Source organism: Lasioglossum baleicum, unplaced genomic scaffold, assembly GCF_051020765.1.
Source record: "Lasioglossum baleicum unplaced genomic scaffold, iyLasBale1 scaffold0026, whole genome shotgun sequence".
Classification (NCBI taxonomy): domain Eukaryota; kingdom Metazoa; phylum Arthropoda; class Insecta; order Hymenoptera; family Halictidae; genus Lasioglossum; species Lasioglossum baleicum.
In genome coordinates, this window is record NW_027469086.1 from 1,669,846 (window position 1) to 1,741,934 (window position 72,089).

The window sequence follows — 72,089 nt, forward strand, 5'->3', positions numbered from 1 at the left end:
CAGTACCGCCAGTTCCTGCTGCAACAATATTATTAGGCGTTAATACAGCATTGCGGTGAGTCGTATAATGTCTTGTATAATTGCTGAATCCTGTAAACTCACCGTTTTCGTTGCATCATCTCGCGCGTGATTTTTGTCGGGACACTTCTTGTAACCGCGTCGGACGTTCTCTTCTTGACTGCATCCATAGCAATATCGGTTGTCCTAGTGCATATGACAGCCCGCGGCTGTCTCGGCACGAAAGACCACTCCTCATTTTAATCATAATATCTCAACCGTCCGTCTGTCACTGTTCTCTTTTCTCTCTCCTGGTACCTGTAACAAAAACACAGTGACGGACGTGACAAGAGTACAACTCTATGAGATACAACGTCGGAATATTTCTAAGTACTAGAACCGGTGAAAATCGGAGAGAGGAGACAGGCTCGGAAGGAGGCCTGTGCTCGCTCGTAGTCGAGAAGCGAATCTGCACGACTGCTCAGCACGCTCGCTGCGTTCGACTGGCCGCCGGTGGAGTTGTTACGTCGTCCGATGTACGACGTTGGCCTTGTACATACATTATGTATACAAGGTCTGATCTGCATAAGATCCACACACCGTCCCCTAGACATAAGAGCATAATATTAAGATCTTATATATTCTATTGTTCTAATCCTTATCTCCGTCTCTACCCATCACCATAACTTCACCTTGATCAACACCTTACCTCAGTTTCAACCCATCACCACGACACATAATGCAATAAAGTATTGCATCACTCTGGAAGCATCTAGAAGCTTCTAGAAACGTCGAGAAGTCCAAAGACTGCTGCATCAGCAGTCCCACGCTCGTAGAGGGCAATAGGACAGCCACGAGACTGCACCGTCAGCAGAAATGCACGTGCAGTCCCCGGGAGCGAAGACGCTGCTGCGTCAGCGGTTCTCCCACTCCGACGACTGAAGAACAAAGAGACTGCAGCGTCAGCTATCCCCACTCCGACCGAAGGAGGCAAGGCAGAGCGGACGCTTGCATCAGTCCGCCTCCAGACAGCGACTCGAACGGTCCGCTCCAAGCGAGCGACTCGCACGGACGTGCCAGTCCGGCTTCTTCCGACTTCAAGAGCAGACGTGTTCAGTCTAGCTCCGCGAAAGTGAAGTGTGTCGATCCTTCACTCCTAATTCCAATTCCAATTCCAACTCTAACTCAACTCAACTCAAGTCCTAATTCTCATACGTTATTCCTACAACATATTACTATATCCATTATTCATTAATCCAATTACTACTCCTATTATAATACTACTTACATATATTGTATACCAGTGTACTTACCAGTTCTTATTTAATATATCGTTGTTATACCAGTGCTTCGATCTTGTTATTCTTGTGTTAGTTCAACACCATCTTCCAATTCAGTTCTTGCATCGAAAATATTAAACTCGTGACATATCCGGACTTGGTCTAAAGTGCGCAGTGGAAACGCTGAGCCGCCAATAAGGAATTTGAAGCGAGTCATAGAGAAGTTCTCGTGCCACGTCTAGAATTGGTCTAAAGAGCGCAGTGGAAACGCTGAGCCGCAACTATAGACGTGAAGCGAGTTAACTACCAAAAAGGTTAATAACAAGTGGAAGTTCATTTTCATTATATTATTAATATTCCATCATTACTATTCCTTACCCATGCGACGCCCACGTCGAGCGGGACGCAAGTATCAACTTGCTAAATTGAGACGCGCGTTGAGAAATAAAGCGGTGCTCGATCAAATCATTGCCACTACCGAGTGGACAGAACTTCTAGGAACCACCGAGCACATTCCGTGTGACGCGTCCGATTACGTTTCTGTATACGGTTGCCCTTGCAACCCTCCTAAAGAGGTCAACCACGCGGACCTCTCGCGAGCTCCGACGCCAGTTCTGCATCCGGTCGATCGTCCTGAGGTAATCGACATAGCCGACGACGACAGCCAAGACACGATCATCGTTCCCAGGGTCCGTTGCCGAATCATCCGTGACGTTCCTCTGCCAGCTCACCAACGTGTCGTCTTGCGGCCAGCATCCAAGGCCACTAATGTCGTCCCGAACCGAGCAGCAGCAACTCTGCCAGATCTTCCCCACCTCGAGGACATCTGTATAGAAGACCCGATGTACGACACCTACTGCCAGTACCGCCAGTTCCTGCTGCAACAATATTATTAGGCGTTAATACAGCATTGCGGTGAGTCGTTAATGTCTTGTATAATTGCCGAATCCTGTAAACTCACCGTTCTCGTTGCATCATCTCGCGCGTGATTCTTGTCGGGACACTTCTTGTAACCGCGTCGGACGTTCTCTTCTTGACTGCATCCATAGCAATATCGGTTGTCCTAGTGCATATGACAGCCCGCGGCTGTCTCGGCACGAAAGACCACTCCTCATTTTAATCTTCATATCTCAACCGTCCGTCTGTCACTGTTCTCCTTTCTCTCTCCTGGTACCTGTAACAAAAACACAGTGACGGACGTGACAGAGTGGGGGAAGCGACGCAGTGGGGCGCGCCGCTGTACAGTGGTGGGGCGCGCTAGCGCGTGAAGCGTACTGGCGAGCGTCTCAGGCGCTCGCGCGTTCATCGTAACAGAAACATAAAATCTTTAATATGTTATTAAAAATACTAAATATGCAATATAAAATACAGAACTTTGGTCAACTGCTCGGTAAGTATTCTAGGTACAAGGTAAGTATAAAAAGGTAAGTAAAATTATATATGTAAGGATCTTAAGACTAGGTGTTCGTGTTACATAATCTGTGTACTTATAACTATTAATATAACCTAGTATCTTGACTATAATACAGACGCTGAAAGGCGTCAACACGTCAGCGGACGTGACAGTACAAAGAAATAGGAGTGAAGGACACGCCAGAATATCTAGAGAAAGGAAATAAGGAAGAGAAATGGAGAAGAATCGCCAGATACAGATTAGGAAATGAAATGAGAGGGGGAAAGTACTGGGAGGAAGAAGAGGAAAGATGCTGCAGAAGATGCGGTTTCGAAGAGGAGACTTGGGGGCACGTGCTGGAGAGATGTAGAAGAGAAGAGAGCAAAGATGCAGGGTTACAAGAAAAAGTGAAGGAAATATTAGCAGAGGACGGAAGGGGAGAAGAGTAGATGAAGAGATTGGATAAGGAGAGAAGAGAAATCCAGGAAAGAAGAAGTGAAGAATAAAGAGAGGAAAAGAGAAGAAAAGTACATGGACAAAAAGAAGAATGAGAAAGAGAAGAGAGAGAGAGTGAGTGAGAGAGAGAGTATGAGTGTGCGAATGAAAGAAAGGAAAGAAAAAAAAAAAAAAGACTGAGTATAATATAGATAAAAAGAAATGTAATTAAATTAATTGTAGAGGGATCGGGTTCTCCCTGTAACCCGAAAGGGAACAGGAATAAATACATACATATGACATATAAAATTTACATCGAAACACCTTGCAAGGGCAAGCGCTCGAAAATATTCTAAGTCCCAATTTATTTAAATAAGTAAATAGGTACGCCAATGGTTACCACTTAATTTTCGAGTCCTGCACCACTAGGAACGAAAACTGCTGACTCTAGTGCGGCGGCCATCGCGCTGTTTACGACGAAGACCGGCACAAAGAGGACACGGTCCCCTTTTGCGAAGTCAGCATTTTTCGGACGAACGTTGTTCGTCGACGAACGTTCGATTCTCCTCAGTCCTCTCCGGGGACCCGAGTGGGTCAGTCGAGTTTTCGTCAATCTTCCAAAATCCAGATTGTTTAGACACAATCTTTCCAAATCCATACTGTTTAGACACAGTCCCTATGTTACGTCGTCCGATGTACGACGTTGGCCTTGTACACACACTATGTATACAAGGTCTGATCTGCATAAGATCCACACACCGTCCCCTAGACATAAGAGCATAGTATTAAGATCTCATTATTCTATTGTTCTAATCCTTATCTCCGTCTCTACCCATCACCATAACTTCTCCTTGATCAACACCTTACCTCAGTTTCAACCCATCACCACGACACATAATGCAATAAAGTATTGCATCACTCTGGAAGCATCTAGAAGCTTCTAGAAACGTCGAGAAGTCCAAAGACTGCTGCATCAGCAGTCCCACGCTCGTAGAGGGCAATAGGACAGCCACGAGACTGCAGCGTCAGCAGAAATGCACGTGCAGTCCCCGGGAGCAAAGACGCTGCTGCGTCAGCGGTTCTCCCACTCCGACGACTGAAGAACAAAGAGACTGCAGCGTCAGCCATCCCCACTCCGACCGAAGGAGGCAGGGCAGAGCGGACGCTTGCATCAGTCCGCCTCCATCTCGCGACTCGAGCAGTCCGCCTCCAGGCAGCGACTCGAACGGTCCGCTCCAAGCGAGCGACTCGCACGGACGTGCCAGTCCGGCTTCTTCCGACTTCAAGAGCAGACGTGTTCAGTCTAGCTCCGCGATAGTGAAGTGTTGTTACGTCGTCCGATGTACGACGTTGGCCTTGTACACACACTATGTATACAAGGTCTGATCTGCATAAGATCCATACACCGTCCCCTAGACATAAGAGCATAGTATTAAGATCTCATTATTCTATTGTTCTAATCCTTATCTCCGTCTCTACCCATCACCATAACTTCACCTTGATCAACACCTTACCTCAGTTTCAACCCATCACCACGACACAAAATGCAATAAAGTATTGCATCACTCTGGAAGCATCTAGAAGCTTCTAGAAACGTCGAGAAGTCCAAAGACTGCTGCATCAGCAGTCCCACGCTCGTAGAGGGCAATAGGACAGCCACGAGACTGCAGCGTCAGCAGAAATGCACGTGCAGTCCCCGGGAGCGAAGACGCTGCTGCGTCAGCGGTTCTCCCACTCCGACGACTGAAGAACAATGAGACTGCAGCGTCAGCTATCCCCACTCCGAACGAAGGAGGCAAGGCAGAGCGGACGCTTGCATCAGTCCGCCTTCAGCCAGCGACTCGCACAGACGTGCCTACCTGGCCTCAGAGTCAGTCCGGCTTCTTCCGACTTCAAGAGCAGACGTGTTCAGTCTAGCTCCGCGATAGTTAAGTGTGTCGATCCTTCACTCCTAGTTCCAATTCCAATTCCAACTCTAACTCAACTCAACTCAAGTCCTAATTCTCATACGTTATTCCTATAACATATTACAATATCCATTATTCATTAATCCAATTACTACTCCTATTATAATATTACTTACATATTGTATACCAGTGTACTTACCAGTTCTTATTTAATATATCGTTGTTATACCAGTGCTTCGATCTTGTTATTCTTGTGTTAGTTCAACACCATCTTCCAATTCAGTTCTTGCATAGAATATATTAAACTCGTGACATATCCGGACTTGGTCTAAAGTGCGCAGTGGAAACGCTGAGCCGCCAATAAGGAATTTGAAGCGAGTCACAGAGAAGTTCTCGTGCCACGTCTAGAATTGGTCTAAAGAGCGCAGTGGAAACGCTGAGCCGCCACTATAGACGTGAAGCGAGTTAACTACCTAAAAGGTTAATAACAAATGGAGTTTCATTTTCATTATATTATTAATATTCCATCATTACTATTCCTTACCCATGCGACGCCCACGTCGAGCGGGACGCAAGTATCAACTTGCTAAATTGAGACGCGCGTTGAGAAATAAAGCGGTGCTCGATCAAATCATTGCCACTACCGAGTGGACCGAACTTCTGGGAACCACCGAGCACATTCCGTGTGACGCGTCCGATTACGTTTCTGTATACGGTTGCCCTTGCAACCCTCCTAAAGAGGTCAACCACGCGGACCTCTCGCGAGCTCCGACGCCAGTTCTGCATCCGGTCGATTGTCCAGAGGTGATCGACATAGCCGACGACGACGACAGCCGAGACACGATCATCGTTCCCAGGGTCCGTTGCCGAATCATCCGTGACGTTCCTCTGCCAGCTCATCAACGTGTCGTCTTGCGGCCAGCATCCAAGGCCACTAACGTCGTCCCGAACCGAGCAGCAGCAACTCTGCCAGATCTTCCCCACCTCGAGGACATCTGTATAGAAGATCCGATGTACGACACCTACTGTCAGTACCGCAAGTTCCTGCTGCAACAGTATTATTAGGCGTTAATACAACATTGCGGTGAGTCGTATAATATCTTGTATAATTGTTGAATCCTGTAAACTCACCGTTCTCGTTGCATCCTCTCGCGCGCGATTCTTGTCGGGACACTCCTTGTAACCGCGTCGGACGTTCTTTTCTTGACTGCATCATAGCAATATCGGTTGTCCTAGTGCATATGACAGCCCGCGGCTGTCTCGGCACGAAAGACCACTCCTCATTTTAATCATAATATCTCAACCGTCCGTCTGTCACTGTTCTCTTTTCTCTCTCCTGGTACCTGTAACAAAAACACAGTGACGGACGTGACAAATTTGGCGCAGTCGGTAGGACATCGAAGTGGTCGCCGATATTTGCATTAATAAGCCCCGACGCGTGTCAGTACGAAGTTCACATTTCTTAAATCCCATTCATATCTTTCAAAATGTCTCGCCCAATCACGCGATCTCAAAAGGATCTCCGAGCAGATCCTAACGCAGACCTTCCTCCAATGACCGAGGAAGAGTTACTCCTTTACGCGCAAGACCTCGCCCGTAGAGAGCAATATCTCAAAGAAGAAACTGATTTTATTGCCAAATTGCGTCTCAAATATGAAGAAGACGCACAAAACCAAAAGAATATGCTCGACGAAATACGAAAAGAGCTTCATAACATCCAAATCACGAGTCAAAGCCTACGTCAACAATCGCCTACACCAGGCCCTAGTAACGTCTCTAATATGCGGGAACCTTCACCGCCAGAGCCACGCGAAATCCCACAGTATGAACCTACTGGCAATTTCGCTCTAAAACAAGCCGCCGAGCTTGTCCCTAGATTCGACGGAACTTCGTCTTCCGTCCTACAATTCATACGTGCATGCAAACGCGCGCGTGACACCGTACCGGCCACTGCAGAGCGTGCCCTCACGAAATTGCTCTGCAATAAACTCCACGATCGTGCTTATGCCGCTATAGAAGGCCAGCACATATTCACAATTTCTGCACTATGCGAGAAATTACGAACAGTACTGGGCCCATACAAATTCGTTGACCAGTACCGTGGCGATCTCGCGAGTGTACTCCAGGCTCCAAACGAGCACATCTTAGACTTCATCAATCGCGTTAAGGACCTTCGAACCGCGATTCAAGATGCCACAGATATTGGCCTTGATTACGAAGAACTAGATCGCTTCGTAGTAGATTGTTTTCTACGAGGTCTCCTTCCCCAGCTGCGTGCCGAATTGCTTCATTGCCCTTCGCGAAATCCTGCCACTGTTTTCGAAGCAGCCATCTCTGCTTACAGGCAGTATGAGTCAGACCAGACTCGTCGACGAGAATTGATCCGCGAAGAAAAACGAGTCAGCTTCTCTGATAACCGGCCGTATCGCCCGCGTTCCACGTACGAGTCCCCTCGTGACATTCCAGAGCGAACTCAAGAACGCCGCGATAACAGACCGGACTCGTCTCAGCAGTCCTCAAGAAACTTAAACCGAGACTCTTATCGCTCCCCGACGCCGCAACGGCGATGGGAAAATAATCCTCGCGACCCAAACACGTACCGCGATGGTCGCACAGATCGCCCCTCAAGCCCTAACAAATTTTGCAACTACTGCAAAGTCCCCGGGCACGATATTCACGAGTGCCGTAAGCGCGCTTTTAATAATAATAGGAGGTCGGGAAACGAGTCCGGCCTCCCGACCGAAGCCAACCCAAGGCGGGAGGCCGCATCTTCAACCCAAACTACAGCCCGCACCCAAACAGCTATCCGGACGAACGACCAGTCCGACGATTCGTCTCAGCAGTAAATCTTGCTGCAGACTCACCAATTCCGCGCGTAAAAATCTCCGCCCCTCAATTACAAAAGAAGTGTGAATTTTTGTTGGACACGGGTTCGGAGATCAATTTAATTCGTGCGTCAAGTCTAGAACCAAATCTACCTATAGATCACACGAACATTATAGAAGTCCAAGGAATAACCGAGGGATCCATTCCAACTCTCGGTCAAATTAAAATACACTTACAGGGTCAAAACCCTATCGAATTTCATGTCTTGGAAGAAAACTTCCCAATTAACATCGACGGAATCCTCGGTTCTCCCTTCTTCAGAACAGGAGCCGAGATCTCCTTTGCGAATCAATCCATAACGATAGGAAACATTCGGGTTCCCTTCTCGAACCCTTGCGCGCCCACGGCTGAGCCTCGCGATAAATTGGCAGCAGAGGTTATTTCAATGCCTTCGTCTATGACCAACAATCTCGTTAAAACTCCAGCCGCCAAGCGTGAGGAACATTCGGCAAGGAACGTTCGAGTGTCTTCCTCAAATCCTCGTGCACCCGCGGTCAGACCTTGCAGAGCTCCGGTGACGGAGGTTATTTCAATGCCTCCTCGGGATTCGATCAAGTACTCCCTAGAGAAAAACGCCGTGAAAAGCCGGCCGGAATCGAAGGAGACTCGAGAGATATCGGAGTACACTGCGAGAAGTCGGATCGTGGAGCGTGAGGATCGAGTCCGAACAAAGACTCCTCCGAAAACCGAAGAATTCGTCCTCGAACCTCGTACCGTTGCGTGCATAGCGGTCGACGTCGAAGGACCCAAACAGGGATATATCCGCCGTGTTAATGTAGCGCCGGATGTATTCCTGGGTGACTGCGTCGTCACCAATCGTAAAGGCAAAGCGAGCCTCCGGTGTTTTAACACCTCGTCGGAAAGAGTTTCATTTCGATTGCCCCCATTGGAGATGGAAGAAATCGAGTCGTACTCTTCCGACCTTTCTAATTCCGGGTATCATCCCGACGTATTCGGTAACCATCCCGACCATTCTAATTCCGGGAACTATCCCGACGCATTCGGTAACCATCCCGACCTTTCTAATTCCGGGTACCATCCCGACGCATTCGGTAACCATCCCGACCTTTCTAATTCCGGGTATCGTCCCGACGTATTCGGTAACCATCCCGACATTACTAACTCCGGTAACCAGCCCGATTCTTATACTAACTCCGGTAACCAGCCCGATCCTTATACTAACTCCGGTAACCAGCCCGATCATTATTCTAACTCCGGTAACCATCCCGACGCATTCGGTAACCATCCCGACAATTTTAATCCAGAGTCCAAAGAAGACTCCCGCGAATTCAAACCTATGAAGGTTTATTCTACAAGCTCCGGTATCAAGTCCGATTGTTTCTATTCCGAGTCTAGGTTGAAAGGAAATGTCCCCGCCTTTGATTCTCTAAAGACGACAGAACGTCTACATAAAATAAAGCATAAAACTCTACCTCGTATAGACCGAGCATACGAGTCGATCATAAAAGATCATCCCGCGATAATTTCTAAATCAGAGTCAAAGAGAGTCTATATTTCATTTCAAAAACCTACCTCTGATTTTTCGCCGGGACATGATCTCTTCCAGTCTCAACGATCAAGTATCCGTGCACCGCAAAGCGATTTCCATCCATCTAGGAATTATACGTCTGTAAAATACGCGTCAGCAAAAAGGAGAAACAAATTTCGTATTATACTATACCTTTGCAATAACCCGCGAACAATGATTGTAGCGTCTCCTGCGATTTGCGATAAGAAACCCTCCCAGGAGATTTCATTACAGTCCTCCGCTGACGCGAAATTAGAATCCGCGATAATCACGCGTCCGGTCAACACCGATAAGCGAGCGAAATCCGAAACCCAGCGTCGACAGAATCTCCTTCCACCGCCGGAAGATACAGAACAAACGACAGCAGCACTTCGAAGAAGTTCCTACAGCCAGAATCCCAGCCTGTTCCCAGCCGCCTACCACATCGTGTCCAGTATCCACAAACACGATCAACATGTGCGGACACTTACGACCGGCGAGACCATCGGCGAACAAAGCCGGAGACTTCATCTACAGATACCAGGGAATATTCTGCTACAATGGCAGACACAGAATCTCCCTAAATGGCAGAGAACTATGCCTTGCCTGCAGCCTCACTGCGGTAGTCAGGAGGGTCATCGTATACACGCACGTTCTTACAAGGAAAAGGAAGAACGCATGCGACGCGTGTACAAAACCCATATTGAGGGAAACCCCAATATTGGAATGCATCCACTGCAGCTTCCTCCTCGCACTGGATCAGGCAGCAACAGACACTGCCAGAATAAGAAGAGAAAGAGGCGAAATTCTCACGGACGACGAAGAAGAGGACGAAAACTCAAGCACCTCTTCCTCGGACGAAGACACCAATACTCAAGCAAATTAGAGATGCAGAGTGTTTGTGCCAAAGCCGTAATCTCGCCACCTGAGACAAAAGTGACAGTGACACCAGTGATTCCCCACCCACCCAAAACCCAACTATGCAAAAATGAACATTGCGAATACGACTTGTCGGACATTACAAAACCAGCCCCAGCCCCACGTGCCGACACCGATAACATTTCAGTGCGACCAGTGTTTCGTACAAATATAGGAAATACTCGCCGAAAACTGTGCTCCCTGCGCGGAGTACCTCCGGACGATGCGTCGCATGAATGAGTGTGTGATCGAGTGTTGAGCGAGAAATTTCTTCCTTGTAAGAAATTTCTTTTCCGCGTTGGGAGGTGTTACGTCGTCCGATGTACGACGTTGGCCTTGTACACATACTATGTATACAAGGTCTGATCTGCATAAGATCCACACACCGTCCCCTAGACATAAGAGCATAGTATTAAGATCTCATTATTCTATTGTTCTAATCCTTATCTCCGTCTCTACCCATCACCATAACTTCTCCTTGATCAACACCTTACCTCAGTTTCAACCCATCACCACGACACATAATGCAATAAAGTATTGCATCACTCTGGAAGCATCTAGAAGCTTCTAGAAACGTCGAGAAGTCCAAAGACTGCTGCATCAGCAGTCCCACGCTCGTAGAGGTCAATAGGACAGCCACGAGACTGCAGCGTCAGCAGAAATGCACGTGCAGTCCCCGGGAGCAAAGACGTTGCTGCGTCAGCGGTTCTCCCACTCCGACGAATGAAGAACAAAGAGACTGCAGCGTCAGCCATCCCCACTCCGACCGAAGGAGGCAGGGCAGAGCGGACGCTTGCATCAGTCCGCCTCCATCTCGCGACTCGAGCAGTCCGCCTTCAGCCAGCGACTCGAACGGTTCGCTCCAAGCGAGCGACTCGCACGGACGTGCCAGTCCGGCTTCTTCCGACTTCAAGAGCAGACGTGTTCAGTCTAGCTCCGCGAAAGTGAAGTGTGTCGATCCTTCACTCCTAATTCCAATTCCAATTCCAACTCTAACTCAACTCAACTCAAGTCCTAATTCTCATACGTTATTCCTATAACATATTACAATATCCATTATTCATTAATCCAATTACTACTCCTATTATAATACTACTTACATATTGTATACCAGTGTACTTACCAGTTCTTATTTAATATATCGTTGTTATACCAGTGCTTCGATCTTGTTATTCTTGCGTTAGTTCAACACCATCTTCCAGTTCAGTTCTTACATCGAATATATTAAACTCGTGACATATCCGGACTTGGTCTAAAGTGCGCAGTGGAAACGCTGAGCCGCCAATAAGGAATTTGAAGCGAGTCATAGAGAAGTTCTCGTGCCACGTCTAGAATTGGTCTAAAGTGCGCAGTGGAAACGCTGAGCCGCCACTATAGACGTGAAGCGAGTTAACTACCAAAAAGGTTAATAACAAGTGGAAGTTCATTTTCATTATATTATTAATATTCCATCATTACTATTCCTTACCCATGCGACGCCCACGTCGAGCGGGACGCAAGTATCAACTTGCTAAATTGAGACGCGCGTTGAGAGATAAAACGGTGCTCGATCAAATCATCGCCACTACCGAGTGGACAGAACTTCTGGGAACCACCGAGCACATTCCGTGTGACGCGTCCGATTACGTTTCTGTATACGGTTGCCCTTGCAACCCTCCTAAAGAGGTCAACCACGCGGACCTCTCGCGAGCTCCGACGCCAGTTCTACATCCGGTCGATTGTCTAGAGGTGATCGACATAGCCGACGACGACGACAGCCGAGACACGATCATCATTCCCAGGGTCCGTTGCCGAATCATCCGTGACGTTCCTCTGCCAGCTCATCAACGTGTCGTCTTGCGGCCAGCATCCAAGGCCACTAACGTCGTCCCGAACCGAGCAGCAGCAACTCTGCCAGATCTTCCCCACCTCGAGGACATCTGTATAGAAGACCCGATGTACGACACCTACTGTCAGTACCGCCAGTTCCTGCTACAACAATATTATTAGGCGTTAATACAGCATTGCGGTGAGTCGTATAATGTCTTGTATAATTGCTGAATCCTGTAAACTCACCGTTCTCGTTGCATCATCTCGCGTGTGATTCTTGTCGGGACACTCCTTGTAACCGCGTCGGACGTTCTCTTCTTGACTGCATCCATAGCAATATCGGTTGTCCTAGTGCATATGACAGCCCGCGGCTGTCTCGGCACGAAAGACCACTCCTCATTTAATCATAATATCTCAACCGTCCGTCTGTCACTGTTCTCTTTTCTCTCTCTTGGTACCTGTAACAAAAACACAGTGACGGACGTGACACGCGGACGATATTCGCGAGATAAATTCACGGGATCGCACAGCGTCCACGCCCGTTTTCGCTAGTTAAAATATCGTCAATCACGCGGACGATATTCGTGAGTTAGATTCACGGTATCGTACAGCGTCCACGCCCGTTTCCTCAACGAGCGCATCCGTCTACAATACCGTAGCCGCCAGCTGTCAACCATTGGAGGTCGTTCCTGTCAAATATTGACGTGACAGAATTTGGCGCAGTCGTCAATCCTTGAAGGTCGTTTCCAGCCATTTGGATCAACGCCTGTCAAGCAGAGCGGATCGAATTCAAGGCCATCAGCGCAACCGTAGCCGTTCATCCGTTGCGAACCCATTTCTCGTGTCAATCGACAAACAAGCGAAGCGTAAAAGTAAGTGGAACATATTATCGCGTATGTTTCAGGGTCGCGTGCATCATTCATCTGTGTAAGACTTCATGCAGGTGTCGGCATCGGGTCCTAGTCTGTTGATAAAAAGACCAACACTTTTATTAAATGTCAGTCAGTGGAAGAGCAGAGTAGCCGGGCCGCGGTATTCTCTTCTCTTGCTCTTATAGCCCCGCCAGGACGTGACAAATTTGGCGCAGTCGGTAGGACACTCGTTGGTCACCGATGTTAGAAGCACGGCATCGAGGAATAAAAATAGAATCAGTGTTAGCACGCGAACCCCTGCGCGTTCCATCATTGTTTGACCATTTAACGCAGTAGACTTAGAGTCCGTGAAAGCATAGTGTCAGTTAAAAGTGCGAGGGGCAGTGAAGGAAATGCCCTTTCGCCCACGTTACATACTCAAATTATTTTTCGCGATGTTCGTACTCAGTACAAATTCATCGAGAGTTTTAGTTGTCACGTCCGTCACTGTGTTTTTGTTACAGGTACCAGGAGAGAGAAAAGAGAACAGTGACAGACGGACGGTTGAGATATTATGATTAAAATGAGGAGTGGTCTTTCGTGCCGAGACAGCCGCGGGCTGTCATATGCACTAGGACAACCGATATTGCTATGGATGCAGTCAAAAAGAGAACGTCCGACGCGGTTACAAGAAGTGTCCCGACAAGAATCGCGCGCGAGAGGATGCAACGAGAACGGTGAGTTTACAGGATTCAGCAATTATACAAGTTATTATACGACTCACCGCAATGTTGTATTGACACCTAATAATATTGTTGCAGCAGGAACTGGCGGTACTGACAGTAGGTGTCGTACATCGGATCTTCTATACAGATGTCCTCGAGGTGGGGAAGATCAGGCAGAGTTGCTGCTGCTCGGTTCGGGACGACATTAGTGGCCTTGGATGCTGGCCGCAAGACGACACGTTGATGAGCTGGCAGAGGAACGTCACGGATGATTCGGCAACGGACCCTGGGAACGATGATCGTGTCTCGGCTGTCGTCGTCGTCGGCTATGTCGATCACCTCTGGACAATCGACCGGATGTAGAACTGGCGTCGGAGCTCGCGAGAGGTCCGCGTGGTTGACCTCTTTAGGAGGGTTGCAAGGGCAACCGTATACAGAAACGTAATCGGACGCGTCACACGGAATGTGCTCGGTGGTTCCCAGAAGTTCGGTCCACTCGGTAGTGGCAATGATTTGATCGAGCACCGCTTTATTTCTCAACGCGCGTCTCAATTTAGCAAGTTGATACTTGCGTCCCGCTCGACGTGGGCGTCGCATGGGTAAGGAATAGTAATGATGGAATATTAATAATATAATGAAAATGAACTTCCACTTGTTATTAACCTTTTTGGTAGTTAACTCGCTTCACGTCTATAGTGGCGGCTCAGCGTTTCCACTGCGCACTTTAGACCAATTCTAGACGTGGCACGAGAACTTCTCTATGACTCGCTTCAAATTCCTTATTGGCGGCTCAGCGTTTCCACTGCGCACTTTAGACCAAGTCCGGATATGTCACGAGTTTAATATATTCGATGCAAGAACTGAATTGGAAGATGGTGTTGAACTAACACAAGAATAACAAGATCGAAGCACTGGTATAACAACGATATATTAAATAAGAACTGGTAAGTACACTGGTATACAATATGTAAGTAGTATTATAATAGGAGTAGTAATTGGATTAATGAATAATGGATATAGTAATATGTTGTAGGAATAATGTATGAGAATTAGGAGTTGAGTTGAGTTGAGTTAGAGTTGGAATTGGAATTGGAATTAGGAGTGAAGGATCGACACACTTCACTATCGCGGAGCTAGACTGAACACGTCTGCTCTTGAAGCCGGACTGGCGGCTGAGGCCAGGTTGGCACGTCTGTGCGAGTCGCTGGCTGAAGGCGGACTGTTCGAGTCGCGAGATGGAGGCGGACAGATGCAAGCGCCTGCTCTGCCTTGCCTCCTTCGTTCAGAGTGGGGATAGCTGACGCTGCAGTCTCTTTGTTCTTCAGTCGTCGGAGTGGGAGAACCGCTGACGCAGCAGCGTCTTCGCTCCCGGGGACTGCACGTGCATTTCTGCTGACGCTGCAGTCTCGTGGCTGTCCTATTGCCCTCTACGAGCGTGGGACTGCTGATGCAGCAGTCTTTGGACTTCTCGACGTTTCTAGAAGCTTCTAGATGCTTCCAGAGTGATGCAATACTTTATTGCATTATGTGTCGTGGTGATGGGTTGAAACTGAGGTAAGGTGTTGATCAAGGTGAAGTTATGGTGATGGGTAGAGACGGAGATAAGGATTAGAACAATAGAATATATGAGATCTTAATATTATGTTCTTATGTCTAGGGGACGGTGTATGGATCTTATGCAGATCAGACCTTGAATACATAATGTATGTACAAGGCCAACGTCGTACATCGGACGACGTAACAAGTGAACGTTAAAGTGCGACGGGCGGTTTAGAAAACGCCCCTTCGCCCACGTTATATAGTCGGATTATTTTTCGCGAATTTCATACTTAGAAATTTTCAAGCGACGCAATCATGGAAACGCGTAGCGAGGCTAGAAAGAAGGTTCCTCCTACGGAAGAGGAATTAATTGAATTCCAGAAAGATTTAGCTCGTAGAGAAGCAGCTCTCATTAATCAAACCGCCGCGCTGACTCAACTCAAATTGCAATACGAAACAGAAACGCGTGAGCAGAGAGAAACGTACGAGGATATACGCCGCGAGATAGCAGAAATCCGATCGGCCAGAGATTCTCAATCAATTCCAGCTAGCCCAGTCGTTGCGCCCCGCGAACCCATAATGCACGATTCTTCGAATTTCACCGTTAAACAAGCGGTTGAACTTGTGCCTACCTTTGACGGCACCTCCATAACCGTGCTACAATTCGTTCGCGCGTGCAAGCGAGCCTTGGAGGCCGTTCCAGCCACAGCTGAGCGTACCCTCACTAGATTAGTATGCAATAAGCTTAGAGGACAGGCATACGCCGCGATTGAAGACGTAAATATTAACACAATCTCTGAATTGTGCAACCGCCTGAAAGATGTACTAGGCCCATATAAATTAATCGATCAGTATCGCGGAGAATTAGCTTCGATACACCAGGGACAGTCCGAGCACGTGTTGAATTATATTACGCGAGTAAAGGACCTTAGAACGGCGATCATAGATTCAGGCCGCGGGGTCCCCAATCTAGACGAGATTGATAAATTCACAGTTGATTGTTTCATGCGTGGTCTTATCCCAGCGCTTCGAGCCGAGGTCAGGCTCTGCGCGTCACTCGAATTACAGAAAATATTCATGAAGCAGAGGGACAACAAGACTTCAGCGGCCATCGAGGACAAAGCCACTGATAGTGCCAGTGTCGGAGAATTCCGAACCCGTCCTCCCTTGACGAAACGAACGTTAATTTGCGATTCCCTTGACCCAGCGTTGCGAGACAGGGATGACATTTCAGTGCTTCCTGTCTACCGCCACCCAGAGGCAGAGATTCCACTGCGTGAAATCTCTTGTCTAAGGGGGAAGGTGTGACGTCAGTCGCACCTCCGACGTTAGCTTTAAGACTACATGTAAAATTAGATACATAAGAGCGAGCGTTCCCCTTTAAAGATTCCAAAACTCCTAAAAATCCTTCATAACAATGAATCCTTAACACCACGTACATCTGATTGAAATCCATCAACATAACCTAAAATCCAAAATCTGTCAAAATCCTAAAAATAGCCAAAAATGGCCCAAACTCGAAGATTGAAATATCATTGGACTGGTGAGCGAAAATCATGAAACTAACCTAAAAATTTGTAGGTTATGTTCTCAATTCGCGTTTGTTTAGACTTTACCAAAATTTCGATTTTTGGTAATTTTTAAAAGTACTTAGAATATTTTCAAACATATGATCGGTCGACAAATGATGTCAACTAATCATATGACATATAAGAGGAGATCCGTTTCCGGTTATATAGAGAGAAGGCACGTTCTATGTGAGTGGATAGTAAAGTGGAGATTTTGATAAAGTGAAAGGAAGAAAAAGTTAAGAAAGAGGCTCCGTGGCTGGAGGGAGCGTAGAAGAGTAGGTGGAGATAAGAAAGACAAAGAAGAAGGTGAAAAAGGAGTGGAGAGTGAAAAGAAGAAGAAAGTGAGGTTAGAAGCACAGTGAGTGAGAAGGCGAGGAAAACAAAAGACAAGAGGTAACAGAAGCAGTGGAAAGAGCGCCATCGTACAGGAAAAGAAGGTAGCTAGAAGGCAGGTAAAGCAGGTAAAGAAGAGAAAGAAGGCAGACGAGCAGATAAGGAAACGAAATGGACAAAAAGTTAAGCGAGGAAGAGCGAAGGGAAGCGTCAAGAAAATTAATGAAAATAAGAGAGAAGGAAAGGACAAGAAGCAACAGCCTATCGAATGCAGAAGGCTTAGGAAAGTGGTTAGATAAGAAGAGAAAAGAGAGAGAGAATGATGGAAAGGAAGATAAAGAAAAAGATCCGTTCAGAAAGAGCAGAAAGACAGGTAGATCGCCGGAGAAAGCGAAGGGAGAGGCCGGCAAAGAAAGGATAGAACTGCAAGGCGACATTACGGAGGTAATAAGGGAGGAAATAAAGGGGGCACTGAAAGGAACGATAAATATGATAAATGAAATGTGTGAAGATTGGAAAGAGATGAAGGGAATGATGAGGGAAATGAAAGAATTGAAAGAAGAGTGGCAGAAAGAAAGAGAGAGAGACAAAAAAACATGGAGAGAGATAGAAGAGAGAGTAAAAAAGATAGAGCTGGAAGGGAAGTTGGAAGACAGAATAGATAAAAGACTAGAGGAGTTAGAAAAGAAGAAAAGCAGGGTACAAGTAGAAAGTGGAAACGTAGAAATGGAAAGAAGACTGAAAGAAGTAGAGATAAAAAGGGGAAAAAAAGATAGGGAGATAAGGAGAAGGAACATAATCATAAAAGGTATAGAGATAAAAGATGGAGGAGATGGACAGGAAGAAGTGAAGAAGCTATTAAAAGTGATAGGTGAAAAGTTTGATGTAGAAGAAGTAAATAAAGGAGGCAGAAAGGGTGGAGGTAAAGGAAATTGGGCAGTAGTGAAACTCGCGACAGAAGAGCAAAAAAGAAGAGTAATGACAGAAAAGAAGAGGTTAGCAGGAAGAAAAGAACGGATAGAAGATGACCTTACTTTCGAAGAGAGGAGCGCACAATGGAGAATAAAAAAGATATTGGAGAAGGAAAGAGGAAAAGGGAAAATGGTTAAGATGGGATACATGAAACTATGGATAGATGGAATCATGTGGAAATGGGATGAGAGGGAGAAAATACTGAAAAACGGGGAGGGAAACGAATGGAGAGAAGAAGTGAGGGAGGGAGAGAAGTAATAGAAGGGGGGATTGGGGAGAGAGAAACGCCAGAAGAGAAGAAGACAAAAGAAGAAGAAAGAAGGAAGCCAAAAATTGGATTCTGGAATGTGGCAGGAATGCTAGGGAAGGACGATGGATTTTGGAAAGACCTAGAGCAATGGGACGCAATGGTGCTAGTGGAGACGTGGGTGGAAGAAAAAATGTGGGAAAAAATCAAAAGAAGATTACCAAGAGGATACACTTGGAAAAAACAATGGGCAGTCAGAGACAAAAAAGCAGGAAGAGCCAGCGGAGGAATGATATTAGGAGCAAGAAAAGAAATTATGTGCAAGAAGAAGGAAAGTGGAGAAACAAAAGAAATAGAGGGGATAATAGGAGGAGAAGTAATGATTGAAGAGGAAGAGTGGAAGATAATAGGAGTGTACGTAAATAAAGACATTGACAAAAAAATGATAGCTCTGAGAGAATGGTGGGATAAAGGGAGAGAGGATAAAATAATAGTTGGAGGCGACTTTAACGCAAGAACAGGAGTAGAAGGGGGGAAAGTAAGACAGGAGGAAGAAGGAGAAGAAAGTAGGGAATCAAGAGACAAGAATGTTAACAGTGATGGGAGAAAACTGATAAGAACGCTAGGAGAGATGGGGTTAGAAATAATGAACGGGGGGATAGAAGGGGATGAAAGAGGAGAGTATACATTCGTAGGGCAGAGGGGAAGAACGGTAATAGATTATGTGATAGGAGACGAAAGAACGAGGGAAGGTATAGAAAGAATGGTGATAGAAGAAAGGGTAGATTCAGACCACCTGCCAATAGTAATAACAATGAAGGAAGGAAGAAAAGGAGCGGACGGAGAAGAAAGAAAAAAGCAAAAGAACGGCGTACCAAAAGTAGAATGGAAGAGGGAAGTAAAAGAAAAATTTAGAAATAGATCAGAGGGAATAGAAGTAACAGGGGAAAGTATAGGGGAAAGACTAAAGGAGTTGGAAAGGAAGTGCAACGAAATTAAGAAAGAGATAAGAAGCGAAGAGGGCAAGAAAGAGAAGAAAAGGAAAGGTTGGTGGGACAATGAGTGCATAGAGAGAAAGAAAGAATTAAGAAAGGTACTAAGGTCATGGAAAAGAGAGGAAGAAGAAGGGGAAGTATATAGAAGGACGAAGAGAGAGTACAAGAATCTATGCGAAGAGAAAAAGGAGCAAGAAAGAGAGAAGATATTGCAGGAAGCAGGGAAAGCGAACACAGAAGGAAGAGTATGGGATTTTCTAAGGAAAGTGAGAGGAGGGAAGGGAAAAGGCACAGAGAGCGAAATAGAAAAAGAAGAATGGAAGGATTACTTTATGGGATTGCTAGGTGGGGTTGAAACAAAAGTGGTAGAAGGTGGCAAAAGGAAGAAGAGAGAAGAGGGTGAAGAAGAGATAAAAATGGAGGAGTTAGAGAGAGTAATCAGAAAATTAAAAGGAGGAAAAGCAGCAGGAGAAGATGGGATAGAAAACGAGATATGGAAATATGGAGGAGAGAGTGTGAAGAAAGAAGCTTGGAAAATATGCAATGAGATATGGAACGGAGGAGGATGGCCAGAGGAATGGAAAACGGGGATAATAATTCCTATAAAGAAGAAAGGAGATGGAAAGAAAGTGGACTGTTACAGAGGGGTGATGTTGTTAAACACGCTGTACAAGATCTACACGGTGATATTAGAGGAGAGACTGGAAAAAGAGGTAGAAATGAAAGAAATGGTGCCGGAGAATCAGACGGGATTCAGGAAAGAGAAGGAGACAGTAGACAATATATATGTTTTAAATTACGTGATAAACAGGGAGCACGCAAAAAAGAAAGGAAAAATGATAGGATGCTTTATAGATTTAAAGGCAGCGTTCGACAGCGTGAACAGAGGAAAACTATGGGAAGCATTAGAGGAAAGAGGAGTCAGTGAAGGACTAAGGGAAAGAATAAAGGAAGTGTATAGAGAAACGACAGCCAGAGTAAGAGTAGGAGGAGAAACAGGAGAGAAGTTCTGGGTAGGAAGAGGAGTAAGGCAAGGATGCCCGCTAAGTGCGAAGCTATTTATTCTGTTCATGGCGGACCTAGAAGAGAGGATGAAGAAGAGAGGCAAAGGGGGGGTGGAGATAAGAGGAAAAAAGATATACACGCTGCAGTATGCAGATGACATGGTGCTACTAGCAAAGGATGAGAGCGGAATGAAACTAATGATTGAAGAATTTAGAAGCTATATAAGAGAGAACGGGCTGGAAGTAAATAGAGAAAAGACGAAAGTGGTGAGATTCGAGAGAAGAAAGCAGGAAAAAAAGACGTGGAGATGGGGAGACGGAGAAGTGGAAGAGGTAGAGGAAATAAAATATCTAGGCTACATATTTAAGAAGAACGGAGGACAGGAAAGACAAATAGATGAAAGAACGAAAAAGGGAGGGGGAGTAATGCGGACTGTGTGGGGAATAGGAAAGAGATACTTCAAAGACAATTTCAAGAGAAGGATGTGGTTCTTCGATGCATTGATATGGCCAGTAATAGCATATGGAGTAGAAATATGGGGATGGGAGGAATGGAAGAGAGTTGAGGCTATGCAAGAAAGATATGCTAGATGGGTGCTAGGAGTAGAATGGGTGACGCCAGGATACATGGTGAGAGAAGAAACAAAAAGAGAGAAATTGAGAGCGAGGGGGGCAGGGAGAGCATGGAAATTCGAAGAGAGACTGAGAGAAGGGAGAGGAAGTGAATGGGCAAGACAATGTCTGAAAGAGATGGAAGAGAGAAGCAGAAAGGGAATGAAACTGTCCAAATGGGAAGAAGGAAGAAAGAAATACATAGATGAGAGAGGGAATAGAAAAATGCTAGATAAAGAAGATAAAGTTAGGAGGGAGGAGGAATGGGAAAGGATAGTAAGAAGAGAGAAGAGGATAGAGGAAGAGGAGAACTGGAAAAGTGTGAGAGAATCAAGATACAATATATGGTACAAAGAAATAGGAGTGAAGGACACGCCAGAATATCTAGAGAAAGGAAATAAGGAAGAGAAATGGAGAAGAATCGCCAGATACAGATTAGGAAATGAAATGAGAGGGGGAAAGTACTGGGAGGAAGAAGAGGAAAGATGCTGCAGAAGATGCGGTTTCGAAGAGGAGACTTGGGGGCACGTGCTGGAGAGATGTAGAAGAGAAGAGAGCAAAGATGCAGGGTTACAAGAAAAAGTGAAGGAAATATTAGCAGAGGACGGAAGGGGAGAAGAGTGGATGAAGAGATTGGATAAGGAGAGAAGAGAAATCCAGGAAGGAAGAAGTGAAGAATAAAGAGAGGAAAAGAGAAGAAAAGTACATGGACAAAAAGAAGAATGAGAAAGAGAAGAGAGAGAGAGTGAGTGAGAGAGAGAGTATGAGTGTGCGAATGAAAGAAAGGAAAAAAAAAAAAAAAAAGACTGAGTATAATATAGATAAAAAGAAATGTAATTAAATTAATTGTAGAGGGATCGGGTTCTCCCTGTAACCCGAAAGGGAACAGGAATAAATACATACATATGACATATAAAATTTACATCGAAACACCTTGCAAGGGCAAGCGCTCGAAAATATTCTAAGTCCCAATTTATTTAAATAAGTAAATAGGTACGCCAATGGTTACCACTTAATTTTCGAGTCCTGCACCACTGGGAACGAAAACTGCTGACTCTAGTGCGGCGGCCATCGCGCTGTTTACGACGAAGACCGGCACAAAGAGGACACGGTCCCCTTTTGCGAAGTCAGCATTTTTCGGACGAACGTTGTTCGTCGACGAACGTTCGATTCTCCTCAGTCCTCTCCGGGGACCCGAGTGGGTCAGTCGAGTTTTCGTCAATCTTCCAAAATCCAGATTGTTTAGACACAATCTTTCCAAATCCATACTGTTTAGACACAGTCCCTAATACCATTCAATAATATCTTATTCTTAATCGTTTAATTCAAACATTACTTCGTTTATTCAATTAAACATTTTTTATTGCGTTTCATATTTCGTACTTAGTACGTATTTCGATTTCGTTAATAATAAGCATCTTTACCTTTGTATTCTTTTACGTTTATAATATACTTTGTTTTACCAGAGTCAGTCTAAATCCCAATTATTATTTCCTTGCTCCTAACTTCGTAGTTAGAAGTGACACGTTGTTAGTTAGGGATAGAGTTCTCACTGGAAAGTTCGCGAATAGTACCTTATTCAATTTCCTGTTTCAACGTGTTCGCGTACGTGCGTGATAGTGATAGACTTGCTCGCATAGCAAGCCCCGCAGCATCCACGTCCGTTTTCTCGAATCAAAATATCGTCAACCACGCGGACGATATTCGCGAGATAAATTCACGGGATCGCACAGCGTCCACGCCCGTTTTCGCTAGTTAAAATATCGTCAATCACGCGGACGATATTCGTGAGTTAGATTCACGGTATCGTACAGCGTCCACGCCCGTTTCCTCAACGAGCGCATCCGTCTACAATACCGTAGCCGCCAGCTGTCAACCATTGGAGGTCGTTCCTGTCAAATATTGACGTGACAGAATTTGGCGCAGTCGTCAATCCTTGAAGGTCGTTTCCAGCCATTTGGATCAACGCCTGTCAAGCAGAGCGGATCGAATTCAAGGCCATCAGCGCAACCGTAGCCGTTCATCCGTTGCGAACCCATTTCTCGTGTCAATCGACAAACAAGCGAAGCGTAAAAGTAAGTGGAACATATTATCGCGTATGTTTCAGGGTCGCGTGCATCATTCATCTGTGTAAGACCGCATGCAGGTGTCGGTGTTACGTCGTCCGATGTACGACGTTGGCCTTGTACTTACACTATGTATTCAAGGTCTGATCTGCATAAGATCCATACACCGTCCCCTAGACATAAGAGCATAGAGTATTAAGATCTCATTATTCTATTGTTCTAATCCTTATCTCCGTCTCTACCCATCACCATAACTTCACCTTGATCAACACCTTACCTCAGTTTCAACCCATCACCACGACACATAATGCAATAAAGTATTGCATCACTCTGGAAGCATCTAGAAGCTTCTAGAAACGTCGAGAAGTCCAAGGACTGCTGCATCAGCAGTCCCACGCTCGTAGAGGGCAATAGGACAGCCACGAGACTGCAGCGTCAGCAGAAATGCACGTGCAGTCCCCGGGAGCGAAGACGCTGCTGCGTCAGCGATTCTCCCACTCCGACGACTGAAGAACAAAGAGACTGCAGCGTCAGCTATCCCCACTCCGAACGAAGGAGGCAAGGCAGAGCGGACGCTTGCATCAGTCCGCCTCCATCTCGCGACTCGAGCAGTCCGCCTTCAGCCAGCGACTCGAACGGTTCGCTCCAAGCGAGCGACTCGCACGGACGTGCCAGTCCGGCTTCTTCCGACGACAAGAGCAGACGTGTTCAGTCTAGCTCCGCGAAAGTGAAGTGTGTCGATCCTTCACTCCTAATTCCAATTCCAATTCCAACTCTAACTCAACTCAACTCAAGTCCTAATTCTCATACGTTATTCCTATAACATATTACAATATCCATTATTCATTAATCCAATTACTACTCCTATTATAATACTACTTACATATTGTATACCAGTGTACTTACCAGTTCTTATTTAATATATCGTTGTTATACCAGTGCTTCGATCTTGTTATTCTTGTGTTAGTTCAACACCATCTTCCAATTCAGTTCTTGCATCGAATATATTAAACTCGTGACATATCCGGACTTGGTCTAAAGTGCGCAGTGGAAACGCTGAGCCGCCAATAAGGAATTTGAAGCGAGTCATAGAGAAGTTCTCGTGCCACGTCTAGAATTGTGTTACGTCGTCCGATGTACGACGTTGGCCTTGTACACATACTATGTATACAAGGTCTGATCTGCATAAGATCCACACACCGTCCCCTAGACATAAGAGCATAGTATTAAGATCTCATTATTCTATTGTTCTAATCCTTATCTCCGTCTCTACCCATCACCATAACTTCTCCTTGATCAACACCTTACCTCAGTTTCAACCCATCACCACGACACATAATGCAATAAAGTATTGCATCACTCTGGAAGCATCTAGAAGCTTCTAGAAACGTCGAGAAGTCCAAAGACTGCTGCATCAGCAGTCCCACGCTCGTAGAGGGCAATAGGACAGCCACGAGACTGCAGCGTCAGCAGAAATGCACGTGCAGTCCCCGGGAGCAAAGACGCTGCTGCGTCAGCGGTTCTCCCACTCCGACGACTGAAGAACAAAGAGACTGCAGCGTCAGCCATCCCCACTCCGACCGAAGAAGGCAGGGCAGAGCGGACGCTTGCATCAGTCCGCCTCCATCTCGCGACTCGAGCAGTCCGCCTTCAGCCAGCGACTCGAACGGTTCGCTCCAAGCGAGCGACTCGCACGGACGTGCCAGTCCGGCTTCTTCCGACTTCAAGAGCAGACGTGTTCAGTCTAGCTCCGCGAAAGTGAAGTGTGTCGATCCTTCACTCCTAATTCCAATTCCAATTCCAACTCTAACTCAACTCAACTCAAGTCCTAATTCTCATACGTTATTCCTATAACATATTACAATATCCATTATTCATTAATCCAATTACTACTCCTATTATAATACTACTTACATATTGTATACCAGTGTACTTACCAGTTCTTATTTAATATATTGTTGTTATACCAGTGCTTCGATCTTGTTATTCTTGCGTTAGTTCAACACCATCTTCCAGTTCAGTTCTTACATCGAATATATTAAACTCGTGACATATCCGGACTTGGTCTAAAGTGCGCAGTGGAAACGCTGAGCCGCCAATAAGGAATTTGAAGCGAGTCATAGAGAAGTTCTCGTGCCACGTCTAGAATTGGTCTAAAGTGCGCAGTGGAAACGCTGAGCCGCCACTATAGACGTGAAGCGAGTTAACTACCAAAAAGGTTAATAACAAGTGGAAGTTCATTTTCATTATATTATTAATATTCCATCATTACTATTCCTTACCCATGCGACGCCCACGTCGAGCGGGACGCAAGTATCAACTTGCTAAATTGAGACGCGCGTTGAGAGATAAAACGGTGCTCGATCAAATCATCGCCACTACCGAGTGGACAGAACTTCTGGGAACCACCGAGCACATTCCGTGTGACGCGTCCGATTACGTTTCTGTATACGGTTGCCCTTGCAACCCTCCTAAAGAGGTCAACCACGCGGACCTCTCGCGAGCTCCGACGCCAGTTCTACATCCGGTCGATTGTCTAGAGGTGATCGACATAGCCGACGACGACGACAGCCGAGACACGATCATCGTTCCCAGGGTCCGTTGCCGAATCATCCGTGACGTTCCTCTGCCAGCTCATCAACGTGTCGTCTTGCGGCCAGCATCCAAGGCCACTAACGTCGTCCCGAACCGAGCAGCAGCAACTCTGCCAGATCTTCCCCACCTCGAGGACATCTGTATAGAAGACCCGATGTACGACACCTACTGTCAGTACCGCCAGTTCCTGCTACAACAATATTATTAGGCGTTAATACAGCATTGCGGTGAGTCGTATAATGTCTCGTATAATTGCTGAATCCTGTAAACTCACCGTTCTCGTTGCATCATCTCGCGTGTGATTCTTGTCGGGACACTCCTTGTAACCGCGTCGGACGTTCTCTTCTTGACTGCATCCATAGCAATATCGGTTGTCCTAGTGCATATGACAGCCCGCGGCTGTCTCGGCACGAAAGACCACTCTTCATTTTAATCATAATATCTCAACCGTCCGTCTGTCACTGTTCTCTTTTCTCTCTCCTGGTACCTGTAACAAAAACACAGTGACGGACGTGACAATTGGTCTAAAGTGCGCAGTGGAAACGCTGAGCCGCCACTATAGACGTGAAGCGAGTTAACTACCAAAAAGGTTAATAACAAGTGGACGTTCATTTTCATTATATTATTATTAATATTCCATCATTATTATTCCTTACCCATGCGACGCCCACGTCGAGCGGGACGCAAGTATCAACTTGCTAAATCGAGACGCGCGTTGAGAAATAAAGCGGTGCTCGATCAAATCATTGCCACTACCGAGTGGACAGAACTTCTGGGAACCACCGAGCACATTCCGTGTGACGTGTCCGATTACGTTTCTGTATACGGTTGCCCTTGCAACCCTCCTAAAGAGGTCAACCACGCGGACCTCTCGCGAGCTCCGACGCCAGTTCTACATCCGGTCGATTGTCCAGAGGTGATCGACATAGCCGACGACGACGACAGCCGAGACACGATCATCGTTCCCAGGGTCCGTTGCCGAATCATCCGTGACGTTCCTCTGCCAGCTCATCAACGTGTCGTCTTGCGGCCAGCATCCAAGGCCACTAACGTCGTCCCGAACCGAGCAGCAGCAACTCTGCCAGATCTTCCCCACCTCGAGGACATCTGTATAGAGGACCCGATGTACGACACCTACTGCCAGTACCGCCAGTTCCTGCTGCAACAATATTATTAGGCGTTAATACAGCATTGCGGTGAGTCGTATAATGTCTTGTATAATTGCTGAATCCTGTAAACTCACCGTTCTCGTTGCATCATCTCGCGCGTGATTCTTGTCGGGACACTTCTTGTAACCGCGTCGGACGTTCTCTTCTTGACTGCATCCATAGCAATATCGGTTGTCCTAGTGCATATGACAGCCCGCGGCTGTCTCGGCACGAAAGACCACTCCTCAATTACTTTTCATATATCCACCGTCCGTCTGTCACTGTTCTCTTTTCTCTCTCCTGGTACCTGTAACAAAAACACAGTGACGGACGTGACATGCGCATCCCACAAAACCTCGCTCGTGTTTTTACTCGACTAGCCATGCGCATCCCAAAAAACCTGCGCATGCGCATCCCACAAAACCTGCGCATGCGCATCCCACAAAACCTGCGCATGCGCATCCCACAAAACCTCGCACTTGTTTTTACTCGACTACCCTGCGGGATGCATCCTCTCGCACGTGTTTTTGCTCGACTAGCCATGCGCATCCCAAAAAACCTGCGCATGCGCATCCCACAAAACCTGCGCATGCGCATCCCACAAAACCTCGCACGTGTTTTTACTCGACTAGCCTGCGGGATGCATCCTGTTACGTCGTCCGATGTACGACGTTGGCCTTGTACACACACCATCTATACAAGGTCTGATCTACATAAGATCCATACACCGTCCCCTAGACATAAGAGCATAGTATTAAGATTTCATTATTCTATTGTTCTAATCCTTATCTCCGTCTCTACCCATCACCATAACTTCACCTTGATCAACACCTTACCTCAGTTTCAACCCATCACCACGACACATAATGCAATAAAGTATTGCATCACTCTGGAAGCATCTAGAAGCTTCTAGAAACGTCGAGAAGTCCAAAGACTGCTGCATCAGCAGTCCCACGCTCGTAGAGGGCAATAGGACAGCCACGAGACTGCAGCGTCAGCAGAAATGCACGTGCAGTCCCCGGGAGCGAAGACGCTGCTGCGTCAGCGGTTCTCCCACTCCGACAACTGAAGAACAAAGAGACTGCAGCGTCAGCTATCCCCACTCCGACCGAAGGAGGCAAGGCAGAGCGGACGCTTGCATCAGTCCGCCTCCAGACAGCGACTCGAACGGTCCGCTCCAAGCGAGCGACTCGCACGGACGTGCCAGTCCGGCTTCTTCCGACTTCAAGAGCAGACGTGTTCAGTCTAGCTCCGCGAAAGTGAAGTGTGTCGATCCTTCACTCCTAATTCCAATTCCAATTCCAACTCTAACTCAACTCAACTCAAGTCCTAATTCTCATACGTTATTCCTATAACATATTACAATATCCATTATTCATTAATCCAATTACTACTCCTATTATAATATTACTTACATATTGTATACCAGTGTACTTACCAGTTCTTATTTAATATATCGTTGTTATACCAGTGCTTCGATCTTGTTATTCTTGTGTTAGTTCAACACCATCTTCCAATTCAGTTCTTGCATAGAATATATTAAACTCGTGACATATCCGGACTTGGTCTAAAGTGCGCAGTGGAAACGCTGAGCCGCCAATAAGGAATTTGAAGCGAGTCACAGAGAAGTTCTCGTGCCACGTCTAGAATTGGTCTAAAGAGCGCAGTGGAAACGCTGAGCCGCCACTATAAAGGTGAAGCGAGTTAACTACCTAAAAGGTTAACAACAAATGGAAGTTCATTTTCATTATATTATTAATATTCCATCATTACTATTCCTTACCCATGCGACGCCCACGTCGAGCGGGACGCAAGTATCAACTTGCTAAATTGAGACGCGCGTTAAGAAATAAAGCGGTGCTCGATCAAATCATTGCCACTACCGAGTGGACAGAACTTCTGGGAACCACCGAGCACATTCCGTGTGACGCGTCCGATTACGTTTCTGTATACGGTTGCCCTTGCAGCCTTCCTAAAGAGGTCAACCACGCGGACCTCTCGCGAGCTCCGACGCCAGTTCTACATCCGGTCGATTGTCCTGAGGTAATCGACATAGCCGACGACGACGACAGCCGAGACACGATCATCGTTCCCAGGGTCCGTTGCCGAATCATCCGTGACGTCCCTCTGCCAGCTCATCAACGTGTCGTCTTGCGGCCAGCATCCAAGGCCACTAACGTCGTCCCGAACCGAGCAGCAGCAATTCTGCCAGATCTTCCCCACCTCGAGGACATCTGTATAGAAGACCCGATGTACGACACCTACTGTCAGTACCGCCAGTTCCTGCTGCAACAATATTATTAGGCGTTAATACAGCGTTGCGGTGAGTCGTATAATGTCTTGTATAATTGCTGAATCCTGTAAACTCACCGGTTTCGTTGCATCATCTCGCGCGTGATTCTTGTCGGGACACTTCTTGTAACCGCGTCGGACGTTCTTTTCTTGACTGCATCCATAGCAATATCGGTTGTCCTAGTGCATATGACAGCCCGCGGCTGTCTCGGCACGAAAGACCACTCCTCATTTTAATCATAATATCTCAACCGTCCGTCTGTCACTGTTCTCTTTTCTCTCTCCTGGTACCTGTAACAAAAACACAGTGACGGACGTGACAAATTTGGCGCAGTCGGTAGGACATCGAAGTGGTCGCCGATATTTGCATTAATAAGCCCCGACGCGTGTCAGAACGATGTTCACATTTCTTAAATCCCATTTATATCTTTCAAAATGTCTCGCCCAATCACGCGATCTCAAAAGGATCTCCGAGCAGATCCTAACGCAGACCTTCCTCCAATGACCGAGGAAGAGTTACTCCTTTATGCGCAAGACCTCGCCCGTAGAGAGCAATATCTCAAAGAAGAAACTGATTTTATTGCCAAATTGCGTCTCAAATATGAAGAAGACGCACAAAACCAAAAGAATATGCTCGACGAAATACGAAAAGAGCTTCATAACATCCAAATCACGAGTCAAACCCTACGTCAACAATCGCCTACACCAGGCCCTAGTAACGTCTCTAATATGCGGGAACCTTCACCGCCAGAGCCACGCGAAATCCCACAGTATGAACCTACTGGTAATTTTGCTCTAAAGCAAGCCGCCGAGCTTGTCCCTAGATTCGACGGAACTTCGTCTTCCGTCCTGCAATTCATACGTGCATGCAAACGCGCGCGTGACACCGTACCGGCCACTGCAGAGCGTGCCCTCACGAAATTGCTCTGCAATAAACTCCACGATCGTGCTTATGCCGCTATAGAAGGCGAGCACATATTCACAATTTCTGCACTATGCGAAAAGTTACGTACAGTGCTGGGCCCATACAAATTCGTGGACCAGTACCGTGGCGATCTCGCAAGTGTACTCCAAGCTCCAAACGAGCACATCTTAGACTTCATCAATCGCGTTAAAGACCTTCGAACCGCGATTCAAGATGCCACAGATATTGGCCTTGATTACGAAGAACTAGATCGCTTCGTAGTAGATTGTTTTCTACGAGGTCTCCTTCCCCAGCTGCGTGCCGAAGTGCTTCATTGCCCTTCGCGAAATCCTGCCACTGTTTTCGAAGCAGCCATCTCTGCTTACAGGCAGTATGAGTCAGACCAGACTCGTCGACGAGAACTGATCCGCGAAGAAAAACGAGTCAGCTTCTCTGATAACCGGCCGTATCGCCAGCGTTCCACGTACGAGTCCGCTCGTGACATTCCAGAGCGAACTCAAGAACGCCGCGATAACAGACCGGACTCGTCTCAGCAGTCCTCGAGAAACTCAAACCGGGACTCTTATCGCTCCCCGACGCCGCAACGGCGATGGGAAAATAATCCTCGCGACCAAAACACGTACCGCGATGGTCGCACAGATCGCCCTTCAAGCCCTAACAAATTTTGCAACTACTGCAAAGTCCCCGGGCACGATATTCACGAGTGCCGTAAGCGCGCTTTTAATAATAATAGGAGGTCGGGAAACGAGTCCGGCCTCCCGACCGAAGCCAACCCAAGGCGGGAGGCCGCATCTTCAACCCAAACTACAGCCCGCACCCAAACGGCTATCCGGACGAACGACCAGTCCGACGATTCGTCTCAGCAGTAAATCTTGCTGCAGACTCACCAATCCCGCGCGTAAAAATCTCCGCCCCTCAATTACAAAAGAAGTGTGAATTTTTGTTAGACACGGGTTCGGAGATCAATTTAATTCGTGCGTCAAGTCTAGAACCAAATCTACCTATAGATCATACGAACACTATAGAAGTCCAAGGAATAACCGAGGGATCCATTCCAACTCTCGGTCAAATTAAAATACACTTACAGGGTCAAAACCCTATTGAATTTCATGTCTTGGAAGAAAACTTCCCAATTAACATCGACGGAATCCTCGGTTCTCCCTTCTTCAGAACAGGAGCCGAGATCTCCTTTGCGAATGAATACATTACGATAGGAAACATTCGGGTTCCCTTCTCGAACCCTTGCGCGCCCACGGCTGAGCCTCGCGATAAATTGGCAGCAGAGGTTATTTCAATGCCTTCGTCTATGACCAACGATCTCGTTAAAACTCCAGCCGCCAAGCGTGAGGAACATTCGGCAAGGAACGTTCGAGTGTCTTCCTCAAATCCTCGTGCACCCGCGGTCAGACCTTGCAGAGCTCCGGTGACGGAGGTTATTTCAATGCCTCCTCGGGATTCGATCGAGTACTCCCTAGAGAAAAACGCCGTGAAAAGCCGGCCGGAATCGAAGGAGACTCGAGAGATATCGGAGTACACTGCGAGAAGTCGGATCGTGGAGCGTGAGGATCGAGTCCGAACAAAGACTCCTCCGAAAACCGAAGAATTCGTCCTCGAACCTCGTACCGTTGCGTGCATAGCGGTCGACGTCGAAGGACCCAAACAGGGATATATCCGCCGTGTTAATGTAGCGCCGGATGTATTCCTGGGTGACTGCGTCGTCACCAATCGTAAAGGCAAAGCGAGCCTCCGGTGTTTTAACACCTCGTCGGAAAGAGTTTCATTTCGATTGCCCCCATTGGAGATGGAAGAAATCGAGTCGTACTCTTCCGACCTTTCTAATTCCGGGTATCATCCCGACGTATTCGGTAACCATCCCGACCATTCTAATTCCGGGTATCATCCCGACGTATTCGGTAACCATCCCGACCTTTCCAATTCCGGGAACCATCCCGACGCATTCGGTAACCATCCCGACATTACTAACTCCGGTAACCAGCCCGATTCTTATACTAATTCCGGTAACCAGCCCGATCCTTATTCTAACTCCGGTAACCAGCCCGATCAATTCCAAGACCAACTCCATTCCTACGACAATCAAAGATCTTCAAGACCCATATGTAAGCAGGTCTGTTCTATATTGCACAATAAATCCAGCGACAGTTCTAAACCAGAGAAGGATATCAAAGCCTCCAAAGTAAAAGAACTTCATAACTTACTTCGAAATCATATCTTTGATGATCCACAGAAACTCGATTCCTTTCAACTTCCATCTGCACGTTGCCATGCGAAGCGAAACAAATACGATAAAATTAATCTCTGCGCTACAGCGAAATACGCGTCAGCAAGAAAGAAATATAAATCCGAGTACCCTCGCGATAACAGATACCCCTACCAGATTAAACGAGCGAAATACGAAACCTCTGGTCAGCAAAATCTCCTTCCACTACTGGAAGATCAGCATATCACATCGCAACACCGCTTCTCCGAAGCAGCAATCGCCTCAGAAGACCGTCAGTCCTTAGACACACACGAAACTGTAATCATGCAGCCGATCCAAGTTGCCATCTTACTCTCTATAGCCACGCGAGTGTACACCCTCATCGGATACGATTGTGGAGGATCTACACTGAACACGACAACGTTCTCCATCATCGATATTCCTGATTGCGAGCCTGAAGAAATCAAGCCCACGGAGGACTCAGTAAAAATCCAATTGCTACAACTAGCAGAGTTTACTCAGACGAGAGTAATCCAGTGCCACATAGAAATCGACCGCACGATATTCTATTGTGGCATGCACTCACATGTTTCCATCGTCACGAACGGACGACAGGAATATTTACTGGCAACCACCAGTGAAACCTGTTCCGAGTTGCAGAAGACCGGAACAATCCTCATCACTCCGACCGCCCAGGTCACGGGAGTCCAGCCCAATTCTACTACATCCCGCAGCCTCACATTGGCGGGAGAACTTCAAAATAACGGGCAATGCGCGGGAACAACGTACAACGACCCATTCGGCACTTGGACCAGTGTCGTTGTACAGGCCATTGTTCGAATAACCCTGAGGGACTACACAGCAACAGTGAAGCTCTCTACAAGTCAGATCCATCTACAGTCAGGACAAATATGCTCCTTCACAAAAGGAAGCTGCCTTGATACGCAAGATGGACATACATTCTGGGATGTCGTTCCCAACGATTACTGCAAGTTCAATAGCTACGACGTTCTCTACGAAGGACTAGCTACCAGAGTTTCTACAAAGACAAAGTTCTCACCTACACTATATATGGTGGAATCTGAAGACACCACATTCGCGTTGACAGAATCTGGTCGTACATCAATTTGCGGTTATATTATTATTCGCACGGAGCACCCCAAGCTCTTTATTCTGGATACAAGTTTGTCCGGTAAATTCAAGGAACGCACTCACACCATAGTAAGCAATCTGGACATATTCACCTACGTGAATAGTAAGTTCATCTACGTAGAAAAACATCTGAAAAGTCAACTTACCCAGTTGTACCAGGATGTCATCCGGCAAAAGTGCGAACTGGAGAAACAGGTCCTTCAAAACGCACTAACGATGTTACACTCATCACCGGAAGAAATAGCAGCTGCCATTATGCGAGAACCAGGATTCGTCGCAGTTCCAGCTGGAGAAGTGGTGCATATTATAAAGTGCATTCCAGTAACCGTACAAGTCCGGAAAACGGATAAGTGTTTCGATGAACTTCCGATCACTTACCAGAATTCTTCCAAGTTCTTAAAGCCAGGAGACCATATTATAGTTGCCACAGGTACAGAAAAGCCATGCAATGAACTCCTGCCGCCTCTCTACAAAATAAACGGAATTTGGTATCGTTTAACGCCGTCACTCACAGAGACCGTTGCCCCAGCAACATTACAACCGCTCATCAAACCCACGTGGAAGTACGTGGATCCAACAAATATCGCAACAGGCGGAATTTATTCCCAAGAGGATCTCAACAAACTACAGGACCACATCATGTTTCCAGTGGAAAGAGTGGCCGTAATAAATTCTATCGCCCAAGGAGCATCCGGCAGAGATTACGCAACAGGAAACGTTAATATGTTCAACCTGCTTGACGAAAACTCCCTGCAACAGATAGCGGAATCAACAGCACAAAAACTGTGGTCAGGATTCACCACATTTGGTTCAATCAGTGCTGGAGTGCTAGGAATATATATAGCAATCCGAACAATAAAGACTATCATAAGTACCATAATCAATGGTATTGCATTGCACTCACTTTACGGATGGAGTTTGCATCTAGCAGTCGCCGTATGGAGCTCCCTCACAAGATTCTTCATCTTCCTGAAGCAAAAGGACAATACTTACACGTATACAGCAAGATACAGGAAAAGTGCAAGTGAAAGTGTTAGTGAACAAAGTGATTCCCCACCCACCCTAAACCCCGAGAAAAGACAGTCGAAAAATGAACATTGCGAATACGACTTGTCGGACATTACAAAACCAGCCCCAACCCCACGTGCCGACACCGACAACATTTCAGTGCGACCAGTGTTTCGTACAAATATAGGAAATACTCGCCGAGAACTGTGCTCCCTGCGCGGAGTACCCCCGGACGATGCCTCGCATGAATGAGTGTGTGGTCGAGTGTTGAGCGAGAAATTTCTTCCTTGTAAGAAATTTCTTTTCCGCGTTGGGAGGTGTTACGTCGTCCGATGTACGACGTTGGCCTTGTACACACACTATGTATACAAGGTCTGATCTGCATAAGATCCATACACCGTCCCCTAGACATAAGAGCATAGTATTAAGATCTCATTATTCTATTGTTCTAATCCTTATCTCCGTCTCTACCCATCACCATAACTTCACCTTGATCAACACCTTACCTCAGTTTCAACCCATCACCACGACACATAATGCAATAAAGTATTGCATCACTCTGGAAGCATCTAGAAGCTTCTAGAAACGTCGAGAAGTCCAAGGACTGCTGCATCAGCAGTCCCACGCTCGTAGAGGGCAATAGGACAGCCACGAGACTGCAGCGTCAGCAGAAATGCACGTGCAGTCCCCGGGAGCGAAGACGCTGCTGCGTCAGCGGTTCTCCCACTCCGACGACTGAAGAACAAAGAGACTGCAGCGTCAGCTATCCCCACTCCGAACGAAGGAGGCAAGGCAGAGCGGACGCTTGCATCAGTCCGCCTCCAGACAGCGACTCGAACGGTCCGCTCCAAGCGAGCGACTCGCACGGACGTGCCAGTCCGGCTTCTTCCGACTTCAAGAGCAGACGTGTTCAGTCTAGCTCCGCGATAGTGAAGTGTGTCGATCCTTCACTCCTAATTCCAATTCCAATTCCAACTCTAACTCAACTCAACTCAACTCCTAATTCTCATACATTATTCCTACAACATATTACTATATCCATTATTCATTAATCCAATTACTACTCCTATTATAATATTACTTACATATTGTATACCAGTGTACTTACCAGTTCTTATTTAATATATCGTTGTTATACCAGTGCTTCGATCTTGTTATTCTTGTGTTAGTTCAACACCATCTTCCAATTCAGTTCTTGCATCGAATATATTAAACTCGTGACATATCCGGACTTGGTCTAAAGTGCGCAGTGGAAACGCTGAGCCGCCAATAAGGAATTTGAAGCGAGTCATAAAGAAGTTCTCGTGCCACGTCTAGAATTGGTCTAAAGTGCGCAGTGGAAACGCTGAGCCGCCACTATAGACGTGAAGCGAGTTAACTACCAAAAAGGTTAATAACAAGTGGAAGTTCATTTCATTATATATTATTAATATTCCATCATTACTATTCCTTACCCATGCGACGCCCACGTCGAGCGGGACGCAAGTATCAACTTGCTAAATTGAGACGCGCGTTGAGAAATAAAGCGGTGCTCGATCAAATCATTGCCACTACCGAGTGGACAGAACTTCTGGGAACTACCGAGCACATTCCGTGTGACGCGTCCGATTACGTTTCTGTATACGGTTGCCCTTGCAACCCTCCTAAAGAGGTCAACCACGCGGACCTCTCGCGAGCTCCGACGCCAGTTCTACATCCGGTCGATTGTCCAGAGGTGATCGACATAGCCGACGACGACGACAGCCGAGACACGATCATCGTTCCCAGGGTCCGTTGCCGAATCATCCGTGACGTTCCTCTGCCAGCTCATCAACGTGTCATCTTGCGGCCAGCATCCAAGGCCACTAACGTCGTCCCGAACCGAGCAGCAGCAACTCTGCCAGATCTTCCCCACCTCGAGGACATCTGTATAGAAGATCCGATGTACGACACCTACTGTCAGTACCGCCAGTTCCTGCTGCAACAATATTATTAGGCGTTAATACAACATTGCGGTGAGTCGTATAATATCTTGTATAATTGTTGAATCCTGTAAACTCACCGTTCTCGTTGCATCCTCTCGCGCGCGATTCTTGTCGGGACACTCCTTGTAACCGCGTCGGACGTTCTTTTCTTGACTGCATCCATAGCAATATCGGTTGTCCTAGTGCATATGACAGCCCGCGGCTGTCTCGGCACGAAAGACCACTCCTCATTTTAATCATAATATCTCAACTGTCCGTCTGTCACTGTTCTCTTTTCTCTCTCCTGGTACCTGTAACAAAAACACAGTGACGGACGTGACACTGGAAGAGATCATGTCCCGGCGAAAAATCAGAGGTAGGTTTTTGAAATGAAATATAGACTCTCTTTGACTCTGATTTAGAAATTATCGCGGGATGATCTTTTATGATCGACTCGTATGCTCGGTCTATACGAGGTAGAGTTTTATGCTTTATTTTATGTAGACGTTCTGTCGTCTTTAGAGAATCAAAGGCGGGGACATTTCCTTTCAACCTAGACTCGGAATAGAAACAATCGGACTTGATACCGGAGCTTGTAGAATAAACCTTCATAGGTTTGAATTCGCGGGAGTCTTCTTTGGACTCTGGATTAAAATTGTCGGGATGGTTACCGAATGCGTCGGGATGGTTACCGGAGTTAGAATAATGATCGGGCTGGTTACCGGAGTTAGTATAAGGATCGGGCTGGTTACCGGAGTTAGTATAAGAATCGGGCTGGTTACCGGAGTTAGTAATGTCGGGATGGTTACCGAATACGTCGGGACGATACCCGGAATTAGAAAGGTCGGGATGGTTACCGAATGCGTCGGGATGGTACCCGGAATTAGAAAGGTCGGGATGGTTACCGAATGCGTCGGGATAGTTCCCGGAATTAGAATGGTCGGGATGGTTACCGAATACGTCGGGATGATACCCGGAATTAGAAAGGTCGGAAGTGTACGACTCGATTTCTTCCATCTCCAATGGGGGCAATCGAAATGAAACTCTTTCCGACGAGGTGTTAAAACACCGGAGGCTCGCTTTGCCTTTACGATTGGTGACGACGCAGTCACCCAGGAATACATCCGGCGCTACATTAACACGGCGGATATATCCCTGTTTGGGTCCTTCGACGTCGACCGCTATGCACGCAACGGTACGAGGTTCGAGGACGAATTCTTCGGATTTCGGAGGAGTCTTTGTTCGGACTCGATCCTCACGCTCCACGATCCGACTTCTCGCAGTGTACTCCGATATCTCTCGAGTCTCCTTCGATTCCGGCCGGCTTTTCACGGCGTTTTTCTCTAGGGAGCACTCGATCGAATCCCGAGGAGGCATTGAAATAACCTCCGTCACCGGAGCTCTGCAAGGTCTGACCGCGGGTGCACGAGGATTTGAGGAAGACACTCGAACGTTCCCTGCCGAATGTTCCTCACGCTCGGCGGCTGGAGTTTTAACGAGATCATTGGTCATAGACGAAGGCATTGAAATAACCTCTGCTGCCAATTTATCGCGAGGCTCAGCCGTGGGCGCGCAAGGGTTCGAGAAGGGAACCCGAATGTTTCCTATCGTTATGTATTCATTCGCAAAGGAGATCTCGGCTCCTGTTCTGAAGAAGGGAGAACCGAGGATTCCGTCGATGTTAATTGGGAAGTTTTCTTCCAAGACATGAAATTCAATAGGGTTTTGACCCTGTAAGTGTATTTTAATTTGACCGAGAGTTGGAATGGATCCCTCGGTTATTCCTTGGACTTCTATAGTGTTCGTATGATCTATAGGTAGATTTGGTTCTAGACTTGACGTACGAATTAAATTGATCTCCGAACCCGTGTCCAACAAAAATTCACACTTCTTTTGTAATTGAGGGGCGGAGATTTTTACGCGCGGAATTGGTGAGTCTGCAGCAAGATTTACTGCTGAGACGAATCGTCGGACTGGTCGTTCGTCCGGATAGTCGTTTGGGTGCGGGCTGTAGTTTGGGTTGAAGATGCGGCCTCCCGCCTTGGGTTGGCTTCGGTCGGGAGGCCGGACTCGTTTCCCGACCTCCTATTATTATTAAAAGCGCGCTTACGGCACTCGTGAATATCGTGCCCGGGGACTTTGCAGTAGTTGCAAAATTTGTTAGAGCTTGAAGGGCGATCTGTGCGACCATCGCGGTACGTGTTTTGGTCGCGAGGATTATTTTCCCATCGCCGTTGCGGCGTCGGGGAGCGATAAGAGTCCCGGTTTAAGTTTCTCGAGGACTGCTGAGACGAGTCCGGTCTGTTATCGCGGCGTTCTTGAGTTCGCTCTGGAATGTCACGAGCGGACTCGTACGTGGAACGCTGGTGATACGGCCGGTTATCAGAGAAGCTGACTCGTTTTTCTTCGCGGATCAGTTCTCGTCGACGAGTCTGGTCTGACTCATACTGCCTGTAAGCAGAGATGGCTGCTTCGAAAACAGTGGCAGGATTTCGCGAAGGGCAATGAAGCACTTCGGCACGCAGCTGGGGAAGGAGACCTCGTAGAAAACAATCTACTACGAAGCGATCTAGTTCTTCGTAATCAAGGCCAATATCTGTGGCATCTTGAATCGCGGTTCGAAGGTCTTTAACGCGATTGATGAAGTCTAAGATGTGCTCGTTTGGAGCTTGGAGTACACTCGCGAGATCGCCACGGTACTGGTCAACGAATTTGTATGGGCCCAGTACTGTTCGTAATTTCTCGCATAGTGCAGAAATTGTGAATATGTGCTGGCCTTCTATAGCGGCATAAGCACGATCGTGGAGTTTATTGCAGAGCAATTTTGTGAGGGCACGCTCTGCAGTGGCCGGTACGGTGTCACGCGCGCGTTTGCATGCACGTATGAATTGTAGGACGGAAGACGAAGTTCCGTCGAATCTAGGGACAAGCTCGGCGGCTTGTTTTAGAGCGAAATTACCAGTAGGTTCATACTGTGGGATTTCGCGTGGCTCTGGCGGTGAAGGTTCCCGCATATTAGAGACGTTACTAGGGCCTGGTGTAGGCGATTGTTGACGTAGGGTTTGACTCGTGATTTGGATGTTATGAAGCTCTTTTCGTATTTCGTCGAGCATATTCTTTTGGTTTTGTGCGTCTTCTTCATATTTGAGACGCAATTTGGCAATAAAATCAGTTTCCTCTTTGAGATATTGCTTTCTACGGGCGAGGTCTTGCGCATAAAGGAGTAGCTCTTCCTCGGTCATTGGAGGAAGGTCTGCGTTAGGATCTGCTCGGAGATCCTTTTGAGATCGCGTGATTGGGCGAAACATTTTGAAAGATATGAATGGGATTTAAGAAATGTGAACTTCGTACTGACACGCGTCGGGGCTTATTAATGCAAATATCGGCGACCACTTCGATGTCCTACCGACTGCGCCAAATTTGTCACGTCCGTCACTGTGTTTTTGTTACAGGTACCAGGAGAGAGAAAAGAGAACAGTGACAGACGGACGGTTGAGATATTATGATTAAAATGAGGAGTGGTCTTTCGTGCCGAGACAGCCGCGGGCTGTCATATGCACTAGGACAACCGATATTGCTATGATGCAGTCAAGAAAAGAACGACCGACGCGGTTACAAGAAGTGTCCGACAAGAATCACGCGCGAGGTGATGCAACGAGAACGGTGAGTTTACAGGATTCAGCAATTATACAAGTTATTATACGACTCACCGCAATGTTGTATTAACGCCTAATAATATTGTTGCAGCAGGAACTGGCGGTACTGGCAGTAGGTGTCGTACATCGGATCTTCTATACAGATGTCCTCGAGGTGAGGGAGATCTGGCAGAGTTGCTGCTGCTCGGTTCGGGACGACATTAATGGCCTTGGATGCTGGCCGCAAGATGACACGTTGATGAGCTGGCAGAAGAACGTCACGGATGATTCGGCAACGGACCCTGGGAACGATGATCGTGTCTCGGCTGTCGTCGTCGTCGGCTATGTCGATCACCTCTGGACAATCGACCGGATGTAGAACTGGCGTCGGAGCTCGCGAGAGGTCCGCGTGGTTGACCTCTTTAGGAGGGTTGCAAGGGCAACCGTATACAGAAACGTAATCGGACGCGTCACACGGAATGTGCTCGGTGGTTCCCAGAAGTTCGGTCCACTCGGTAGTGGCAATGATTTGATCGAGCACCGCTTTATTTCTCAACGCGCGTCTCAATTTAGCAAGTTGATACTTGCGTCCCGCTCGACGTGGGCGTCGCATGGGTAAGGAATAGTAATGATGGAATATTAATAATATAATGAAAATGAACTTCCACTTGTTATTAACCTTTTTGGTAGTTAACTCGCTTCACGTCTATAGTGGCGGCTCAGCGTTTCCACTGCGCACTTTAGACCAATTCTAGACGTGGCACGAGAACTTCTCTATGACTCGCTTCAAATTCCTTATTGGCGGCTCAGCGTTTCCACTGCGCACTTTAGACCAAGTCCGGATATGTCACGAGTTTAATATATTCGATGCAAGAACTGAATTGGAAGATGGTGTTGAACTAACACAAGAATAACAAGATCGAAGCACTGGTATAACAACGATATATTAAATAAGAACTGGTAAGTACACTGGTATACAATATGTAAGTAGTATTATAATAGGAGTAGTAATTGGATTAATGAATAATGGATATTGTAATATGTTATAGGAATAATGTATGAGAATTAGGAGTTGAGTTGAGTTGAGTTAGAGTTGGAATTGGAATTGGAATTAGGAGTGAAGGATCGACACACTTCACTTTCGCGGAGCTAGACTGAACACGTCTGCTCTTGTCGTCGGAAGAAGCCGGACTGGCATGTCCGTGCGAGTCGCTGGCTGAAGGCGGACTGATGCAAGCGTCCGCTCTGCCCTGCCTCCTTCGGTCGGAGTGGGGATGGCTGACGCTGCAGTCTCTTTGTTCTTCAGTCGTCGGAGTGGGAGAACCGCTGACGCAGCAGCGTCTTTGCTCCCGGGGACTGCACGTGCATTTCTGCTGACGCTGCAGTCTCGTGGCTGTCCTATTGCCCTCTACGAGCGTGGGACTGCTGATGCAGCAGTCTTTGGACTTCTCGACGTTTCTAGAAGCTTCTAGATGCTTCCAGAGTGATGCAATACTTTATTGCATTATGTGTCGTGGTGATGGGTTGAAACTGAGGTAAGGTGTTGATCAAGGAGAAGTTATGGTGATGGGTAGAGACGGAGATAAGGATTAGAACAATAGAATAATGAGATCTTAATACTATGCTCTTATGTCTAGGGGACGGTGTGTGGATCTTATGCAGATCAGACCTTGTATACATAGTGTGTGTACAAGGCCAACGTCGTACATCGGACGACGTAACACCGCCTCCAGACAGCGACTCGAACGGTCCGCTCCAAGCGAGCGACTCGCACGGACGTGCCAGTCCGGCTTCTTCCGACTTCAAGAGCAGACGTGTTCAGTCTAGCTCCGCGAAAGTGAAGTGTGTCGATCCTTCACTCCTAATTCCAATTCCAATTCCAACTCTAACTCAACTCAACTCAAGTCCTAATTCTCATACGTTATTCCTATAACATATTACAATATCCATTATTCATTAATCCAATTACTACTCCTATTATAATATTACTTACATATTGTATACCAGTGTACTTACCAGTTCTTATTTAATATATCGTTGTTATACCAGTGCTTCGATCTTGTTATTCTTGTGTTAGTTCAACACCATCTTCCAATTCAGTTCTTGCATAGAATATATTAAACTCGTGACATATCCGGACTTGGTCTAAAGTGCGCAGTGGAAACGCTGAGCCGCCAATAAGGAATTTGAAGCGAGTCACAGAGAAGTTCTCGTGCCACGTCTAGAATTGGTCTAAAGAGCGCAGTGGAAACGCTGAGCCGCCACTATAGACGTGAAGCGAGTTAACTACCTAAAAGGTTAACAACAAATGGAAGTTCATTTTCATTATATTATTAATATTCCATCATTACTATTCCTTACCCATGCGACGCCCACGTCGAGCGGGACGCAAGTATCAACTTGCTAAATTGAGACGCGCGTTAAGAAATAAAGCGGTGCTCGATCAAATCATTGCCACTACCGAGTGGACAGAACTTCTGGGAACCACCGAGCACATTCCGTGTGACGCGTCCGATTACGTTTCTGTATACGGTTGCCCTTGCAGCCTTCCTAAAGAGGTCAACCACGCGGACCTCTCGCGAGCTCCGACGCCAGTTCTACATCCGGTCGATTGTCCTGAGGTAATCGACATAGCCGACGACGACGACAGCCGAGACACGATCATCGTTCCCAGGGTCCGTTGCCGAATCATCCGTGACGTCCCTCTGCCAGCTCATCAACGTGTCGTCTTGCGGCCAGCATCCAAGGCCACTAACGTCGTCCCGAACCGAGCAGCAGCAATTCTGCCAGATCTTCCCCACCTCGAGGACATCTGTATAGAAGACCCGATGTACGACACCTACTGTCAGTACCGCCAGTTCCTGCTGCAACAATATTATTAGGCGTTAATACAGCGTTGCGGTGAGTCGTATAATGTCTTGTATAATTGCTGAATCCTGTAAACTCACCGGTTTCGTTGCATCATCTCGCGCGTGATTCTTGTCGGGACACTTCTTGTAACCGCGTCGGACGTTCTTTTCTTGACTGCATCCATAGCAATATCGGTTGTCCTAGTGCATATGACAGCCCGCGGCTGTCTCGGCACGAAAGACCACTCCTCAATTACTTTTCATATATCCACCGTCCGTCTGTCACTGTTCTTGAGTGCCATCCTTTTCTCTCTCTTGGTACCTGTAACAAAAACACAGTGACGGACGTGACAATCCTCTCGCACGTGTTTTTACTCGACTTGCCTGCGGGATGCATCCTCTCGCACGTGTTTTTGCTCGACTAGCCTGCGGGATGCATCCTCTCGCACGTGTTTTTACTCGACTACCCTGCGGGATGCATCCTCTCGCACGTGTTTTTGCTCGACTAGCCATGCGCATCCCAAAAAACCTGCGCACGCGCATCCCACAAAACCTGCGCATGCGCATCCCACAAAACCTCGCACGTGTTTTTACTCGTCTAGCCTGCAGGATGCATCCTCTCGCACGTGTTTTTACTCGACTAGCCTGCGGGATGCATCCTCTCGCACGTGTTTTTGCTCGACTAGCCATGCGCATCCCAAAAAACCTGCGCATGCGCATCCCACAAAACCTCGCACGTGTTTTTACTCGACTAGCCTGTGGGATGCATCCTCTCGCACGTGTTTTTACCCGACTAGCCTGCGGGATGCATCCTCTCGCACGTGTTTTTACTCGACTAGCCTGCGGGATGCATCCTCTCGCACGTGTTTTTGCTCGACTAGCCTGCGGGATGCATCCTCTCGCACGTGTTCTTACTCGACTACCCTGCGGGATGCATCCTCTCGCACGTGTTTTTGCTCGACTAGCCTGCGGGATGCATCCTCTCGCACGTGTTCTTACTCGACTACCCTGCGGGATGCATCCTCTCGCACGTGTTTTTGCTCGACTAGCCATGCGCATCCCAAAAAACCTGCGCATGCGCATCCCACAAAACCTGCGCATGCGCATCCCACAAAACCTCGCACGTGTTTTTACTCGACTAGCCTGCGGGATGCATCCTCTCGCACGTGTTTTTACCCGACTAGCCTGCGGGATGCATCCTCTCGCACGTGTTTTTACTCGACTAGCCTGCGGGATGCATCCTCTCGCACGTGTTTTTGCTCGACTAGCCTGCGGGATGCATCCTCTCGCACGTGTTCTTACTCGACTACCCTGCGGGATGCATCCTCTCGCACGTGTTTTTGCTCGACTAGCCTGCGGGATGCATCCTCTCGCACGTGTTCTTACTCGACTACCCTGCGGGATGCATCCTCTCGCACGTGTTTTTGCTCGACTAGCCATGCGCATCCCAAAAAACCTGCGCATGCGCATCCCACAAAACCTGCGCATGCGCATCCCACAAAACCTCGCACGTGTTTTTACTCGACTAGCCTGCGGGATGCATCCTCTCGCACGTGTTTTTACTCGACTTGCCTGCGGGATGCATCCTCTCGCACGTGTTTTTGCTCGACTAGCCTGCGGGATGCATCCTCTCGCACGTGTTTTTCTCGACTACCCTGCGGGATGCATCCTCTCGCACGTGTTTTTGCTCGACTAGCCATGCGCATCCCAAAAAACCTGCGCACGCGCATCCCACAAAACCTGCGCATGCGCATCCCACAAAACCTCGCACGTGTTTTTACTCGTCTAGCCTGCAGGATGCATCCTCTCGCACGTGTTTTTACTCGACTAGCCTGCGGGATGCATCCTCTCGCACGTGTTTTTGCTCGACTAGCCATGCGCATCCCAAAAAACCTGCGCATGCGCATCCCACAAAACCTGCGAATGCGCATCCCACAAAACCTGCGCATGCGCATCCCACAAAACCTCGCACGTGTTTTTACTCGACTAGCCTGCGGGATGCATCCTCTCGCACGTGTTTTTACCCGACTAGCCTGCGGGATGCATCCTCTCGCACGTGTTTTTACTCGACTAGCCTGCGGGATGCATCCTCTCGCACGTGTTTTTGCTCGACTAGCCTGCGGGATGCATCCTCTCGCACGTGTTTTTACTCGACTAGCCTTCGGGATTCATCCTCTCGCACGTGTTTTTACTCGACTAGCCTGCGGGATGCATCCTCTCGCACGTGTTTTTGCTCGACTAGCCATGCGCATCCCAAAAAACCTGCGCATGCGCATCCCAAAAAACCTGCGCATGCGCATCCCACAAAACCTGCGCATGCGCATCCCACAAAACCTCGCACGTGTTTTTACTCGACTAGCCTGCGGGATGCATCCTCTCGCACGTGTTTTTGCTCGACTAGCCATGCGCATCCCAAAAAACCTGCGCATGCGCATCCCAAAAAACCTGCGCATGCGCATCCCACAAAACCTGCGCATGCGCATCCCACAAAACCTCGCACGTGTTTTTACTCGACTAGCCTGCGGGATGCATCCTCTCGCACGTGTTTTTGCTCGACTAGCCATGCGCATCCCAAAAAACCTGCGCATGCGCATCCCAAAAAACCTGCGCATGCGCATCCCACAAAACCTGCGCATGCGCATCCCACAAAACCTGCGCATGCGCATCCCACAAAACCTGCGCATGCGCATCCCACAAAACCTCGCACTTGTTTTTACTCGACTACCCTGCGGGATGCATCCTCTCGCACGTGTTTTTGCTCGACTAGCCATGCGCATCCCAAAAAACCTGCGCATGCGCATCCCACAAAACCTGCGCATGCGCATCCCACAAAACCTCGCACGTGTTTTTACTCGACTAGCCTGCGGGATGCATCCTCTCGCACGTGTTTTTACTCGACTTGCCTGCGGGATGCATCCTCTCGCACGTGTTTTTGCTCGACTAGCCTGCGGGATGCATCCTCTCGCACGTGTTTTTACTCGACTACCCTGCGGGATGCATCCTCTCGCACGTGTTTTTGCTCGACTAGCCATGCGCATCCCAAAAAACCTGCGCACGCGCATCCCACAAAACCTCGCACGTGTTTTTACTCGACTAGCCTGCGGGATGCATCCTCTCGCACGTGTTTTTGCTCGACTAGCCATGCGCATCCCAAAAAACCTGCGCATGCGCATCCCAAAAAACCTGCGCATGCGCATCCCACAAAACCTGCGCATGCGCATCCCACAAAACCTGCGCATGCGCATCCCACAAAACCTGCGCATGCGCATCCCACAAAACCTCGCACTTGTTTTTACTCGACTACCCTGCGGGATGCATCCTCTCGCACGTGTTTTTGCTCGACTAGCCATGCGCATCCCAAAAAACCTGCGCATGCGCATCCCACAAAACCTGCGCATGCGCATCCCACAAAACCTCGCACGTGTTTTTACTCGACTAGCCTGCGGGATGCATCCTCTCGCACGTGTTTTTACTCGACTTGCCTGCGGGATGCATCCTCTCGCACGTGTTTTTGCTCGACTAGCCTGCGGGATGCATCCTCTCGCACGTGTTTTTACTCGACTACCCTGCGGGATGCATCCTCTCGCACGTGTTTTTGCTCGACTAGCCATGCGCATCCCAAAAAACCTGCGCACGCGCATCCCACAAAACCTGCGCATGCGCATCCCACAAAACCTCGCACGTGTTTTTACTCGTCTAGCCTGCAGGATGCATCCTCTCGCACGTGTTTTTACTCGACTAGCCTGCGGGATGCATCCTCTCGCACGTGTTTTTGCTCGACCAGCCTGCGGGATGCATCCTCTCGCACGTGTTTTTACTCGACTAGCCTTCGGGATTCATCCTCTCGCACGTGTTTTTACTCGACTAGCCTGCGGGATGCATCCTCTCGCACGTGTTTTTGCTCGACTAGCCATGCGCATCCCAAAAAACCTGCGCATGCGCATCCCAAAAAACCTGCGCATGCGCATCCCACAAAACCTGCGCATGCGCATCCCACAAAACCTCGCACGTGTTTTTACTCGACTAGCCTGCGGGATGCATCCTCTCGCACGTGTTTTTACTCGACTTGCCTGCGGGATGCATCCTCTCGCACGTGTTTTTGCTCGACTAGCCTGGGGGATGCATCTTCTCGCACGTGTTTTTACTCGACTACCCTGCGGGATGCATCCTCTCGCACGTGTTTTTACTCGACTAGCCTGCGGGATGCATCCTCTCGCACGTGTTTTTGCTCGACTAGCCATGCGCATCCCAAAAAACCTGCGCATGCGCATCCCAAAAAACCTGCGCATGCGCATCTCACAAAACCTGCGCATGCGCATCCCACAAAACCTGCGCATGCGCATCCCACAAAACCTCGCACGTGTTTTTACTCGACTAGCCTGCGGGATGCATCCTCTCGCACGTGTTTTTGCTCGACTAGCCATGCGCATCCCAAAAAACCTGCGCATGCGCATCCCACAAAACCTGCGCATGCGCATCCCACAAAACCTGCGCATGCGCATCCCACAAAACCTCGCACTTGTTTTTACTCGACTACCCTGCGGGATGCATCCTCTCGCACGTGTTTTTGCTCGACTAGCCATGCGCATCCCAAAAAACCTGCGCATGCGCATCCCACAAAACCTGCGCATGCGCATCCCACAAAACCTCGCACGTGTTTTTACTCGACTAGCCTGCGGGATGCATCCTCTCGCACGTGTTTTTACTCGACTACCCTGCGGGATGCATCCTCTCGCACGTGTTTTTGCTCGACTAGCCATGCGCATCCCAAAAAACCTGCGCACGCGCATCCCACAAAACCTGCGCATGCGCATCCCACAAAACCTCGCACGTGTTTTTACTCGCCTAGCCTGCAGGATGCATCCTCTCGCACGTGTTTTTACTCGACTAGCCTGCGGGATGCATCCTCTCGCACGTGTTTTTGCTCGACTAGCCATGCGCATCCCAAAAAACCTGCGCATGCGCATCCCAAAAAACCTGCGCATGCGCATCCCACAAAACCTGCGCATGCGCATCCCACAAAACCTGCGCATGCGCATCCCACAAAACCTGCGCATGCGCATCCCACAAAACCTCGCACGTGTTTTTACTCGTCTAGCCTGCAGGATGCATCCTCTCGCACGTGTTTTTACTCGACTAGCCTGCGGGATGCATCCTCTCGCACGTGTTTTTGCTCGACTAGCCATGCGCATCCCAAAAAACCTGCGCACGCGCATCCCACAAAACCTCGCACGTGTTTTTACTCGTCTAGCCTGCAGGATGCATCCTCTCGCACGTGTTTTTACTCGACTAGCCTGCGGGATGCATCCTCTCGCACGTGTTTTTGCTCGACTAGCCTGCGGGATGCATCCTCTCGCACGTGTTTTTACTCGACTACCCTGCGGGATGCATCCTCTCGCACGTGTTTTTGCTCGACTAGCCATGCGCATCCCAAAAAACCTGCGCACGCGCATCCCACAAAACCTCGCACGTGTTTTTACTCGACTAGCCTGCGGGATGCATCCTCTCGCACGTGTTTTTGCTCGACTAGCCATGCGCATCCCAAAAAACCTGCGCATGCGCATCCCAAAAAACCTGCGCATGCGCATCCCACAAAACCTGCGCATGCGCATCCCACAAAACCTGCGCATGCGCATCCCACAAAACCTGCGCATGCGCATCCCACAAAACCTCGCACTTGTTTTTACTCGACTACCCTGCGGGATGCATCCTCTCGCACGTGTTTTTGCTCGACTAGCCATGCGCATCCCAAAAAACCTGCGCATGCGCATCCCACAAAACCTGCGCATGCGCATCCCACAAAACCTCGCACGTGTTTTTACTCGACTAGCCTGCGGGATGCATCCTCTCGCACGTGTTTTTACTCGACTTGCCTGCGGGATGCATCCTCTCGCACGTGTTTTTGCTCGACTAGCCTGCGGGATGCATCCTCTCGCACGTGTTTTTACTCGACTACCCTGCGGGATGCATCCTCTCGCACGTGTTTTTGCTCGACTAGCCATGCGCATCCCAAAAAACCTGCGCACGCGCATCCCACAAAACCTGCGCATGCGCATCCCACAAAACCTCGCACGTGTTTTTACTCGTCTAGCCTGCAGGATGCATCCTCTCGCACGTGTTTTTACTCGACTAGCCTGCGGGATGCATCCTCTCGCACGTGTTTTTGCTCGACCAGCCTGCGGGATGCATCCTCTCGCACGTGTTTTTACTCGACTAGCCTTCGGGATTCATCCTCTCGCACGTGTTTTTACTCGACTAGCCTGCGGGATGCATCCTCTCGCACGTGTTTTTGCTCGACTAGCCATGCGCATCCCAAAAAACCTGCGCATGCGCATCCCAAAAAACCTGCGCATGCGCATCCCACAAAACCTGCGCATGCGCATCCCACAAAACCTCGCACGTGTTTTTACTCGACTAGCCTGCGGGATGCATCCTCTCGCACGTGTTTTTACTCGACTTGCCTGCGGGATGCATCCTCTCGCACGTGTTTTTGCTCGACTAGCCTGGGGGATGCATCTTCTCGCACGTGTTTTTACTCGACTACCCTGCGGGATGCATCCTCTCGCACGTGTTTTTACTCGACTAGCCTGCGGGATGCATCCTCTCGCACGTGTTTTTGCTCGACTAGCCATGCGCATCCCAAAAAACCTGCGCATGCGCATCCCAAAAAACCTGCGCATGCGCATCTCACAAAACCTGCGCATGCGCATCCCACAAAACCTGCGCATGCGCATCCCACAAAACCTCGCACGTGTTTTTACTCGACTAGCCTGCGGGATGCATCCTCTCGCACGTGTTTTTGCTCGACTAGCCATGCGCATCCCAAAAAACCTGCGCATGCGCATCCCACAAAACCTGCGCATGCGCATCCCACAAAACCTGCGCATGCGCATCCCACAAAACCTCGCACTTGTTTTTACTCGACTACCCTGCGGGATGCATCCTCTCGCACGTGTTTTTGCTCGACTAGCCATGCGCATCCCAAAAAACCTGCGCATGCGCATCCCACAAAACCTGCGCATGCGCATCCCACAAAACCTCGCACGTGTTTTTACTCGACTAGCCTGCGGGATGCATCCTCTCGCACGTGTTTTTACTCGACTACCCTGCGGGATGCATCCTCTCGCACGTGTTTTTGCTCGACTAGCCATGCGCATCCCAAAAAACCTGCGCAAGCGCATCCCACAAAACCTGCGCATGCGCATCCCACAAAACCTCGCACGTGTTTTTACTCGCCTAGCCTGCAGGATGCATCCTCTCGCACGTGTTTTTACTCGACTAGCCTGCGGGATGCATCCTCTCGCACGTGTTTTTGCTCGACTAGCCATGCGCATCCCAAAAAACCTGCGCATGCGCATCCCAAAAAACCTGCGCATGCGCATCCCACAAAACCTGCGCATGCGCATCCCACAAAACCTGCGCATGCGCATCCCACAAAACCTGCGCATGCGCATCCCACAAAACCTCGCACGTGTTTTTACTCGTCTAGCCTGCAGGATGCATCCTCTCGCACGTGTTTTTACTCGACTAGCCTGCGGGATGCATCCTCTCGCACGTGTTTTTACTCGACTACCCTGCGGGATGCATCCTCTCGCACGTGTTTTTGCTCGACTAGCCATGCGCATCCCAAAAAACCTGCGCACGCGCATCCCACAAAACCTGCGCATGCGCATCCCACAAAACCTCGCACGTGTTTTTACTCGTCTAGCCTGCAGGATGCATCCTCTCGCACGTGTTTTTACTCGACTAGCCTGCGGGATGCATCCTCTCGCACGTGTTTTTGCTCGACTAGCCATGCGCATCCCAAAAAACCTGCGCACGCGCATCCCACAAAACCTCGCACGTGTTTTTACTCGTCTAGCCTGCAGGATGCATCCTCTCGCACGTGTTTTTACTCGACTAGCCTGCGGGATGCATCCTCTCGCACGTGTTTTTGCTCGACTAGCCATGCGCATCCCAAAAAACCTGCGCATGCGCATCCCAAAAAACCTGCGCATGCGCATCCCACAAAACCTGCGCATGCGCATCCCACAAAACCTGCGCATGCGCATCCCACAAAACCTCGCACGTGTTTTTACTCGACTAGCCTGTGGGATGCATCCTCTCGCACGTGTTTTTACCCGACTAGCCTGCGGGATGCATCCTCTCGCACGTGTTTTTACTCGACTAGCCTGCGGGATGCATCCTCTCGCACGTGTTTTTGCTCGACTAGCCTGCGGGATGCATCCTCTCGCACGTGTTCTTACTCGACTACCCTGCGGGATGCATCCTCTCGCACGTGTTTTTGCTCGACTAGCTCGCGGGATGCATCCTCTCGCACGTGTTCTTACTCGACTACCCTGCGGGATGCATCCTCTCGCACGTGTTTTTGCTCGACTAGCCATGCGCATCCCAAAAAACCTGCGCATGCGCATCCCACAAAACCTGCGCATGCGCATCCCACAAAACCTCGCACGTGTTTTTACTCGACTAGCCTGCGGGATGCATCCTCTCGCACGTGTTTTTACTCGACTTGCCTGCGGGATGCATCCTCTCGCACGTGTTTTTGCTCGACTAGCCTGCGGGATGCATCCTCTCGCACGTGTTTTTCTCGACTACCCTGCGGGATGCATCCTCTCGCACGTGTTTTTGCTCGACTAGCCATGCGCATCCCAAAAAACCTGCGCACGCGCATCCCACAAAACCTGCGCATGCGCATCCCACAAAACCTCGCACGTGTTTTTACTCGTCTAGCCTGCAGGATGCATCCTCTCGCACGTGTTTTTACTCGACTAGCCTGCGGGTTGCATCCTCTCGCACGTGTTTTTGCTCGACTAGCCATGCGCATCCCAAAAAACCTGCGCATGCGCATCCCACAAAACCTGCGAATGCGCATCCCACAAAACCTGCGCATGCGCATCCCACAAAACCTCGCACGTGTTTTTACTCGACTAGCCTGCGGGATGCATCCTCTCGCACGTGTTTTTACCCGACTAGCCTGCGGGATGCATCCTCTCGCACGTGTTTTTACTCGACTAGCCTGCGGGATGCATCCTCTCGCACGTGTTTTTACTCGACTAGCCTGCAGGATGCATCCTCTCGCACGTGTTTTTACTCGACTAGCCTGCGGGATGCATCCTCTCGCACGTGTTTTTGCTCGACCAGCCTGCGGGATGCATCCTCTCGCACGTGTTTTTGCTCGACTAGCCTGCGGGATGCATCCTCTCGCACGTGTTTTTACTCGACTAGCCTTCGGGATTCATCCTCTCGCACGTGTTTTTACTCGACTAGCCTGCGGGATGCATCCTCTCGCACGTGTTTTTGCTCGACTAGCCATGCGCATCCCAAAAAACCTGCGCATGCGCATCCCAAAAAACCTGCGCATGCGCATCCCACAAAACCTCGCACGTGTTTTTACTCGACTAGCCTGCGGGATGCATCCTCTCGCACGTGTTTTTGCTCGACTAGCCATGCGCATCCCAAAAAACCTGCGCATGCGCATCCCAAAAAACCTGCGCATGCGCATCCCACAAAACCTGCGCATGCGCATCCCACAAAACCTCGCACGTGTTTTTACTCGACTAGCCTGCGGGATGCATCCTCTCGCACGTGTTTTTGCTCGACTAGCCATGCGCATCCCAAAAAACCTGCGCATGCGCATCCCAAAAAACCTGCGCATGCGCATCCCACAAAACCTGCGCATGCGCATCCCACAAAACCTGCGCATGCGCATCCCACAAAACCTGCGCATGCGCATCCCACAAAACCTCGCACGTGTTTTTACTCGACTAGCCTGCGGGATGCATCCTCTCGCACGTGTTTTTACTCGACTTGCCTGCGGGATGCATCCTCTCGCACGTGTTTTTGCTCGACTAGCCTGCGGGATGCATCCTCTCGCACGTGTTTTTACTCGACTACCCTGCGGGATGCATCCTCTCGCACGTGTTTTTGCTCGACTAGCCATGCGCATCCCTAAAAACCTGCGCACGCGCATCCCACAAAACCTGCGCATGCGCATCCCACAAAACCTCGCACGTGTTTTTACTCGTCTAGCCTGCAGGATGCATCCTCTCGCACGTGTTTTTACTCGACTAGCCTGCGGGATGCATCCTCTCGCACGTGTTTTTGCTCGACCAGCCTGCGGGATGCATCCTCTCGCACGTGTTTTTACTCGACTAGCCTTCGGGATTCATCCTCTCGCACGTGTTTTTACTCGACTAGCCTGCGGGATGCATCCTCTCGCACGTGTTTTTGCTCGACTAGCCATGCGCATCCCAAAAAACCTGCGCATGCGCATCCCAAAAAACCTGCGCATGCGCATCCCACAAAACCTCGCACGTGTTTTTACTCGACTAGCCTGCGGGATGCATCCTCTCGCACGTGTTTTTACTCGACTTGCCTGTGGGATGCATCCTCTCGCACGTGTTTTTACCCGACTAGCCTGCGGGATGCATCCTCTCGCACGTGTTTTTACTCGACTAGCCTGCGGGATGCATCCTCTAGCACGTGTTTTTACTCGACTAGCCTGCGGGATGCATCCTCTCGCACGTGTTTTTGCTCGACTAGCCTGCGGGATGCATCCTCTCGCACGTGTTTTTACTCGACTAGCCTGCGGGATGCATCCTCTCGCACGTGTTTTTGCTCGACTAGCCATGCGCATCCCAAAAAACCTGCGCATGCGCATCCCACAAAACCTGCGAATGCGCATCCCACAAAACCTGCGCATGCGCATCCCACAAAACCTCGCACGTGTTTTTACTCGACTAGCCTGCGGGATGCATCCTCTCGCACGTGTTTTTACCCGACTAGCCTGCGGGATGCATCCTCTCGCACGTGTTTTTACTCGACTAGCCTGCGGGATGCATCCTCTCGCACGTGTTTTTACTCGACTAGCCTGCAGGATGCATCCTCTCGCACGTGTTTTTACTCGACTAGCCTGCGGGATGCATCCTCTCGCACGTGTTTTTGCTCGACCAGCCTGCGGGATGCATCCTCTCGCACGTGTTTTTGCTCGACTAGCCTGCGGGATGCATCCTCTCGCACGTGTTTTTACTCGACTAGCCTTCGGGATTCATCCTCTCGCACGTGTTTTTACTCGACTAGCCTGCGGGATGCATCCTCTCGCACGTGTTTTTGCTCGACTAGCCATGCGCATCCCAAAAAACCTGCGCATGCGCATCCCAAAAAACCTGCGCATGCGCATCCCACAAAACCTCGCACTTGTTTTTACTCGACTACCCTGCGGGATGCATCCTCTCGCACGTGTTTTTGCTCGACTAGCCATGCGCATCCCAAAAAACCTGCGCATGCGCATCCCACAAAACCTGCGCATGCGCATCCCACAAAACCTCGCACGTGTTTTTACTCGACTAGCCTGCGGGATGCATCCTCTCGCACGTGTTTTTACTCGACTTGCCTGCGGGATGCATCCTCTCGCACGTGTTTTTGCTCGACTAGCCTGCGGGATGCATCCTCTCGCACGTGTTTTTACTCGACTAGCCTGCGGGATGCATCCTCTCGCACGTGTTTTTGCTCGACTAGCCATGCGCATCCCAAAAAACCTGCGCATGCGCATCCCAAAAAACCTGCGCATGCGCATCTCACAAAACCTGCGCATGCGCATCCCACAAAACCTGCGCATGCGCATCCCACAAAACCTCGCACGTGTTTTTACTCGACTAGCCTGCGGGATGCATCCTCTCGCACGTGTTTTTGCTCGACTAGCCATGCGCATCCCAAAAAACCTGCGCATGCGCATCCCAAAAAACCTGCGCATGCGCATCCCACAAAACCTGCGCATGCGCATCCCACAAAACCTGCGCATGCGCATCCCACAAAACCTCGCACTTGGTTTTACTCGACTACCCTGCGGGATGCATCCTCTCGCACGTGTTTTTGCTCGACTAGCCATGCGCATCCCAAAAAACCTGCGCATGCGCATCCCACAAAACCTGCGCATGCGCATCCCACAAAACCTGCGCATGCGCATCCCACAAAACCTCGCACGTGTTTTTACTCGACTAGCCTGCGGGATGCATCCTCTCGCACGTGTTTTTGCTCGACTAGCCTGCGGGATGCATCCTCTCGCACGTGTTCTTACTCGACTACCCTGCGGGATGCATCCTCTCGCACGTGTTTTTGCTCGACTAGCCATGCGCATCCCAAAAAACCTGCGCATGCGCATCCCACAAAACCTGCGCATGCGCATCCCACAAAACCTCGCACGTGTTTTTACTCGTCTAGCCTGCAGGATGCATCCTCTCGCACGTGTTTTTACTCGACTAGCCTGCGGGATGCATCCTCTCGCACGTGTTTTTGCTCGACTAGCCATGCGCATCCCAAAAAACCTGCGCATGCGCATCCCAAAAAACCTGCGCATGCGCATCCCACAAAACCTGCGCATGCGCATCCCACAAAACCTGCGCATGCGCATCCCACAAAACCTCGCACGTGTTTTTACTCGACTAGCCTGTGGGATGCATCCTCTCGCACGTGTTTTTACCCGACTAGCCTGCGGGATGCATCCTCTCGCACGTGTTTTTACTCGACTAGCCTGCGGGATGCATCCTCTCGCACGTGTTTTTGCTCGACTAGCCTGCGGGATGCATCCTCTCGCACGTGTTCTTACTCGACTACCCTGCGGGATGCATCCTCTCGCACGTGTTTTTGCTCGACTAGCCTGCGGGATGCATCCTCTCGCACGTGTTCTTACTCGACTACCCTGCGGGATGCATCCTCTCGCACGTGTTTTTGCTCGACTAGCCATGCGCATCCCAAAAAACCTGCGCATGCGCATCCCACAAAACCTGCGCATGCGCATCCCACAAAACCTCGCACGTGTTTTTACTCGACTAGCCTGCGGGATGCATCCTCTCGCACGTGTTTTTACTCGACTAGCCATGCGCATCCCAAAAAACCTGCGCATGCGCATCCCAAAAAACCTGCGCATGCGCATCCCACAAAACCTGCGCATGCGCATCCCACAAAACCTGCGCATGCGCATCCCACAAAACCTCGCACGTGTTTTTGCTCGACTAGCCTGCGGGATGCATCCTCTCGCACGTGTTTTTCTCGACTACCCTGCGGGATGCATCCTCTCGCACGTGTTTTTGCTCGACTAGCCATGCGCATCCCAAAAAACCTGCGCACGCGCATCCCACAAAACCTGCGCATGCGCATCCCACAAAACCTCGCACGTGTTTTTACTCGTCTAGCCTGCAGGATGCATCCTCTCGCACGTGTTTTTACTCGACTAGCCTGCGGGATGCATCCTCTCGCACGTGTTTTTACTCGACTAGCCTTCGGGATTCATCCTCTCGCACGTGTTTTTACTCGACTAGCCTGCGGGATGCATCCTCTCGCACGTGTTTTTGCTCGACTAGCCATGCGCATCCCAAAAAACCTGCGCATGCGCATCCCAAAAAACCTGCGCATGCGCATCCCACAAAACCTGCGCATGCGCATCCCACAAAACCTCGCACGTGTTTTTACTCGACTAGCCTGCGGGATGCATCCTCTCGCACGTGTTTTTGCTCGACTAGCCATGCGCATCCCAAAAAACCTGCGCATGCGCATCCCAAAAAACCTGCGCATGCGCATCCCACAAAACCTGCGCATGCGCATCCCACAAAACCTGCGCATGCGCATCCCACAAAACCTGCGCATGCGCATCCCACAAAACCTCGCACTTGTTTTTACTCGACTACCCTGCGGGATGCATCCTCTCGCACGTGTTTTTGCTCGACTAGCCATGCGCATCCCAAAAAACCTGCGCATGCGCATCCCACAAAACCTGCGCATGCGCATCCCACAAAACCTCGCACGTGTTTTTACTCGACTAGCCTGCGGGATGCATCCTCTCGCACGTGTTTTTACTCGACTTGCCTGCGGGATGCATCCTCTCGCACGTGTTTTTGCTCGACTAGCCTGCGGGATGCATCCTCTCGCACGTGTTTTTACTCGACTACCCTGCGGGATGCATCCTCTCGCACGTGTTTTTGCTCGACTAGCCATGCGCATCCCTAAAAACCTGCGCACGCGCATCCCACAAAACCTGCGCATGCGCATCCCACAAAACCTCGCACGTGTTTTTACTCGTCTAGCCTGCAGGATGCATCCTCTCGCACGTGTTTTTGCTCGACTAGCCATGCGCATCCCAAAAAACCTGCGCATGCGCATCCCAAAAAACCTGCGCATGCGCATCCCACAAAACCTGCGCATGCGCATCCCACAAAACCTCGCACGTGTTTTTACTCGACTAGCCTGCGGGATGCATCCTCTCGCACGTGTTTTTACTCGACTTGCCTGCGGGATGCATCCTCTCGCACGTGTTTTTGCTCGACTAGCCTGCGGGATGCATCCTCTCGCACGTGTTTTTACTCGACTTGCCTGCGGGATGCATCCTCTCGCACGTGTTTTTGCTCGACTAGCCTGCGGGATGCATCCTCTCGCACGTGTTTTTACTCGACTAGCCTGCGGGATGCATCCTCTCGCACGTGTTTTTGCTCGACTAGCCATGCGCATCCCAAAAAACCTGCGCATGCGCATCCCAAAAAACCTGCGCATGCGCATCTCACAAAACCTGCGCATGCGCATCCCACAAAACCTGCGCATGCGCATCCCACAAAACCTCGCACGTGTTTTTACTCGACTAGCCTGCGGGATGCATCCTCTCGCACGTGTTTTTGCTCGACTAGCCATGCGCATCCCAAAAAACCTGCGCATGCGCATCCCAAAAAACCTGCGCATGCGCATCCCACAAAACCTGCGCATGCGCATCCCACAAAACCTCGCACTTGGTTTTACTCGACTACCCTGCGGGATGCATCCTCTCGCACGTGTTTTTGCTCGACTAGCCATGCGCATCCCAAAAAACCTGCGCATGCGCATCCCACAAAACCTGCGCATGCGCATCCCACAAAACCTCGCACGTGTTTTTACTCGACTAGCCTGCGGGATGCATCCTCTCGCACGTGTTTTTGCTCGACTAGCCTGCGGGATGCATCCTCTCGCACGTGTTCTTACTCGACTACCCTGCGGGATGCATCCTCTCGCACGTGTTTTTGCTCGACTAGCCATGCGCATCCCAAAAAACCTGCGCATGCGCATCCCACAAAACCTGCGCATGCGCATCCCACAAAACCTCGCACGTGTTTTTACTCGTCTAGCCTGCAGGATGCATCCTCTCGCACGTGTTTTTACTCGACTAGCCTGCGGGATGCATCCTCTCGCACGTGTTTTTGCTCGACTAGCCATGCGCATCCCAAAAAACCTGCGCATGCGCATCCCAAAAAACCTGCGCATGCGCATCCCACAAAACCTGCGCATGCGCATCCCACAAAACCTGCGCATGCGCATCCCACAAAACCTCGCACGTGTTTTTACTCGACTAGCCTGTGGGATGCATCCTCTCGCACGTGTTTTTACCCGACTAGCCTGCGGGATGCATCCTCTCGCACGTGTTTTTACTCGACTAGCCTGCGGGATGCATCCTCTCGCACGTGTTTTTGCTCGACTAGCCTGCGGGATGCATCCTCTCGCACGTGTTCTTACTCGACTACCCTGCGGGATGCATCCTCTCGCACGTGTTTTTGCTCGACTAGCCTGCGGGATGCATCCTCTCGCACGTGTTCTTACTCGACTACCCTGCGGGATGCATCCTCTCGCACGTGTTTTTGCTCGACTAGCCATGCGCATCCCAAAAAACCTGCGCATGCGCATCCCACAAAACCTGCGCATGCGCATCCCACAAAACCTCGCACGTGTTTTTACTCGACTAGCCTGCGGGATGCATCCTCTCGCACGTGTTTTTACTCGACTAGCCATGCGCATCCCAAAAAACCTGCGCATGCGCATCCCAAAAAACCTGCGCATGCGCATCCCACAAAACCTGCGCATGCGCATCCCACAAAACCTGCGCATGCGCATCCCACAAAACCTCGCACGTGTTTTTGCTCGACTAGCCTGCGGGATGCATCCTCTCGCACGTGTTTTTCTCGACTACCCTGCGGGATGCATCCTCTCGCACGTGTTTTTGCTCGACTAGCCATGCGCATCCCAAAAAACCTGCGCACGCGCATCCCACAAAACCTGCGCATGCGCATCCCACAAAACCTCGCACGTGTTTTTACTCGTCTAGCCTGCAGGATGCATCCTCTCGCACGTGTTTTTACTCGACTAGCCTGCGGGATGCATCCTCTCGCACGTGTTTTTGCTCGACTAGCCATGCGCATCCCAAAAAACCTGCGCATGCGCATCCCACAAAACCTGCGAATGCGCATCCCACAAAACCTGCGCATGCGCATCCCACAAAACCTCGCACGTGTTTTTACTCGACTAGCCTGCGGGATGCATCCTCTCGCACGTGTTTTTACCCGACTAGCCTGCGGGATGCATCCTCTCGCACGTGTTTTTACTCGACTAGCCTGCGGGATGCATCCTCTCGCACGTGTTTTTACTCGACTAGCCTGCAGGATGCATCCTCTCGCACGTGTTTTTACTCGACTAGCCTGCGGGATGCATCCTCTCGCACGTGTTTTTGCTCGACCAGCCTGCGGGATGCATCCTCTCGCACGTGTTTTTGCTCGACTAGCCTGCGGGATGCATCCTCTCGCACGTGTTTTTACTCGACTAGCCTTCGGGATTCATCCTCTCGCACGTGTTTTTACTCGACTAGCCTGCGGGATGCATCCTCTCGCACGTGTTTTTGCTCGACTAGCCATGCGCATCCCAAAAAACCTGCGCATGCGCATCCCAAAAAACCTGCGCATGCGCATCCCACAAAACCTGCGCATGCGCATCCCACAAAACCTCGCACGTGTTTTTACTCGACTAGCTTGCGGGATGCATCCTCTCGCACGTGTTTTTGCTCGACTAGCCATGCGCATCCCAAAAAACCTGCGCATGCGCATCCCAAAAAACCTGCGCATGCGCATCCCACAAAACCTGCGCATGCGCATCCCACAAAACCTCGCACGTGTTTTTACTCGACTAGCCTGCGGGATGCATCCTCTCGCACGTGTTTTTGCTCGACTAGCCATGCGCATCCCAAAAAACCTGCGCATGCGCATCCCAAAAAACCTGCGCATGCGCATCCCACAAAACCTGCGCATGCGCATCCCACAAAACCTGCGCATGCGCATCCCACAAAACCTGCGCATGCGCATCCCACAAAACCTCGCACTTGTTTTTACTCGACTACCCTGCGGGATGCATCCTCTCGCACGTGTTTTTGCTCGACTAGCCATGCGCATCCCAAAAAACCTGCGCATGCGCATCCCAAAAAACCTGCGCATGCGCATCCCAAAAAACCTGCGCATGCGCATCCCACAAAACCTCGCACGTGTTTTTACTCGACTAGCCTGCGGGATGCATCCTCTCGCACGTGTTTTTACTCGACTTGCCTGCGGGATGCATCCTCTCGCACGTGTTTTTACTCGACTTGCCTGCGGGATGCATCCTCTCGCACGTGTTTTTGCTCGACTAGCCTGCGGGATGCATCCTCTCGCACGTGTTTTTACTCGACTACCCTGCGGGATGCATCCTCTCGCACGTGTTTTTGCTCGACTAGCCATGCGCATCCCTAAAAACCTGCGCACGCGCATCCCACAAAACCTGCGCATGCGCATCCCACAAAACCTCGCACGTGTTTTTACTCGTCTAGCCTGCAGGATGCATCCTCTCGCACGTGTTTTTACTCGACTAGCCTGCGGGATGCATCCTCTCGCACGTGTTTTTGCTCGACCAGCCTGCGGGATGCATCCTCTCGCACGTGTTTTTGCTCGACTAGCCTGCGGGATGCATCCTCTCGCACGTGTTTTTACTCGACTAGCCTTCGGGATTCATCCTCTCGCACGTGTTTTTACTCGACTAGCCTGCGGGATGCATCCTCTCGCACGTGTTTTTGCTCGACTAGCCATGCGCATCCCAAAAAACCTGCGCATGCGCATCCCAAAAAACCTGCGCATGCGCATCCCACAAAACCTGCGCATGCGCATCCCACAAAACCTCGCACGTGTTTTTACTCGACTAGCCTGCGGGATGCATCCTCTCGCACGTGTTTTTGCTCGACTAGCCATGCGCATCCCAAAAAACCTGCGCATGCGCATCCCAAAAAACCTGCGCATGCGCATCCCACAAAACCTGCGCATGCGCATCCCACAAAACCTCGCACGTGTTTTTACTCGACTAGCCTGCGGGATGCATCCTCTCGCACGTGTTTTTGCTCGACTAGCCATGCGCATCCCAAAAAACCTGCGCATGCGCATCCCAAAAAACCTGCGCATGCTCATCCCACAAAACCTGCGCATGCGCATCCCACAAAACCTGCGCATGCGCATCCCACAAAACCTCGCACTTGTTTTTACTCGACTACCCTGCGGGATGCATCCTCTCGCACGTGTTTTTGCTCGACTAGCCATGCGCATCCCAAAAAACCTGCGCATGCGCATCCCAAAAAACCTGCGCATGCGCATCCCAAAAAACCTGCGCATGCGCATCCCACAAAACCTCGCACGTGTTTTTACTCGACTAGCCTGCGGGATGCATCCTCTCGCACGTGTTTTTACTCGACTTGCCTGCGGGATGCATCCTCTCGCACGTGTTTTTACTCGACTTGCCTGCGGGATGCATCCTCTCGCACGTGTTTTTGCTCGACTAGCCTGCGGGATGCATCCTCTCGCACGTGTTTTTACTCGACTACCCTGCGGGATGCATCCTCTCGCACGTGTTTTTGCTCGACTAGCCATGCGCATCCCTAAAAACCTGCGCACGCGCATCCCACAAAAAACCTGCGCATGCGCATCCACAAAACCTCGCACGTGTTTTACTCGTCTAGCCTGCAGGATGCATCCTCTCGCACGTGTTTTTACTCGGACTAGCCTGCGGGATGCATCCTCTCGCACGTGTTTTTGCTCGACCAGCCTGCGGGATGCATCCTCTCGCACGTGTTTTTACTCGACTAGCCTTCGGATTCATCCTCTCGCACGTGTTTTTACTCGACTAGCCTGCGGGATGCATCCTCTCGCACGTGTTTTTGCTCGACTAGCCATGCGCATCCCAAAAACCTGCGCATGCGCATCCCAAAAAACCTGCGCATGCGCATCCCACAAAACCTGCGCATGCGCATCCCACAAAACCTGCGCATGCGCATCCCACAAAACCTCGCACTTGTTTTACTCGACTACCTGCGGGATGCATCCTCTCGCACAGTGTTTTTGCTCGACTAGCCATGCGCATCCCAAAAAACCTGCGCATGCGCATCCCACAAAACCTGCGCATGCGCATCCCACAAAAACCTCGCACGTGTTTTTACTCGACTAGCCTGCGGGATGCATCCTCTCGCACGTGTTTTTGCTCGACTAGCCTGCGGGATGCATCCTCTCGCACGTGTTCTTACTCGACTACCCTGCGGGATGCATCCTCTCGCACGTGTTTTTGCTCGACTAGCCATGCGCATCCCAAAAAACCTGCGCATTGCGCATCCCACAAAACCTGCGCATGCGCATCCCACAAAACCTCGCACGTGTTTTTACTCGTCTAGCCTGCAGGATGCATCCTCTCGCACGTGTTTTTACTCGACTAGCCTGCGGGATGCATCCTCTCGCACGTGTTTTTGCTCGACTAGCCATGCGCATCCCAAAAAACCTGCGCATGCGCATCCCAAAAACCTGCGCATGCGCATCCCACAAAACCTGCGCATGCGCATCCCACAAAACCTGCGCATGCGCATCCCACAAAACCTCGCACGTGTTTTTACTCGACTAGGCCTGTGGGATGCATCCTCTCGCACGTGTTTTTACCCGACTAGCCTGCGGGATGCATCCTCTCGCACGTGTTTTTACTCGACTAGCCTGCGGGATGCATCCTCTCGCACGTGTTTTTGCTCGACTAGCCTGCGGGATGCATCCTCTCGCACGTGTTCTTACTCGACTACCCTGCGGGATGCATCCTCTCGCACGTGTTTTTGCTCGACTAGCCTGCGGGATGCATCCTCTCGCACGTGTTCTTACTCGACTACCCTGCGGGATGCATCCTCTCGCACGTGTTTTTGCTCGACTAGCCATGCGCATCCCAAAAAACCTGCGCATGCGCATCCCACAAAACCTGCGCATGCGCATCCCACAAAACCTCGCACGTGTTTTTACTCGACTAGCCTGCGGGATGCATCCTCTCGCACGTGTTTTTACTCGACTAGCCATGCGCATCCCAAAAAACCTGCGCATGCGCATCCCAAAAAACCTGCGCATGCGCATCCCACAAAACCTGCGCATGCGCATCCCACAAAACCTGCGCATGCGCATCCCACAAAACCTCGCACGTGTTTTTGCTCGACTAGCCTGCGGGATGCATCCTCTCGCACGTGTTTTTCTCGACTACCCTGCGGGATGCATCCTCTCGCACGTGTTTTTGCTCGACTAGCCATGCGCATCCCAAAAAACCTGCGCACGCGCATCCCACAAAACCTGCGCATGCGCATCCCACAAAACCTCGCACGTGTTTTTACTCGTCTAGCCTGCAGGATGCATCCTCTCGCACGTGTTTTTACTCGACTAGCCTGCGGGATGCATCCTCTCGCACGTGTTTTTGCTCGACTAGCCATGCGCATCCCAAAAAACCTGCGCATGCGCATCCCACAAAACCTGCGAATGCGCATCCCACAAAACCTGCGCATGCGCATCCCACAAAACCTCGCACGTGTTTTTACTCGACTAGCCTGCGGGATGCATCCTCTCGCACGTGTTTTTACCCGACTAGCCTGCGGGATGCATCCTCTCGCACGTGTTTTTACTCGACTAGCCTGCGGGATGCATCCTCTCGCACGTGTTTTTACTCGACTAGCCTGCAGGATGCATCCTCTCGCACGTGTTTTTACTCGACTAGCCTGCGGGATGCATCCTCTCGCACGTGTTTTTGCTCGACCAGCCTGCGGGATGCATCCTCTCGCACGTGTTTTTGCTCGACTAGCCTGCGGGATGCATCCTCTCGCACGTGTTTTTACTCGACTAGCCTTCGGGATTCATCCTCTCGCACGTGTTTTTACTCGACTAGCCTGCGGGATGCATCCTCTCGCACGTGTTTTTGCTCGACTAGCCATGCGCATCCCAAAAAACCTGCGCATGCGCATCCCAAAAAACCTGCGCATGCGCATCCCACAAAACCTGCGCATGCGCATCCCACAAAACCTCGCACGTGTTTTTACTCGACTAGCCTGCGGGATGCATCCTCTCGCACGTGTTTTTGCTCGACTAGCCATGCGCATCCCAAAAAACCTGCGCATGCGCATCCCAAAAAACCTGCGCATGCGCATCCCACAAAACCTGCGCATGCGCATCCCACAAAACCTCGCACGTGTTTTTACTCGACTAGCCTGCGGGATGCATCCTCTCGCACGTGTTTTTGCTCGACTAGCCATGCGCATCCCAAAAAACCTGCGCATGCGCATCCCAAAAAACCTGCGCATGCGCATCCCACAAAACCTGCGCATGCGCATCCCACAAAACCTCGCACGTGTTTTTACTCGACTAGCCTGCGGGATGCATCCTCTCGCACGTGTTTTTGCTCGACTAGCCATGCGCATCCCAAAAAACCTGCGCATGCGCATCCCAAAAAACCTGCGCATGCTCATCCCACAAAACCTGCGCATGCGCATCCCACAAAACCTGCGCATGCGCATCCCACAAAACCTCGCACTTGTTTTTACTCGACTACCCTGCGGGATGCATCCTCTCGCACGTGTTTTTGCTCGACTAGCCATGCGCATCCCAAAAAACCTGCGCATGCGCATCCCAAAAAACCTGCGCATGCGCATCCCACAAAACCTCGCACGTGTTTTTACTCGACTAGCCTGCGGGATGCATCCTCTCGCACGTGTTTTTACTCGACTTGCCTGCGGGATGCATCCTCTCGCACGTGTTTTTACTCGACTTGCCTGCGGGATGCATCCTCTCGCACGTGTTTTTGCTCGACTAGCCTGCGGGATGCATCCTCTCGCACGTGTTTTTACTCGACTACCCTGCGGGATGCATCCTCTCGCACGTGTTTTTGCTCGACTAGCCATGCGCATCCCTAAAAACCTGCGCACGCGCATCCCACAAAACCTGCGCATGCGCATCCCACAAAACCTCGCACGTGTTTTTACTCGTCTAGCCTGCAGGATGCATCCTCTCGCACGTGTTTTTACTCGACTAGCCTGCGGGATGCATCCTCTCGCACGTGTTTTTGCTCGACCAGCCTGCGGGATGCATCCTCTCGCACGTGTTTTTACTCGACTAGCCTTCGGGATTCATCCTCTCGCACGTGTTTTTACTCGACTAGCCTGCGGGATGCATCCTCTCGCACGTGTTTTTGCTCGACTAGCCATGCGCATCCCAAAAAACCTGCGCATGCGCATCCCAAAAAACCTGCGCATGCGCATCCCACAAAACCTCGCACGTGTTTTTACTCGACTAGCCTGCGGGATGCATCCTCTCGCACGTGTTTTTACTCGACTTGCCTGTGGGATGCATCCTCTCGCACGTGTTTTTACCCGACTAGCCTGCGGGATGCATCCTCTCGCACGTGTTTTTACTCGACTAGCCTGCGGGATGCATCCTCTAGCACGTGTTTTTACTCGACTAGCCTGCGGGATGCATCCTCTCGCACGTGTTTTTGCTCGACTAGCCTGCGGGATGCATCCTCTCGCACGTGTTTTTACTCGACTAGCCTGCGGGATGCATCCTCTCGCACGTGTTTTTGCTCGACTAGCCATGCGCATCCCAAAAAACCTGCGCATGCGCATCCCACAAAACCTGCGAATGCGCATCCCACAAAACCTGCGCATGCGCATCCCACAAAACCTCGCACGTGTTTTTACTCGACTAGCCTGCGGGATGCATCCTCTCGCACGTGTTTTTACCCGACTAGCCTGCGGGATGCATCCTCTCGCACGTGTTTTTACTCGACTAGCCTGCGGGATGCATCCTCTCGCACGTGTTTTTACTCGACTAGCCTGCAGGATGCATCCTCTCGCACGTGTTTTTACTCGACTAGCCTGCGGGATGCATCCTCTCGCACGTGTTTTTGCTCGACCAGCCTGCGGGATGCATCCTCTCGCACGTGTTTTTGCTCGACTAGCCTGCGGGATGCATCCTCTCGCACGTGTTTTTACTCGACTAGCCTTCGGGATTCATCCTCTCGCACGTGTTTTTACTCGACTAGCCTGCGGGATGCATCCTCTCGCACGTGTTTTTGCTCGACTAGCCATGCGCATCCCAAAAAACCTGCGCATGCGCATCCCAAAAAACCTGCGCATGCGCATCCCACAAAACCTGCGCATGCGCATCCCACAAAACTTCGCACGTGTTTTTACTCGACTAGCCTGCGGGATGCATCCTCTCGCACGTGTTTTTGCTCGACTAGCCATGCGCATCCCAAAAAACCTGCGCATGCGCATCCCAAAAAACCTGCGCATGCGCATCCCACAAAACCTGCGCATGCGCATCCCACAAAACCTGCGCATGCGCATCCCACAAAACCTGCGCATGCGCATCCCACAAAACCTCGCACTTGTTTTTACTCGACTACCCTGCGGGATGCATCCTCTCGCACGTGTTTTTGCTCGACTAGCCATGCGCATCCCAAAAAACCTGCGCATGCGCATCCCACAAAACCTGCGCATGCGCATCCCACAAAACCTCGCACGTGTTTTTACTCGACTAGCCTGCGGGATGCATCCTCTCGCACGTGTTTTTACTCGACTTGCCTGCGGGATGCATCCTCTCGCACGTGTTTTTGCTCGACTAGCCTGCGGGATGCATCCTCTCGCACGTGTTTTTACTCGACTACCCTGCGGGATGCATCCTCTCGCACGTGTTTTTGCTCGACTAGCCATGCGCATCCCTAAAAACCTGCGCACGCGCATCCCACAAAACCTGCGCATGCGCATCCCACAAAACCTCGCACGTGTTTTTACTCGTCTAGCCTGCAGGATGCATCCTCTCGCACGTGTTTTTACTCGACTAGCCTGCGGGATGCATCCTCTCGCACGTGTTTTTGCTCGACCAGCCTGCGGGATGCATCCTCTCGCACGTGTTTTTACTCGACTAGCCTTCGGGATTCATCCTCTCGCACGTGTTTTTACTCGACTAGCCTGCGGGATGCATCCTCTCGCACGTGTTTTTGCTCGACTAGCCATGCGCATCCCAAAAAACCTGCGCATGCGCATCCCAAAAAACCTGCGCATGCGCATCCCAAAAAACCTGCGCATGCGCATCCCACAAAACCTGCGCATGCGCATCCCACAAAACCTCGCACGTGTTTTTACTCGACTAGCCTGCGGGATGCATCCTCTCGCACGTGTTTTTACTCGACTTGCCTGCGGGATGCATCCTCTCGCACGTGTTTTTGCTCGACTAGCCTGCGGGATGCATCCTCTCGCACGTGTTTTTACTCGACTTGCCTGCGGGATGCATCCTCTCGCACGTGTTTTTGCTCGACTAGCCTGCGGGATGCATCCTCTCGCACGTGTTTTTACTCGACTAGCCTGCGGGATGCATCCTCTCGCACGTGTTTTTGCTCGACTAGCCATGCGCATCCCAAAAAACCTGCGCATGCGCATCCCAAAAAACCTGCGCATGCGCATCTCACAAAACCTGCGCATGCGCATCCCACAAAACCTGCGCATGCGCATCCCACAAAACCTCGCACGTGTTTTTACTCGACTAGCCTGCGGGATGCATCCTCTCGCACGTGTTTTTGCTCGACTAGCCATGCGCATCCCAAAAAACCTGCGCATGCGCATCCCAAAAAACCTGCGCATGCGCATCCCACAAAACCTGCGCATGCGCATCCCACAAAACCTGCGCATGCGCATCCCACAAAACCTCGCACTTGGTTTTACTCGACTACCCTGCGGGATGCATCCTCTCGCACGTGTTTTTGCTCGACTAGCCATGCGCATCCCAAAAAACCTGCGCATGCGCATCCCACAAAACCTGCGCATGCGCATCCCACAAAACCTCGCACGTGTTTTTACACGACTAGCCTGCGGGATGCATCCTCTCGCACGTGTTTTTACTCGACTTGCCTGCGGGATGCATCCTCTCGCACGTGTTTTTGCTCGACTAGCCATGCGCATCCCAAAAAACCTGCGCACGCGCATCCCACAAAACCTGCGGATGCGCATCCCACAAAACCTCGCACGTGTTTTTACTCGTCTAGCCTGCAGGATGCATCCTCTCGCACGTGTTTTTACTCGACTAGCCTGCGGGATGCATCCTCTCGCACGTGTTTTTGCTCGACTAGCCATGCGCATCCCAAAAAACCTGCGCATGCGCATCCCAAAAAACCTGCGCATGCGCATCCCACAAAACCTGCGCATGCGCATCCCACAAAGCCTGCGCATGCGCATCCCACAAAACCTCGCACGTGTTTTTACTCGACTAGCCTGTGGGATGCATCCTCTCGCACGTGTTTTTACCCGACTAGCCTGCGGGATGCATCCTCTCGCACGTGTTTTTACTCGACTAGCCTGCGTGATGCATCCTCTAGCACGTGTTTTTACTCGACTAGCCTGCGGGATGCATCCTCTCGCACGTGTTTTTGCTCGACTAGCCTGCGGGATGCATCCTCTCGCACGTGTTCTTACTCGACTACCCTGCGGGATGCATCCTCTCGCACGTGTTTTTGCTCGACTAGCCATGCGCATCCCAAAAAACCTGCGCAAGCGCATCCCACAAAATCTGCGCATGCGCATCCCACAAAACCTCGCACGTGTTTTTACTCGACTAGCCTGCGGGATGCATCCTCTCGCACGTGTTTTTACTCGACTAGCCTGCGGGATGCATCCTCTCGCACGTGTTTTTACTCGACTAGCCTGCGGGATGCATCCTCTCGCACGTGTTTTTAATCGACTAGCCTGCGGGATGCATCCTCTCGCACGTGTTCTTACTCGACTACCCTGCGGGATGCATCCTCTCGCACGTGTTTTTGCTCGACTAGCCATGCGCATCCCAAAAAACCTGCGCATGCGCATCCCACAAAACCTGCGCATGCGCATCCCACAAAACCTCGCACGTGTTTTTACTCGACTAGCCTGCGGGATGCATCCTCTCGCACGTGTTTTTGCTCGACTAGCCTGCGGGATGCATCCTCTCGCACGTGATGTTACTCGACTACCCTGCGGGATGCATCCTCTCGCACGTGTTTTTACTCGACTACCCTGCGGGATGCATCCTCTCGCACGTGTTTTTACTCGACTAGCCTGCGGGATGCATCCTCTCGCACGTGTTTTTAATCGACTAGCCTGCGGGATGCATCCTCTCGCACGTGTTCTTACTCGACTACCCTGCGGGATGCATCCTCTCGCACGTGTTTTTGCTCGACTAGCCATGCGCATCCCAAAAAACCTGCGCACGCGCATCCCACAAAACCTGCGGATGCGCATCCCACAAAACCTCGCACGTGTTTTTACTCGTCTAGCCTGCAGGATGCATCCTCTCGCACGTGTTTTTACTCGACTAGCCTGCGGGATGCATCCTCTCGCACGTGTTTTTGCTCGACTAGCCATGCGCATCCCAAAAAACCTGCGCATGCGCATCCCAAAAAACCTGCGCATGCGCATCCCACAAAACCTGCGCATGCGCATCCCACAAAGCCTGCGCATGCGCATCCCACAAAACCTCGCACGTGTTTTTACTCGACTAGCCTGTGGGATGCATCCTCTCGCACGTGTTTTTACCCGACTAGCCTGCGGGATGCATCCTCTCGCACGTGTTTTTACTCGACTAGCCTGCGGGATGCATCCTCTAGCACGTGTTTTTACTCGACTAGCCTGCGGGATGCATCCTCTCGCACGTGTTTTTGCTCGACTAGCCTGCGGGATGCATCCTCTCGCACGTGTTCTTACTCGACTACCCTGCGGGATGCATCCTCTCGCACGTGTTTTTGCTCGACTAGCCATGCGCATCCCAAAAAACCTGCGCATGCGCATCCCACAAAATCTGCGCATGCGCATCCCACAAAACCTCGCACGTGTTTTTACTCGACTAGCCTGCGGGATGCATCCTCTCGCACGTGTTTTTACTCGACTAGCCTGCGGGATGCATCCTCTCGCACGTGTTTTTACTCGACTAGCCTGCGGGATGCATCCTCTCGCACGTGTTTTTAATCGACTAGCCTGCGGGATGCATCCTCTCGCACGTGTTCTTACTCGACTAGCCTGCGGGATGCATCCTCTCGCACGTGTTTTTGCTCGACTAGCCATGCGCATCCCAAAAAACCTGCGCATGCGCATCCCAAAAAACCTGCGCATGCGCATCCCACAAAACCTGCGCATGCGCATCCCACAAAACCTCGCACGTGTTTTTACTCGACTAGCCTGCGGGATGCATCCTCTCGCACGTGTTTTTACTCGACTTGCCTGCGGGATGCATCCTCTCGCACGTGTTTTTGCTCGACTAGCCTGCGGGATGCATCCTCTCGCACGTGTTTTTACTCGACTACCCTGCGGGATGCATCCTCTCGCACGTGTTTTTGCTCGACTAGCCATGCGCATCCCAAAAAACCTGCGCACGCGCATCCCACAAAACCTGCGCATGCGCATCCCACAAAACCTCGCACGTGTTTTTACTCGTCTAGCCTGCAGGATGCATCCTCTCGCACGTGTTTTTACTCGACTAGCCTGCGGGATGCATCCTCTCGCACGTGTTTTTGCTCGACCAGCCTGCGGGATGCATCCTCTCGCACGTGTTTTTACTCGACTAGCCTTCGGGATTCATCCTCTCGCACGTGTTTTTACTCGACTAGCCTGCGGGATGCATCCTCTCGCACGTGTTTTTGCTCGACTAGCCATGCGCATCCCAAAAAACCTGCGCATGCGCATCCCAAAAAACCTGCGCATGCGCATCCCACAAAACCTGCGCATGCGCATCCCACAAAACCTCGCACGTGTTTTTACTCGACTAGCCTGCGGGATGCATCCTCTCGCACGTGTTTTTACTCGACTTGCCTGCGGGATGCATCCTCTCGCACGTGTTTTTGCTCGACTAGCCTGCGGGATGCATCCTCTCGCACGTGTTTTTACTCGACTACCCTGCGGGATGCATCCTCTCGCACGTGTTTTTACTCGACTAGCCTGCGGGATGCATCCTCTCGCACGTGTTTTTGCTCGACTAGCCATGCGCATCCCAAAAAACCTGCGCATGCGCATCCCAAAAAACCTGCGCATGCGCATCCCACAAAACCTGCGCATGCGCATCCCACAAAACCTGCGCATGCGCATCCCACAAAGCCTGCGCATGCGCATCCCACAAAACCTCGCACGTGTTTTTACTCGACTAGCCTGTGGGATGCATCCTCTCGCACGTGTTTTTACCCGACTAGCCTGCGGGATGCATCCTCTCGCACGTGTTTTTACTCCACTAGCCTGCGGGATGCATCCTCTCGCACGTGTTTTTACTCGACTAGCCTGCGGGATGCATCCTCTCGCACGTGTTTTTGCTCGACTAGCCTGCGGGATGCATCCTCTCGCACGTGTTCTTACTCGACTACCCTGCGGGATGCATCCTCTCGCACGTGTTTTTGCTCGACTAGCCATGCGCATCCCAAAAAACCTGCGCATGCGCATCCCACAAAATCTGCGCATGCGCATCCCACAAAACCTCGCACGTGTTTTTACTCGACTAGCCTGCGGGATGCATCCTCTCGCACGTGTTTTTACTCGACTAGCCTGCGGGATGCCTCCTCTCGCACGTGTTTTTGCTCGACTAGCCTGCGGGATGCATCCTCTCGCACGTGTTTTTACTCGACTACCCTGCGGGATGCATCCTCTCGCACGTGTTTTTGCTCGACTAGCCATGCGCATCCCAAAAAACCTGCGCATGCGCATCCCACAAAACCTGCGCATGCGCATCCCACAAAACCTGCGCATGCGCATCCCACAAAACCTCGCACGTGTTTTTACTCGACTAGCCTGCGGGATGCATCCTCTCGCACGTGTTTTTGCTCGACTAGCCATGCGCATCCCAAAAAACCTGCGCATGCGCATCCCACAAAACCTGCGAATGCGCATCCCACAAAACCTGCGCATGCGCATCCCACAAAACCTCGCACGTGTTTTTACTCGACTAGCCTGCGGGATGCATCCTCTCGCACGTGTTTTTACCCGACTAGCCTGCGGGATGCATCCTCTCGCACGTGTTTTTACTCGACTAGCCTGCGGGATGCATCCTCTCGCTCGTGTTTTTACTCGACTAGCCTGCGGGATGCATCCTCTCGCACGTGTTTTTGCTCGACTAGCCATGCGCATCCCAAAAAACCTGC